This window comes from Brassica napus, chromosome A10 (genome assembly GCF_020379485.1).
Source record: "Brassica napus cultivar Da-Ae chromosome A10, Da-Ae, whole genome shotgun sequence".
In the NCBI taxonomy this organism is placed as follows: Eukaryota; Viridiplantae; Streptophyta; class Magnoliopsida; order Brassicales; family Brassicaceae; genus Brassica; species Brassica napus.
In genome coordinates this window covers 3,665,257-3,736,322 of record NC_063443.1, presented here as the reverse complement: position 1 = coordinate 3,736,322, position 71,066 = coordinate 3,665,257, and the positions used below count along the sequence as shown (strand labels likewise).

Sequence of the window (71,066 nt, the reverse complement as noted above, 5' to 3'; positions counted from 1 at the left end):
CCAGTTTTTTCAAGCTTTATATAAGCAAGATTATAGCTAAAATGTGCGGATCATACCCAAAACTATATGGTGTTGTTTTCGAACGTGTGCCGTCCATCGTCCTAATCTTCTCCGAATGGTAATATCCGTCCCGCACCGCACCGCAGTTAATAGTAACAAAAATCTCTACATATACTATATATTTATATGTTTTTATAACTGTCAGAACCGCACTGCAGTCAAACCGCTTGTCCCGCACCACTCAATCCGCTGTTACCTTTCGGAGACGGACCGAATGGTGATTACGGTTTGAGCGGTGCGGGACAAGCGGTTCAACTGCGATACAGTTCTAACAGTTATAAAAATGTATAGATATATAGTATATGTAGAGATTTTTGTTATTGTTAACTGCAGGACAAGACGGAATGATGGTCACCATTCGAAGCTGGATAAAGGCATATTAAAGAACGAGGCTTTAAAGCAGCAAAAACGCAAGAAAGGAAGTGCAAACAGTTTTCAGATGCTGAAAAGAACAGTTTTCAGATGCTGAAAAAATAAACTATTTTAGTAAACACAACGTATATTTTAGTGTCCATAAAACACAAAGAAATACCTTTTACACCATTATGTTGCCACTACAAATAATATTCTCATGAGATACCAAGACTAACCCTTTTCTTGCTTTCCTGATTTATTTTTCTCTTTTATTTGTTCAAAACCTGCTCTCTGGTTTTAAAAGAATATTACATATAAAAAAATAAGAAATTCAAACCATTATGTGTCACGGACGTGTCATTATAAATCCCATGTGTCAAAAAGTTATAACCGCGATTCCTGATCTATATTGTGCCAATGCTTACCAGCATGTCACACTCCTTGCTGAGGTCAGTGGAAGACGGAAACGAGTCCAGAATCAACTTTTGGTTTCACCTATAAAGAGTCCAACCGTTTCCCGTTAACTCATCAAATTCACATCAATCCTTTGCTCTTCGACACACAATTTTCACTTTCTTTGTCCTTTATCTAAAGAAAGAATTATGTTTTCTGTCTCTGAATTTCCTTTTTGCACATATGACAACGTCTATGGAGGCGACATTACTAACAATGATGAAGCAGTTCAGTATGCTCAAGCTGTGTTTTCAGAAAACGGTGACGACGACGATGACGTTATCTATGATTATGCTCCAGCAGCATGATTTGATCATTTCTTTTGTTAGGCCAAAGTGTAGATTATCGAGTTCCATACATGAACCAAGATTTTGTACCCCTGTCCCGTTCTATGAATAATTTTATGCCCTGGAGCTTATTTATGATAGTTGCTTTCTCAATAAATGATAAATCTTCGAACATTTGATTCTCTCAACTTCTTTTTATCTCAGGAATATAATTGAACAACATGTTTCGATGCATTTTTTAAAAAGAGGAGAAGATCATATGTTTTTTACGTGCATATGAGACCACTAATAATCTTATTCACCCTGGGATCAGTATAACCCATGAACACCGCGGTTTCAAACATTTGACTTCTATACACTCACTCGATCCGTATTTTACTCATGATAAGTTCCTGGATTACGATAGACACCGCACATCCTCTCTTTCGTAACAAACAATCGGAAACAAAATGGGAAGTTGTGTACACAGTAGGTATACTTTTTAGTGATTGGAATAACGTGGTTGTCCAACTATTATACTCACATTCACAATAATATAAATACGAATTATACAAATATATGCAGACTATTTAGTTTATATATTATGGTTTTTCTATATATCTTTGATCCGACAATCAGATCAAAATCCCTTGTCTGTTTCTCAATAGAGAGAGCCCATTTAATGTATACTGAAATGGATCCTCAAAATTTCCAAAAACCAATTAAGTTAATGTTTAGATAAAAAAACTTGCTTTTATTCTCTAAATCTGATTTCCCTTGAGTTTCCTGGACGAGGTAGCATAACACCAAGCAAGTTAGTTTTTTGGAGTCTTTATTTTTTTTATTTTATTTTTTTTTATCACTGAGTTTTTTGGAGTCTACTAATGCATCCTAATGGCACCTGCATGCATACGTATTACATAGAGTACCTAACCACTAAAAATTTTTGAAAATAGAAAAGTAAGTGAGAGAATATATGATGAAGAGAACTAAGAGCATGATTTATTGGAGAGAAGATCCCACATCGAATATATGAAAGGGACTTGAGTAATATATAAGGGACTTGGATCAATCCACTAATTGTCAATTGGTTTTGAGTTGGAAGCCCATAATAAACCCGAATCTAACATGGTATCAGAACCCAGATCATAATAAGTTAAACCCCTAATTAATATTAACCCTACCCGACCGGGTATATAGGTCGTAATTGACTCGCTCGACCGAGTATAACTGTCTTAAAAAAAAAAAAAAGTTTCCGAGATTTCTGGCCGATAAGAGCCATCATCTCGAGGAGGGATATTAAGGGATATGTATCCCACATTGGAAAATCAATGGGACATTAAATAATATATAAAGGGTTAGGGCCAATCCACTAATTGCCAATTGGTTTTAAGTTGGAAGCCCAGGAAACTTATCATGGTATCAGAGCGGGCCCAATACCCTGACCCATTAATCCGGCCCGGACAGTGGCCCGATCATCCCATTAGCTGATGGCCCATAGAAGGCTCAGTTCCGCCGAGATCGCTAGAAAATAAAAAGCATGATTTCGGAGGGGGTATGATGGATTCTGCGAGATTAATGGTTATACGCACCATTATCTCGAGGGAGGGTATTGGAGAGAAGATCCCACATCGAATATATGAAAGGGACTTGAGTAATATATAAGGGACTTGGATCAATCCACTAATTGCCAATTGGTTTTGAGTTGGAAGCCCATAATAAACCCAAATCTAACATGATTAACATAAAAAACCATTTGAATTTTTTAAATCATGATTTGACACTTTTCTGATAAGAAAATTTTTTATATCTTTTATTTACAAAACGTTTTTTAATGTTTCTTATAGTTAAAAGGTAAGAGACGTATCTTATATTACATTTAGAACCCTATTATTTACACTAAAATAGAGTAACTCTATTATAGAGTTAAATTTGCTCCAATGGTTCACTCTATAATAGAGTTACTCTATAATAGAGTGAAATATAGAGTAATACTATTTTTTTACTCCAAATATAGAGTGAAAAAACAAGAATACTCTATATTTCACTCTATTATAGAGTAACTTTATTATAGAGTGAACCATTGGAGCAAATTCAACTCTATAATAGAGTTACTCTATTTTAGAGTGAAATATAGAGGAAATTGTAGAGTGTGATTGGAGATGGTCTTAGAACCCTATTTTAAAGAACATGCATTAATTATGGTCTTAAGAAATCGTTTCTTCTTCCAGATACTTTCGCAAGAATTATAGATATGTATGTCCAGCTGTCCTATTACAACTAGCTTAGCCTTTTTTATTTGTTTTAAGTAATTATTTACAGCAAATTTTTATTATTATAGTGATCAGATACTTTTTTAACAATTTCAACCACTAATGATGCTCTAAATGTGGAAGTGTATGTGTATTGTAGACCACTGGCAAATGGCGATGCACATCAACTCACAGCAACATTGGTCTCTAAGGATTTGATCTCTTCGATATTACTGTGAATTGATGTGCATTGCGATTTGTTCAAGGAGTTTTAATCTAAGTATCTGATTTAACAGAAAATTCAGCTTTTGGTAAAAATGTTTTTGACTGTTTTTTTCTGTATAAAGCGAACATTAAAGGATTAAAAAAATCATTGAGAAGTTATTGGATTGAGTCCATATATATATCTGGACTTGAAAAGCTAAATCAATAAATTTAAGATTCAATAAATAAAATATCTGCTGAATTTATTTAGAAATTGTTTTGACTGAAACTTTTTAAAAGCAATATATAGTAATGCATTCTAAGTACATAATTTTTAATATTGTTCTGCACTATATATAGTTCATGTGTTTTTAATAACTCTTGCATTTTAACTATCTAATTCTTGATTAGGTATAAAGATGACTTATGGTTTCCAACTTGGAATGAATTACTTCGTTATCTTCTTTTTCTTTTTTTGTTAAACGTTATATTTTTATTATATGTGCTATTTTGTGGCCTGATTGATGCTCTTGTTTGCATTAGATAACCAGTGATAAAAAAACGAATCACTAAAAGTAATGGCCTTCAAAACCAAATAGTAAAAGAACTATGTTGTTGTATTGTATGGTCGCTATGAAAATTTTAATGGGGAAAAATAAAATACACTAAAGTTTGGGTAAAAGTAACTCCCAAAAAAAGAGTTATGCTTTCTTGGTGTAATTATTGCTTTGTGAGGGGCATGTGAATGAAATAATGGTGGTCATAGATTAAAAGCTTTATATGCTGTCCAAAAAGAAGAATAAGATATATACAGAATCCAACTCCATTGAAGAAGAAAGCTATTGACAAACATACACGCTAGCTAAGCTTCTTGGGCTTCTTTGAAGTTCTTCCAGGAATATACATTTAAACAAAGGTTTCCAAGGTATGTCTTTCTTAATTTTTCAATATACCAATCCCAAAGTCTGGAAGGCTCAGGTAACTATAAGGTCGAATTCTTCATTTTACAACGTATTTTATTGGTGGGTAAGGATTATCTTTACGTATCATGATGACGTAAGTTTGGTGTAGTGTCTTTAGTTTCTCTGTCACCACCATGTATTATGCTTCAAGTCAGATATAGGCCCTCTTCGTTTGTACATCTGGAAAATGCATCTAGATGGTCTATCTAAATGTCTTATCCAAATGTTTCATTTAGGTGTTGTTCGTTTCTTCATTTCGTCCATGCATCCAGATGAATCATCTGAATGCAGTTATGTTCGTTTTTTTAACTTGCATCTCTATCCAGGTAGACTTGTTAATGAAATGACTAAAATATATTTTTTCTTTTGTTTCGGCGGAAAATAGTATTTTTACAGTTTTGGCGGAAAATACGTTTTTATGGGTTTGGCGGGAAATACGTTTTTGCGGTGTTGGAAGGAAAAGTAAGTTTTTCAAGTTTTGGCGAGAAAATACATTTTTCCGGTTTTGGCGAAAAATGCGTTTTTTTCGGTTTTGGCAGAAAAGCGTTTTTTTTTTTGTTTTAGCGGGGAAAATGCATTTTTCGGTTTTGGCGAAAAAATACATTTTTTCGGTTTCGGCGGGAAAATGCGTTTTTTCGATTTCGGTGGAAAAAGGCGGTTTTCCAGTTTCAGCGGGAAAATGCGTTTTCCGGTTTCGGCGGAAAAATATGTTTTCCGGTTTCGGCGGGAAAATACGTTTTCCGGTTTCGGCGGGAAAATGCGATTTTCCGGGTTCGGCGGAAAAATGCGGTTTTCTGGATTCGGCGGGATAATGCGTTTTCCGGGTTCTGCGGGAAAATGCGTTTTCTGGTTTCGGCGGGAAAATGCGTTTTCCGGTTTCGGTGGGAAAATGCATTTTCCGGTTTCGGCGTGAAAATACGTTTTTACGGGTTCGGCGGAAAAATGCATTTTTCTGGGTTCGGCGGGAAAACACGTTTTTAGGGGTTCGGCGGGAAAATGCGTTTTTAGGGGTTCGGCGGAAAAATGCGTTTTTCAGTTTCGGCAGAAAAATGTGTTTTCCGGTTTTGACGGAAAATGCGTTTTTCGGGTTTCAGCGGAAAAATGCGTTTTTCGGTTTCGGCGAGAAAATGTATTTTTTCGCTTTCGCGGGAAAATTGCGTTTTCCGGTTAGAAAATGCTTTAAAACATAATATCAATTTGCATCTTCACCCAGATGAATCACCTGGCTGAACAAACGAACAACCCCGTAATATATTTTTTTCTTAACAAATCGGCTGGGTTACTTTGAGATGAATTTGTATATGTTAACAAAGAAAATTTTCTACTTTTTAAATGACTAAGAAGTTTTAGGCATGCAGATTTGTAATTCCATAGAGTGAAGATCTTATCATATATCATGTTATTTAACTTACCTGATAATTTGGATGACTATTGTACTTACGAGAATCCATATTTGGTCATAATAGTTGTTTTCTATAATTGTTCACAGATAAGTAAACAATAAACAGTAAAGATTGCGTGCATTGAAAAGAATCTAAGTGATGTTAGATAGACTGTCACTGTGCAGCACCCAAAATGTCTTTAAAATCTAAAACCCAAAGAACATTCAAGTAGATTTTAAAGCATTTCACTCGTTCGTGATCTTTTAGGCAGCTGAGAGTGAGATTCTGCAGGTGAGCGATGGTATTTTCCTGCACTGACGACGTGGCCACAGGTTTAAAAGATGTTTTAACTCATTGTTACAAATGCAAAGGGAGAAAGGTTAGCCTTTCAGATCACGAAGACAATGACGAGAAACTTATTGGGGATTTCAACTACGACCATGAAGTTAATAAACTAAAAAACCCATTCCTTTGCTTTTGTTTCATTTCCGAACCTTCTTTCTGATTTTGTATGGTTTCAGATTGTTGTTTTCCAGATCAGAAGCCGAGCGATGGAGAAGCTAAGGAAGAAGCCAAAGATAGGCATGGAGAGACTAGCTTACACACCAAAAGTTTACCCATCTAAAGAGGAAAGCAACATCGAAAAGGAAGAGGTTGTAGAGTTTTGTTCCGTGGGAAGCAGCTTCTCGGAATGTTGTACAAGTGATCTGAGTGTAGAAGCATATATGACAGCAAAAACTGAGTTCTCGAGGAGTTCGAGCTTGAAAGGTGTGGAGTTAGAGAATGAATGGAAGATGTATTATTTGAATGGAATAAGGAAAGGATCAGTGATTCAAGAGTTGTGTCATTGCCAAGGATGGCCGTTTGGTTTAGGAAGAAAAGCCGCGTTGCTTCCACCGCTACCTAAGTCACCTGCAGAGTCTTGGTCATGGAGGAAACCAAATAGAGTTGCTCCAATTCCTTTTATTTGACAAAATAAAAGTAAACTCTAAAGGTAAGGAAACATAACACAAAGACCTGTTAAAAACTGTCGGAGCTGTAAAATTATTTTTCAATTGGTGTTGTTGTTAAGCTTTAACTTTGAAAAGCTTCATTTTGGAGGAAATAATGAACAAACTCACCATATATGTCTTTGGTCAGTTATCGACCTTATTATACGCAATTAGCAACATAAAAAGTTTTGGATCTTTTCTTTTTTGTTTTATTTACGCCCTTTGCTCCACGTAAGACCCCGATAGTCCTGAAGTTCCAAGAACGGTAACCTACAGAAGAAAGAAATCAAATAAACGCGTAAAAGAGAAGTATTAGTTTATCCTTTTCACAATGCTGCATACGATACGACTCATGCATGAAAGTTGAAAAAGAAAGATGGAAAATATCAGATATAGTAAAAGAACGAGTGAGAATGTGTGACTTGTTGATAACTATGCAACTCATGCTTGAATAAGGAAGTTGTAGCTTATATGTTGATGTGAAAGATGCACAATGCAAGCGGAACTAAATTTAATACCTTTCCCCACTCTGAACCGAGCCCGCTGCATCTCATCTTCAAGTGGATCATCTTTGTCCCCAACTCCATCTCAACCTTCTTCTTCAAGTAAACTTCTTCAGGCCCAAACGCATCTAGGTAGGTAGTATACCTATGATAAGCAAGATGCAGCGCTTTGGTTATATCTTCTGGTAAGCTCTTCACATTCTGTAACAAAAGAAGAAAAAGTCAAAGCCAAGAAAATGTGGTTGGTGAAGCAACAACAACAAACCTCCCCACTCATTCCAATGCTATCATCGATCTCCATCTTTAAGGAAGTGAGAATCCCACCAAATTCCTCAACAGCCTCAGCTGCTCTGAACACATTAATTAAGGCCTCTTGCCCTTCCTTGTCATCTGTGTTTTTCGAGACTGCGTTTTTGGCGTCGTTAACAACAGCAGAAGGTAGCGCTGCCCAATCTGCAGCCATCAGTTCTTTGAATGCTTTCAGAACATCACCGTCTTTGATTTCGGGCATGTGAGACACATCTTCACTAAAGCTGCGCACTTGTCCAATATCCATTGCTCGAGTATACCGAAAATCTGCAGTTTTTCACCATCAAACATGTCAAATACAAAGCGCACGCACGTGCAGACATCAGAGGCTTCGCAACATAAAAGCTATATCTTGGATTCATGTAGCGATTAACACAGTAAACTTAAGATTCCACCAAAACTAATCAATAATCCGTTCATCGAAAGATATAGAAACAAAGAGGAGGCGATTGCAGTTAATTACCGTAAGGAGTTCGATTAGAAGGACACGAGGAAACAGCGAAGAATCCTCGCGTGGAGAGGAAACGATGGCGCAACAGCTGACTTCGAGCGGCGGATCTGGATGATCGGAGCGTGGCAACGGAGGAGGCCGCAGCGGCGGTACGGCAGAGGGATCTCAGAAATGCCATCTTAGATTTTTCGCTGCTGTCAAATCTGAATGCGAAAGCTCTCTCAACATTCGGAGTTCCGATGAATTGGTGACAACGTTTTGGACTGTAGTAGGTGGTTTGGGCCGTGATCCTTAAAGCGTGATCTAAGTTATCTCCGGCCCGCTAAAACCCAGTTTGATGAAATTTATGCATTAAAATGGGAGTTAGATTACTCTATGGGCCACACCTTTATTTTTTCTACATTTTGTTGTGGGTCAACAATAAATTGTAGACAACTTTGCCCTTAATATACATTCAATACCTAGACGAATAATACATGGATGGGCGATACGTAGACGGGTGATACGTGGACGGAGATGAATGTAAAAATTTCAGAAGATTCATCATAGTAAACTCCACAATAGTTGAACTTAAAGATATAACTCCAACAACAATGTTTGTCTGTGGACAAGGATGAGAAGATTTTGATTATGTTTTGCATATAAACGCTAACATAACCATGAATAAAGAACAAGAGAGATCTCTTAAATTTGTAGATAAGAAATTGAAGCTTGATGTGGTGGATAGAGTAGTAACTCAAACACTAAACATAGATATTAAAAATGTAACATATTGAAAGACTGTGATATGGATGCCAATGTATCCACAATTTCAAGGATGAACAAATTAATAACTTCTAACTAATAACTACAACTTACATGCCGAAAAAAGCTTGAATGATGAAAACAAAGCTAAGCAAACCAAAAATTTAAAACGCGTCATCTCCTCCTCCAAAACCCCGGCCAAAACGAGTCAGCTCCTCTTCTCGGTGAGCCACACCATGGATTCCGAGCTCAACATCGTCGTGGATGAGCTCGGTGAAGCTGCGGTGGTTCGAGCTCGTCACAGTCTTCCACCATGAGATATGTAGTATGCTGAATTTTAAATTTTACTCCTAATTTTACTCGTCCACAAATAGTCATCCATGTTTACCCGTCCATGTTTACCCATCCACGCTTATCTTCCCACACTCATCCACATGTGTTGTTCCATGCTTATCTTCTTTATGTAGTTATCAATGTTTTTCAAACATCCACATATCACGCATCCTAATACAATCATTGAATACGTGTACAAGTACAAATTTTAAAATATAACAAAAAAAAATATCAAAGTGGATATCAAATTATAGAGAATAAAAAAATATAATTTATATCAACAAAATTTTCTATATGTATTTCTAATTTAAAAATAAACAAAAACAAAATATTAAAGTAGAGTAAACAATAATAAAGAAACACACTATCTCTTTCCTCTTGTCTAATAAAATTTCATTTTCTTCTCATTAAGGGCAAATATGTATATTCTCTCTATAGGTCCCATGAAAAAGTGTGTTGCAAGTGCATTGTGGCCTTGGATGTAATTGAAAAGTGATAAAGTGCATTTTGATGCAAAAAATTCTTAAAATGACATCATGTTCAAACTTGTTTAGTCTTGAGTTTTTTTTTTTTTTGAAGAAAAAAGTTTTCATTACTGACAAAAAACTAAATTATACAAAGGAACTAAAAACAAAGAAGTGAAGAACATAAGCCCAATAAGTACTAATCCAAAGCGTAAGAGTTCTTCACCACTAATATCAGTAAAGTACAAGGAAACAACCACAAGTAAACTGAATACCAACAATGATGAGAGGAGCCGGCAGAGAAGTCAACAACCGCTGCAACAAATACTTTAGTGTATTTTGTCGCAGCAGCAAGGGAAGGGCTAAGACTGAATTGCCGGCGAGGGAAGAGCACATACCAAAACCAAAGCCTTTACAGCATTTGAAGTGACAGTTAGCTTTGCCAAACTCCAACTCTTTGTACTCAATACCCCACAATAGGCAGACCCCAAATGTGAAGCGGAGATTCGTTCACAGGATGGCTCCACACCACCGGAGACGGAGAAGCTTATGTCTTCACTGCCCGCAGCAGAAAAATCGGGTTAAGACGGCAGCAACCAAACCAAACCTAAGCGTTACCTGCAAACAAGAAACAAAAAACTCATGTCGTTGGTGCCAAGCGAGCACAGAACGACACAAGGATGGAGAACCAAGTCGGACCTTGCTCGCTTTGTTTTCGATCGATGACAAGAGATGTTCTTCAATCGACGTTTAACGCTGAATGTTGACTTTGGACCGGTTCGACGGACACCTACGAGTTTCTTCTGGCTTTATCTCCAAAATTCTCCAAAATCACCACATATCTCCAAATCATTCATGAACATGTAAATATTCTAAAAAGATTCCAAAACATAATAAATATATTCTAAAACAGTTATATACAATGGCTAAAAACTGTAAAAAATCCATGGTATATCAACTTTTCCGGACTTACTATTTTGCTTGTCCTCAAGGAAAATAAGAGTAGTCCTAATGAAAGAGGTTTTTGAAAACAACATGGACTCACATAATTTAAAATCACTATTCTCACTCCTGCAAATATGATAGGTGGAAGTGAATGATTACTAACCTTGGATGATTCAATGTACTACACTCTAGCTTAGTCACCATTACCATACATCACACAAATCCAGTGATAGCGTCTGACATACCCCTCTACTGAACTCATTTCTGCATAAAGTAAATGTGTAGACTACATCTTGGGAGTCTCGATCAAGGGACACATGGAATCAACTCAAGCAGGTATCTGGACCTACACGTAACCCTTTCTAGTTTTCCCTCTCTCTTCTATCTCCTCTGAGTCTGATTTTTTTCTTTTTCTTTTTTATTATTAGAAAGTATATATAGTATTACTGGGCAAAGTTGTAGGCAAATAGTTGGGTCATTGATAATTTATCTACTCCTCGCTTCCAATCAATGTGTGATCATTCTATTAGAGTCGAATAAAAGGGTCGTGGGAAAGATTCCTACCCCTCTAAACCGCAAGAAATAATTTCAATATTTTGCAAATATGGATGCGAAAGAGTGGTGGAAGGAGAACCAGGGACACTAAGTCTAATACTTTCCAGACTTGCAAGTGGACTCCGATCCAATGTATAACAAGTCGCAAAACAAGCAAGTACTTGTCCACTCCTCTCTCCTTTTCGATCTGGTGGAGTTCTAGTACTTGCCGGCAAAAACACTAGTTATTTAATCAAATTTAGAGGTACTATTTAAAATATGTAGCGTGTATCCATGAATAATAAGAAACTTCATTAAAAAAGTGAATAGAATTTTAGTAAATATTAATTAATACAAAAAAAAACATTCTACCACCTTCAATCTTTATAAATAACATATATGTTTATATTAATATATGTGACTTTAGTCAAAATAGCAAATCAATATATTTTTCATAGTATACATCAATTATTCTTTAATATCTTCATTATTTGGCAAAATTTTATATACAGCTAACTAACTCTTATTCAAATATATTACATTTCCAAAGAAACTAGTAGATTGCAATTGCGACTAAGACACATTTCAATTTTACTTGTTATACAACTTCAAAGTTTTGCAAAAAAAAACTGATTAAATATTTTTATTAGAATTCACCTAAAATTTAGCGTTTAATTACAGAAAATTTCCTGATCGAGAACGAAAAAAATATAACTAAAATAAGTTAAACTTTGGGTCAAAATATTATATAATTCAGAAAATTTGTTGAAAAATTAAGAGAACGGTAAATTTAAGTTCTTAACAAAATATTGAATTACAAAAGTCAAAGAAAAAAAAATTAAAAAGGAAAGTATATTATGCTTAATAAATAGTCATAAATGCAATAAACAAACAAAGCCAAAAATTTCCATAATCTAGAACTCTATCCACTGGTTAACAATTAAACTAGGTAACTATGCGTTGTATCTAGCACATGCTTCAACCTATGCTTTTCATTAATAGAACTATAATTCTCTCTCAACTCTTAAAATTCCTTCACCTTGATCTGAGTTAAGATTAATCTAATCTATCACAGTCATAAGCCTATTTGATTACGAGGAAGAGGAGAATCAAAGCAAAACGTTTGCATCGCCACTGCTGCATCAACAACCACAAGGGATGATGACGCTATACACACCTACATTTTTAGTGTCGCATCATATGATGTATGCATCACCGCCACCGCCACTGCCTTACTCTCCTAATGATCAATATTTGAGTCATAACCAGAATCATGAATCTCCTGGTGTCGAATATCAAAACACATCTAACAGTGAGAAAAAAACCATTTGGATTGGTGATTTGCATAATTGGATGGATGAGAATTATCTTAAATGTTCTTTTGCTTCCGTTGGTGCGGTATGCTCTCTCTCTCTCTATTTATATTTGCTATCTAACATGATAATTTTTTTTTGCTAAGTGTTGTCGTCGTAGTTAAGTGTTGAATGTATAGATTTGACCTTTAAATTTTGTTTTCGTTTTTTATATAACATAACACACATTCTCTGATTCATTGTTATGGAACATGAGGTTGTTAATAAAAATATTTTATTTTAAAATAATATACTTGAGTATTTTTCTGTTTCAGTTTTTCATCGGAATTTAACTGTACAAGTAATCTTATTGTGAAATTTTCCCATTTACTAGTGTATCTTTACATTTGGTTCCAAATAAGTATATTTGTGTTTATGTCTTGATTGTTAATATTTTAGACATGTAATCATAGTTAATTTACTGCTTTAGTTTTCATTTTCTTTTAATATTTGGACCACCTTAAAATGTTTTCTCTCCTTTTACCTTCTTAACACAATTATTGGATTTGTTTATGTTTCTTGACGGCTATAAACAGAAGGTCGTTAGTTAATGCAATCTTTTAATATAATATCTATTTTCCTATAAAATATATCAATTTCTATCTTAGAAACTTAAATTTTAAAGTACATTTTTATTTTCATATTATCTATGTTTCTTGTTAATGTGGTTCTAACTTCTAAATATGAGTAAACACGTTTTGATTCAGATGGTTTCGATCAAGGTTATTCGCAATAAGCATACTGGTTTATCTGAAGGCTATGGCTTTGTGGAGTTTCTTTCGCACGATATGGCTGATAAAGTTTTGAAGAAGTTTAATGGAACATATATGCCGAATACAGATATGCCTTTCCGTTTAAATTGGGCCACCGGCGAGGAGAATGATCACGAGCTCTCTATTTTTGTGGGGGGTTTGGCGCCAGATGTCTCTGATTCTCTATTGTACAACACCTTCTCAGAGATCTATCCTTCGGTTAAAGCTGCAACAGTTGTCATAGATGCATATACTGGTATATCAAAGGGTTTCGGTTTTGTGAGGTTTGGAGATGTAAACGAGAGGATCAAAGCAATGACAGAAATGCATGGCGTAAAATGTTCTAATAGAGCTATGCTAATTGGTCCTGCAACACCTAGGGAGACAAGAAGTTTTCGACAACAAGGTTTTTTTTTTCTTTCGACTTTGCAATCTTTTTATTTATATATAGTTGTAGTTCTGTGTTCAGTTTATTCCTAGGAAAGCAACTGGATATATCATATTAAAATTAACTGAAACTAATATGTTGGATATGGCAGGAATGTACATGAAAAATGATGCAATAAGTTATCCTGCTAGGGATGCAACAGTAATTTATTATTTTCATTTGTGTTTTTTCTCTCTCTCATATGAATATTATAGATAAGTTTAATTTTTTTGTTTGTTTGTTTCCTATTAAAATATAATATAGATATTTGTCGGAGGACTTGACTCTAGTGTCACTAGCGAAGATCTAAAGCAACCTTTCTCTGCATATGGGGAAATAGTCTCTGTCAATATTCCTCTTGGCAAAGAATGTGGATTTGTTCAATTTGTTAATAGGTAAAATATTATACCTTAACTAAGATAGTAAACCATGATTTAAGTAATTATATAGATGTTTCTTTGTCACCATCTCGCTGTTGTTATATTTGATAATTTGCTTGCAGACAAAATGCAGAGGAGGCTTTGAAGAAACTAAATGGGACTGTAATTCGAAACCGTAGAGTTCGGCTTGCTTGGGGACAAAATAAGCTGGTAAATACAAAATGTTCTCTTTTCTATTATAAAGATATTCCTTATGTTAGTACATTTATGTGATTCCAATATGAGATGAACTTTGTTTTCCAGTTTAAACCGTCCATGTGGCACTTATAATACATTATAGGTTGTGTATTTGTTTTTTTGTTTTGTTTTGAAAGCTCGGACTCTTTATGTATTAACTAAAAATGAAATAAAACTTACTTTTTAATATAACTAAAAGTGTTTTTCTGGCAGTAAGGTTTCAATAAAGCTATAAATCCTCTTTGATTTTAATGGTTATATATTGTGTTTCAGCCTAGATATAACTATGGAAACCAATGGTTTGGGGCATACTTTGGAAGACAGCATTACAATGGGTATGGATACATGGTACCACAACCTCATGACCCGAGAATGTATGCAGTTGCACCTTATGGAGGGTATCCAGTGTATAGTGATCCCCAGCAACAAGTTAGCCGAGGAAATTGACCTGAGTACATGCAGACATGCAAAACTCACTCAACTATAGGTGATGACCAGAAGGGAAAGAAATAAAAAAGTGTCTGACATTTTATCTATCCTTAGAATTTATGGTTTATCTTGTAGTGGGAAAATGAGTTTTGGGAAAACTGTAACAATAATTTAAGAGAGACATGGATTTGGTTTGTTGATTTGGTGTTTTCTTGATGCTCTTTTTACTATGGAACTTGTTAAACATAAGGATGAAGTGGGTTGCACTATTTGATTATTTTTCCTTTTTTAGTTTCTTTTATTGAAAAACTATTTCATTTAGTTAATGTCATGGGTTGAATTTGAACAATCAGGTAAAACTTATTGTTGCTTATGGAGGAAATAATCAACATCAAAGATCCAAGGGAAACACAGAACCATCTTTTTTTTAAGGCAAGTATGCTGAAGAAGTATGGAGGGCTCTTGCATTTAAACTGTTGGGATCAGAGTACACGCTTCATGGAAATCTATGTTGGATATCCACTCTGTTACTTCTTCACTATACTTTCCAACTATCTACACTCGATATGGACCGAAAGAAATGGTAGAAAGTATGGGGAGACACAAAATACTGCCTCACAAATGGTACAGTACATTGACAAGAATGTAAAGAACAAGGATACATAGCGACCTTGTTTGTGGAAGGGGCTTAGGATAGAAACACTGCTGATTTCTATTAGATTTTAATAACAAGGTCACATTTATAGTAACAATGTTTTTTGACTGAAATAAACTTTACATTCCTTCAAAAAAAACAATCAACATCATATCTTCTAATTATAGTAATACGAGCTTGGTATCTTTTAGGGCATCAATCCATTTATTTATATTTAGTTGTAGTTTTGTTTTCAGTTTATTCATTGGAAGACAATAGGATCTATCATGTCAAAGTTAACTCAAACTATACGTCGGATATGGCAGGATTATACATGACAAATGATGCTGTGTCCTGCTGGGGACTCTATATGCAACGGTAAATATTATCGACCAGAAACAGTGCTGGTAGCCTCAGTTAAACCCATCATCCATCTTCTTCAAGTGATCCAATGAACGCCATCCAAGGTCATAGCAGGGAGATAAGTCTTCCCAATGAGGTTCTTGAGGTTGACAAGAAGACCCTTCCTTCCACCTGGGAGCTCAATGATCACAGGTTTGCCTAGAGGCAAGTACTTAGTTCTCTCTAGACTAAATGGTTTCAGTGGCAAGGTTGAGTTTTTCAATGTGGGTATAGACTCAAGACTTCAGAGACATTTGTACTTTTGAAGGCCAAAAATGTCACATTGGACCCAACTGAAAGGTGCAACATTAGGTTTCTCTTGTTCTAATTTGCAGAAAATGTTATATGTTTTCTTTTATTTCTCTCTAGGTGTGTTACAACTGCGCTGATAGCCCGGTAGATGGAGGATGGTTTTAAGAACGGTTTGACGCTTGTGCATCTCTTGAGGAACAAGAGAATGGGTTTAAAATGTGGCGTTCAAGCCGAAGCTTCTTTACTAACACTTAGTTTCAGTTTCTTTTTAAATATAAGTAACATCCCGAGTTGTGATTATGGAAAGGCTTAACATAGTTGATTTGGCTACCTATATCACCAAAGTTGACTCACATTTTTCATCACACATCTGTTTAGACCTCCAGAGTTAAGTGTGTTTGGGCTGGAGTAGTGAAAGGATGGGTAACCTATCGGGAAGTGATTTGCGATACCGTGCGAGTGAGGCCAAAGCACATGGAAAGGTTGGGTGGTGATTACAGGGTTAGTAAACCAGACTTTCAGGCCTTAGAAAAATTAACGCACCGCTCGTCAAAGGGGATGGGCCCACTAGCCAAGAGAGCGGGCATGGGTGGCACATTAGCCGTAGGAGGTAGGAGCGTTATAAGTGGTATCATAGCTGGTTAGCCATCTCGGTTCTGACCCGAGAGGCATCTTAAGACCTGACGTGTGGCGCAATTTATGCATTAAAATGGGAGTTAGACTACTCTCTGGGCCACTTTTTTACTTTTTCTTACACTCAGAGCCATTTCTTACATGTGATACATTTTGTTGTGGGTCAACAATAAACTGTGGACAACTTTGCTCTTAATATACATTCAATACGTAGACGAATAATACATGGATGGGCGATACGTAGACGGGTGATACGTGGACGGAGATGAATGTAAAAATTTCAGAAGCTTCATCAGAGTAAACTCCACAATAGTTGAACTTAAAGTTACAACTCCAACAACAATGTTTGTCTGTGGACGAGGATGAGAAGATTTTGATTATGTTGTGCATATAAACGCTAACATAACCATGAATAAAGAACAAGAGAGATCTCTTAAATTTGTGGATAAGAAATTGAAGCTTGATGTGGTGGATAGAGTAGTAACTCAAACACTAAACATAGATATTAAAAATGTAACATATTGAAAGACTGTGATATGGATGCTAATGTATCCACAATTTCAAGGATGAACAAATTAATAACTTCAAACTAATAACTACAACTTACATGCCGAAAAAAGCTTGAATGATGAAAACAAAGCTAAACAAACCAAAAATTTAAAACGGGTCATCTCCTCCTCCAAAACCCCGGCCAAAACGAGTCAGCTCCTCTTTTCGGTGAGCCACACCATGGATTCTGAGCTCAACATCGTCGTGGATGAACTTGGTGAAGCTGCGGTGGTTCGAGCTCGTCACAGTCCTCCACCATGAGATATGTAGTATGCTGAATTTTGAATTTTACTCCTAATTTTACTCGTCCACAAATAGTCATCCATGTTTACCCGCCACGCTTATCTTCCCACACTCATCCACATGTGTCGTTCCATGCTTATCTTCTTTATGTCGTTATCAATGTTTTTCAAACATCCACATATCACTCATCCTAATACAATCATTAAATACGTGTACAAGTACAAATTTTAAAATATAACAAAAAATATCAAAGTGGATATCAAATTATAGAGAATAAAAAAATATAATTTATATCAACAAAATTTTCTATATGTATTTCTAATTTAAAAATAAACAAAAACAAAATATTAAAGTAGAGTAAACAATAATAAAGAAACACACTTTCTCTTTCATCTTGTCTAATAAAATTTTATTTTCTTCTCATTAAGGGCAAATATGTATATTCTCTCTGTAGGTCCCATGAAAAAGTGTGTTGCAAGTGCATTGTGGCCTTGGATGTAATTGAAAAGTGATAAAGTGCATCTTGATGCAAAAATTTCTTAAAATGACATCATGTTCAAACTTGTTTTAGTCTTGAGTTTTTTTTTTTTTTGAAGAAAAAATTTTCATTACTGACAAAAAACTAAATTATACAAAGGAACTAAAAACAAAGAAGTGAAGAACATAAGCTAAACTGGAAAACAATCTCAGCCCAATAAGTACTAATCCAAAGCGTAAGAGTTCTTCACCACTAATATCAGTAAAGTACAAGGAAACAACCACAAGTAAACTGAATACCAACAATGATGAGAGGAGCCGGCATAGAAGTCAACAACCGCTGCAACAAATACTTTAGTGTATTTTGTCGCAGCAGCCAGGGAAGAGCTAAGACTGAATTGCCAGCGAGGGAAGAGCACATACCAAAACCAAAGCCTTTACAGCATTTGAAGTGACAGTTAGCTTTGCCAAACTCCAACTCTTTGTACTCAATACTCCACAATAGGCAGACCCCAAATGTCCACCGGAGACGGAGAAGCTTATGTCTTCACTGCCTGCAGAAGAAAATTCGGGTTAAGATGGCAGCAACCAAACCAAACCTAAGCGTTACCTGCAAACAAGAAACAAAAAAACTCATGTCGTTGGTGCCAAGCGAGCACAGAACGACACAAGGATGGAGAACCAAGTCGGACCTTGCTTGCTTTGCTTTCGATCGATGACAAGAGATGTTCTTCAATCGACGTTTAATGCTGAATGTTGACTTTGGACCGGTTCGACGGACACCTACGAGTTTCTTTAGGCTTTATCTCCAAAATGCTCCAAAATCACCACATATCTCCAAATCATTCATGAACATGTAAATATTCTAAAAAGAATCCAAAACATAATAAATATATTCTAAAACAGTTATATACAATGGCTAAAAACTGTAAAAAATCCATGGTATATCAACTTTTCCGGACTTACTATTTTGCTTGTCCTCAAGGAAAATAAGAGTAGTCCTAATGAAAGAGGTTTTTGAAAACAACATGGACTCACATAATTTAAAATCACTATTCTCACTCCTGCAAATATGATAGGTGTAAGTGAATGATTACTAACCTTGGATGATTCAATGTACTACACTCTAGCTTAGTCACCATTACCATACATCACACAAATCCAGTGATAGCGGCTGACATACCCCTCTACTGAACTCATTTCTGCATAAAGTAAATGTGTAGACTACATCTTGGGAGTCTTGATCAACGGACACATGGAATCAACTCAAGCAGGTATCTGGACCTACACGTAACCCTTTCTGGTTTTCCCTCTCTCTTCTATATCCTCTGAGTCTGATTTTATTCTTTTTCTTTTTTATTATTAGAAAGTATATATAGTATTACTGGGCAAAGTTGTAGGCGAATAGTTGGGTCATTGATAATTTATCTACTCCTCGCTTCCAATCAATGTGTGATCATTCTATTAGAGTCGAATAATAGGGTCGTGGGAAACATTCCTACCCCTCTAAACCGCAAGAAATAATTTCAATATTTTGCAAATATGGATGCGAAAGAGTGGTGGAAGGAGAACCAGGGACACTAAGTCTAATACTTTCCAGACTTGCAAGTGGACTCCGATCCAATGTATAACAAGTCGCAAAACAAGCAAGTAGAGTAGATTAAGGTTGGAAGTTAGCTTTGGTTTCTCCAGACATTCTCAGTAATTGTGGATGTGAGTAACACATGATACACTATGGTGTTTCAATCTAATACTTCATGCAGTCAATAAATCTAGATGGTGCTAGAGAGTGGTTAGAGTAGTAAACCTCAATATAAGTAAACCTCCCCCAAGACTTAAACAACATTGTCCCCAGTGGTTATACAGGGGTCTGTCCATAAGTCCACTTTGTTACCATTACCTATTAGCCAGCCGGACTTCCTTTTTATAAGGTCTCTCCAAGTAAGAATACTTCTCCATCCATGCGATTCCGAGCTCTTGTCATGACAGTTGAGAAGGTTTTCATCAGGCCAAGACTTACCAAATAGAATACGACCTACCAGCATTTACGGGTTATGAATCAGTTTCCATGCTAATTTAGCTTAAAAGCATCATTAAAGCATTCAAAATTCAGGAATCCAACTCCTCTTTTACTCTTCGGCTATGTTAGCATAGGCCATGCTATCCAACCCTTTTTTCGAGTGATTGTCCCACCAGAACCTCGTAATAACTGATTGAATCTTCTTAATCAGGGACTTAGGGAGTTTGAAACATGTCATAACATGAGACGGGATGGCTGAGAGAACACTCTTCAGCGTGACGACCTTGCCCGTCGGAAACAGATATCGTGTTAACCAGCCACTGTATTTTTGTTTAATCCTATCCACGATAGAAGCGAATAAGTCTCCTTTTCTTGTTTTGAAATGTTCCAAAATTCCTAAGTACTTGTCCACTCCTCTCTCCTTTTCGATCTGAAGGAGTTCTAGTACTTGCCGGCAAAAACACTAGTTATTTAATCAAATTTAGAGGTACTATTTAAAATGTGTTAGCGTGTATCCATGAATAATAAGAAACTTCATTAAATAAGTGAATAGAATTTTAGTAAATATTAATTAATACAAAAAAAAACATTCTACCACCTTCAATCTTTATAAATAACATATATGTTTATATTAATATATGTGACTTTAGTCAAAATAGCAAATCAATATATTTTTCACAGTATACATCAATTATTCTTTAATATCTTCAAATATATTACATTTCCAAAGAAACTAGTAGATTGCAATTGCGACTAAGACACATTTCAATTTTACTTGTTATACAACTTCAAAGTTTTGCAAAAAAACTGATTAAATATTTTTATTAGAATTCACCTAAAATTTAGCGTTTAATTACAGAAAATTTCCTGATCGAGAACGAAAAAAATATAACTAAAATAAGTTAAACTTTGGGTCAAAATATTATATAATTCAAAAAATTTGTTGAAAAATTAAGAGAACGGTAAATTTAAGTTCTTAACAAAATATTGAATTACAAAAGTCAAAGAAAAAAAAATTAAAAAGGAAAGTATATTATGCTTAATAAATAGTCATAAATGCAATAAACAAAGAAAGCCAAAAATTTCCATAATCTAGAACTCTATCCAATGGTTAACAATTAAACTAGGTAACTATGCGTTGTATCTAGCACATGCTTCAACCTATGCTTTTCATTAATAGAACTATAATTCTCTCTCAACTCTTAAAATTCCTTCACCTTGATCTGAGTTAAGATTAATCTAATCTATCACAGTCATAAGCCTATTTGATTACGAGGAAGAGGAGAATCAAAGCAAAACGTTTGCATCGCCACGGCTGCATCAACAACCACAAGGGATGATGACGCTATACACACCTACATTTTTAGTGTCACATCATATGATGTATGCATCACCGCCACCGCCACTGCCTTACTCTCCTAATGATCAATATTTGAGTCATAACCAGAATCATGAATCTCCTGGTGACGAATATCAAAACACATCTAACAGTGAGAAAAAAACCATTTGGATTGGTGATTTGCATAATTGGATGGATGAGAATTATCTTAAATGTTCTTTTGCTTCCGTTGGTGCGGTATGCTCTCTCTCTCTCTCTCTATTTATATTTGCTATCTAACATGATAATTTTTTTTTTGCTAAGTGTTGTCGTCGTGGTTAAGTGTTGAATATATAGATTTGACCTTTAAATTTTGCTTTCGTTTTTATATAACATAACACACATTCTCTGATTCATTGTTATGGAACATGAGGTTGTTAATAAAAATATTTTATTTTAAAATAATATACTTGGGTAGTATTTTTCTGTTTCAGTTTTTCATCGGAATTTAACTGTACAAGTAATCTTATTGTGAAATTTTCCCATTTACTAGTGTATCTTTACATTTGGTTCCAAATAAGTAAATTTGTGTTTATGCCTTGATTGTTAATATTTTAGACATGTAATCATAGTTAATTTACTGCTTTAGTTTTCATTTTCTTTTAATATTTGGACCACCTTAAAATGTTTTCTCTCCTTTTACCTTCTTAACACAATTATTGGATTTGTTTATGTTTCTTGACGGCTATAAACAGAAGGTCGTTAGTTAATGCAATCTTTTAATATAATATCTATTTTCCTATAAAATATATCAATTTCTATCTTAGAAACTTAAATTTTAAAGTACATTTTTATTTTCATATTATCTATGTTTCTTGTTAATGTGGTTCTAACTTCTAAATATGAGTAAACACGTTTTGATTCAGATGGTTTCGATCAAGGTTATTCGCAATAAGCATACTGGTTTATCTGAAGGCTATGGCTTTGTGGAGTTTCTTTCGCACGATATGGCTGATAAAGTTTTGAAGAAGTTTAATGGAACATATATGCCGAATACAGATATGCCTTTCCGTTTAAATTGGGCCACCGGCGAGGAGAATGATCACGAGCTCTCTATTTTTGTGGGGGGTTTGGCGCCAGATGTCTCTGATTCTCTATTGTACAACACCTTCTTAGAGATCTATCCTTCGGTTAAAGCTGCAACAGTTGTCATAGATGCATATACTGGTATATCAAAGGGTTTCGGTTTTGTGAGGTTTGGAGATGTAAACGAGAGGATCAAAGCAGTGACGGAAATGCATGGCGTAAAATGTTCTAATAGAGCTATGCTAATTGGTCCTGCAACACCTAGGGAGACAAGAAGTTTTCGACAACAAGGTTTTTTTTTTCCGACTTTTCAGTCTTTTTATTTATATATAGTTGTAGTTCTGTGTTCAGTTTATTCCTAGGAAGGCAACTGGATATATCATATTAAAATTAACTGAAACTAATATGTTGGATATGGCAGGAATGTACATGAAAAATGATGCAATAAGTTATCCTGCTAGGGATGCAACAGTAATTTATTATTTTCTTTTGTGTTTTTTCTCCCTCTCATATGAATATTATAGATAAGTTTAATTTTTTTGTTTGTTTGTTTCCCATTAATATATAATATAGATATTTGTCGGAGGACTTGACTCTAGTGTCACTAGCGAAGATCTAAAGCAACCTTTCTCTGCATATGGGGAAATAGTCTCTGTCAATATTCCTCTTGGCAAAGAATGTGGATTTGTTCAATTTGTTAATAGGTAAAATATTATACCTTAACTAAGATAGTAAACCATGATTTAAGTAATTATATAGATGTTTCTTTGTCACCATCTCGCTGTTGTTATATTTGATCATTTGCTTGCAGACAAAATGCAGAGGAGGCTTTGAAGAAACTAAATGGGACTGTAATTCGAAACCGTAGAGTTCGGCTTGCTTGGGGACAAAATAAGCTGGTAAATACAAAATGTTCTCTGTTCTATTATAAAGAGTTTACTTATGTTAGTACACTTATGTGATCCCAATATGAGATGAACTTTGTTTTCCAGTTTAAATCATCCATGTGACACTGATAATACATTATAGGTTGTGTATTTGTTTTTTTGTTTTGTTTTGAAAGCTCGGACTCTTTATGTATTAACTAAAAATGAAATAAAACTTACTTTTTAATATAACTAAAAGTGTTTTTCTGGCAGTAAGGTTTCAATAAAGCTATAAATCCTCTTTGATTTTAATGGTTATATATTGTGTTTCAGCCTAGATATAACTATGGAAACCAATGGTTTGGGGCATACTTTGGAGGACAGCATTACAATGGGTATGGATACATGGTACCACAACCTCATGACCCGAGAATGTATGCAGTTGCACCTTATGGAGGGTATCCAGTGTATAGTGATCCCCAGCAACAAGTTAGCCGAGGAAATTGACCTGAGTACATGCAGACAGACAAAACTCACTCAACTATAGGTGATGACCAGAAGGGAAAGAAATAAAAAAGTGTCTGACATTTTGTCTATCCTTAGAATTTATGGTTTATCTTGTAGTGGGAAAATGAGTTTTGGGAAAACTGTAACAATAATTTAAGAGAGACATGGATTTGGTTTGTTGATTTGGTGTTTTCTTGATGCTCTTTTTACTATGGAACTTGTTAAACATAAGGATGAAGTGGGTTGCACTATTTGATTATTTTTCCTTTTTTAGTTTCTTTTATTGAAAAACTATTTCATTTAGTTAATGTCATGGATTGAATTTGAACAATCAGGTAAAACTTATTGTTGCTTATGGAGGAAATAATCAACATCAAAGATCCAAGGGAAACACAGAACCATCTTTTTTTTAAGGCAAGTATGCTGAAGAAGTATGGAGGGCTCTTGCATTTAAACTGTTGGGATCAGAGTACACGCTTCATGGAAATCTATGTTGGATATCCACTCTGTTACTTCTTCACTATACTTTCCAACTATCTACACTCGATATGGACCGAAAGAAATGGTAGAAAGTATGGGGAGACACAAAATACTGCCTCACAAATGGTACAGTACATTGACAAGAATGTAAAGAACAAGGATACATGGCGACCTTGTTTGTGGAAGGGGCTTAGGATAGAAACACTGCTGATTTCTATTAGATTTTAATAACAAGGTCACATTTATAGTAACAATGTTTTTTGACTGAAATAAACTTTACATTCCTTCAAAAAAAACAATCAACATCATATCTTCTAATTATAGTAATACGAGCTTGGTATCTTTTAGGGTATCAATCCATTTATTTATATTTAGTTGTAGTTTTGTTTTCAGTTTATTCCTTGGAAGACAATAGGATCTATCATGTCAAAGTTAAATCAAACTATATGTCGGATATGGCAGGATTATACATGACAAATGATGATGTGTCCTGCTGGGGACTCTATATGCAACGGTAAATATTATCGACCAGAAACAGTGCTGGTAGCCTCAGTTCAACCCATCATCCATCTTCTTCAAGTGATCCAATGAACGCCATCCAAGGTCATAGCAGGGAGATAAGTCTTCCCAATGAGGTTCTTGAGGTTGACAAGAAGACCCTTCCTTCCACCTGGGAGCTCAATGATCACAGGTTTGCCTAGAGGCAAGTACTTAGTTCTCTCTAGACTAAATGGTTTCAATGGCAAGGTTGAGTTTTTCAATGTGGGTATAGACTCAAGACTTCAGAGACATTTGTACTTTTGAAGGCCCAAAATGTCACATTGGACCCAACTGAAAGGTGCAACATTATGTTTCTCTTGTTCTAATTTGCAGAAAATGTTATATGTTTTCTTTTATTTCTCTCTAGGTGTGTTACAACTGCGCTGATAGCCCGGTAGATGGAGGATGGTTTTAAGAACGGTTTGACGCTTGTGCATCTCTTGAGGAACCAGAGAATGGGTTTAAAATGTGGCGTTCAAGTCGAAGCTTCTTTACTAACACTTAGTTTCAGTTTCTTTTTAAATATAAGTAACATCCCGAGTTGTGATATATGGAAAGGCTTAACATAGTTGATTTGGCTACCTATATCACCAAAGTTGACTTACATTTTTCATCACACATCTGTTTAGACCTCCAGAGTTAAGTGTGTTTGGGCTGGAGTAGTGAAAGGATGGGTAACCTATCGGGAAGTGATTTGCGATACCGTGCGAGTGAGGCCAAAGCACATGGAAAGGTTGAGTGGTGATTGCAGGGTTAGTAAACCAGACTTTCAGGCCTTAGAAAAATTAATGCACCGCTCGTCAAAGGGGATGGGCCCACGAGCCAAGAGAGCGGGCATGGGTGGCACATTAGCCGTGGGAGGTAGGAGCGTTATAAGTGGTATCATAGCTGGTTAGCCATCTCGGTTCTGACCCGAGAGGCGTCTTGAGACCTGACGTGTGGTGCAACAAGGGCGTTGTGTTCTTTAAGAGCAGATGAATTGTAACATCCTGAACTGTGATATATGGAAAGGCTTAAGATAATTTATTTGGCTACTTATGTCACTGGTATCATCAAATTACCCCATGGAGTGACTTTTACTCTCTCAAATAAGAAGTTCAGTTTATGGATCATATCCACAAGGAGCTAGGGCACACAATAGATCCTAATCAGTTTATGATTAAGCTAGGCAAACAGAGTAAATCAATAAACAGCAGAGGTAAACAAGGTAGTTGTTCAGTTGATTTATTGATTGGTTGAGGTTGTAAACAGTTATTAGAAAGTAGATAGATCTAGGGTTTCAGGTAATCAGGATTATAATGATATTGATGCTTAGGTTGTCAATCCTAGAACTCGAATTCTAATGAGAAAGTATTCCAGCTTCCGCGTACGAATCCATCCTATTAACTAAGTCCAGTATCTTAGTTGTCACTTGTTGATACATATCAAATGTCGATCGATGCTATTAGACTAGCGTCGATCGATGTTTCCTTAAGCAAACTTTAGCGAGTTGATCGATAGTTTTACTAGTCTGAAATAAATCAGCTGTCACTTGTTTCTAGCAATCCTAGTTTAAGGAAATTAATTAAGGTAACAGACCATGCCGTCTTGTGCGCCTAATTTTCCTAAATTCGGGGTACTAGTTAGCTACTCTATAAGACAAGCATTACAAGCAATTCCTTGAAGGATGTCTATCACCTTAGGAGTTCAATATTTTGGCCTAATCCCTCATAACCTTACTTAGACCCTAAATCTAACAATAGAAATTACACAGACATAGCAAAGTAGAACATAGGAAATATCTGAATATAATGCATAAATCAGATAAGGTAGAAAAATTGTAGTTCCAATAAAAAGCTTTCAAGGAGTCTTGGATCTTCTCTCCAAAACTACTAAAACCCTAAATATGTTTCCTGTAAAAATATGAAAGTAGTGTTGCCCAAAACAATGGCAGAGCGCATAAATATTAGGTTAAAGTTGGGCAGGGGTATTTCTGTAATTGATGTGGAACTTGGGCTATAAGTTGGCTGGAAACCAAGTTGGGTCTTCCGCGCTTCGCTGTCGATCGATGACAAGAGATGTTCGCCGATCGATGTTTAACTCTGAATGTCAACTCTGGACTGGTTTGACGGACACCTACAAGTTTCTTCTAGCTTTATTTCCAAAATGCTCCAAAATCACCACATATCTCCAAAACACTCTTGAACCTGTAAATACTCTTAAAAGATTCCAAAACATAATAAATAGATTCTAAAACACTCAATACCATGGCTAAAAACAGGTAAAATCCATGGTATATCAACTCCTCCAGGCTTACTGTTTTGCTTGTTCTCAAGGAAAATAAGAGTAGTCCTAAAGAAAGAGGTTTTGAAAACAGCACGGACTCACATAATTTAAAATCACTACTCTCACTCCTGCAAATAAGATAGGTGGATGTAAAGCATTACTAACCTTGGATGATGCAATGTATTACACTCTAGCTTAGTTACCATTACCATACATCACACAAATCCACTGATAGAGTCTCACATATCCCTCTACTGACCTCATTTCTGCATAAAGTAAAAGTTTAGGCTACATCTTGGGAGTATCGATCAGGGACAAATAGAATCAACTCAAGCAAGTATATGGACCTACACGTAACCCTTTATGGTTTTCCCTCTCTCTTCTATCTTCTCTGAATGTGACTTTTTTTTTATTATTATTAGACAGTATATATAGTATTACTGCGAAAAGTTGTAGGCGAATAGTTGGGTCATTGATAATGTATATACCCCTCATTTCCAATCAATGTGTGATCATTCTATTAGAGTAGAATAATAGGGTCGTGGGAAACATTCCTACCCTTCTAAACCGCAAGAAATCATTTCAATCTTTTGTAAATATGGATGCCAAAGAGAGGTGGAAAGAGAACCAGGGACACTAAGTCTAATACCTTCCAGACTTCCAGGAGGACTCCGATCCAATGTATACCAAGCCCCAAAACAAGTAAGTAAAGTAGATTAAGGTTGGAAGTCAGCTTTGGTTTCTTCAGACATTCTCAGTAAGTGTGGATTTGAGTAACACATGATACACTGTGGTGTTTCCATCTAATACATCATGCAGTCAATAAATCTAGATGGTGCTAGAGAGTGGTTAGAGTAGCAACTAAATTGTAATAAGATCATTATTCCCTTCTCGACTCAATAAAACATAAGTAAAAACACTTTTTTCTAGGACTCAAAATAAAATCAATATCAGTAAACCTCCCCCCATACTTAAACAACAATGTCCCCAATGGTTATACAAGGGTCTGTCCATAAGTCTACTTTGGTACCATTCACTATTAGCCACCCGGAGTTCTTTTTTATAAGGTATCTCCCGGTAAGAATACCTCTCCATCCATGTGATTCCGAGCTCTTATCATGACAGTTGAGAAAGTTTCCATCAGGGCTATACTTACCAAATAGAATACGACCTATCAGAATTTCCAGGTTATGAATCAGTCGCCATGCTAACTTACCTAAAAAGTACCATTAAAGCATTCAAAATACAGGAATCCAAGTCCTCTTTTACTCTTCGGCTATGTTAGCTTAGGCCATGCTATCCAACCCTTTTTTCGAGTGATCGTTCCACCAGAACCTCGTAATCACTGATTGAATATTCTTAATCAGGGACTTAGGGAGTTTGAAACATGTAATAACATGAGACGGGATGGCTGAGAGGACATTCTTCAGAATGACTACATTGCCCGTCGGAGACAGATATCGTGTTAACCAGCCACTGGATTTTTTGTTTAATCTGATCCACCATAGAAGCGAGTAGGTCTCCTTTTCTTATTCCAAAATGTTCCGGAATTCCTAAGTAGTTGTCCACTCCTCTCTCCTTTTCGATCTGGAAGACCTCTAGTACTTGCAGGCAAAAATGCTAGTTATTTAATCAAATTAAGAGGTACTATTTAAAAAGTGTTAGCGTGTATCCATAAATTATAAGAAACTTCATTAGAAAAGTGAATAGCATTTTAGTAAATATTAATTAATACAAAAAATATTCTAACAACTTCAATCTTTATAAATAACATATAACATATGTATATATTGATATATGTGGCTATAATCAAACTAGCAAATCAATATATATATATATATATATTTCATAGTATACATCAATTATTCTTTAATATCTTCATTATTTGGCAAAATTTTATATACAGCTAACTAACTCTTATTCAAATATATTATATTTCCAAAGAAACTAGTAGATTGCAATTGCGACTAAGACACATTTCAATTTTACTTGTTATACAACTTCGAAGTTTTGCAAAAAAACTGATTAAATATTATTATTAGAATTCACCTAAAATTTAGCGTTTAATTACAGAAAATTTCCTTATCAAGAACGAAAAAATATAACTAAAATAAGTTAACCTTTGGGTCAAAATAATATATAATTCAGAAAATTTGTTGACAAATTAAGAGAACGGTAAATTTAAGTTCTTAACAAAATATTGAATTACAAAAGTCAAAGAAAAAAAATTAAAAGGAAAGTATATTATGCTTAATAAACAGTCATAAATGCAATAAACAAACAAAGCCAACAACTTCCATAATCTAGAACTCTATCCAATGGTTAACAATTAAACTAGGTAACTATGCATTACATCTAGCACATACTTCAACCTATGCTTTTAATTAATAGAACTATAATTCTCTCTCAACTCTTCAAATTCCTTCACCTTGGTCTGAACTAAGATTAATCTAATCTATCACAGTCATAGGGAAAAAGGGTTTTTAATTCCTAAAGTATTTTAAATTAGCACTTTTAATACCCAACTACAACTTATGCAGATTTATTCCCAAAGTTATTATTAATTATGCAAAATTAAACTTTAATACATTAGACGTTAACTCATCATTAGAGGCGTTAATTATAATTATAAAAAGGAGAAAGGGAACGACTTTTGCTTTCAAAACTCAAGAACCCTAAAATTGATTTTCTCAGAGAAATTTCGAATCAGATTATATATGTATATTAGTTAGGCATCTTTTGTTTGATTTACCTTGTGCTTTTGAAAATGGTATCTACTGTTCAATTGTTCATAATGATTATTGAAATATTTAAGCTCATCTACCCATGAGCACATTATCTCCTCCTCAAACTCATGTTGATTGTCTCCTGCATATTCATTGTCATGTGTTCTTCCCTTTTAAATTCTTTATTTTTTCTTGGGTATTATTTTAACTCTGATTATTTATAGACGTCTTTTGGATACATAAATTCAGTTTTGGTAAAATCTAATCGAGATTTGACACACATATATCATCAGTACTTTAACATGAAAGTAGCAAGTGAATGTTGTTATTAATCATACATGAAGAGAAGAAAAATATCCAAGGAGCATAAAAATTGAAGTACATAGATTACTTTTATTACAAGACATCAAAGAAACTACAAATCATGGTCCCTTCTCGTAAAAGCTAACTCTCCAAGTCTCTTGACTGAGCATGAGGGTCTTCTTTCATTTCTATCCACTTCTCTTTTCAGATAGCTGCACCTGAAATACCAGCGAGACATTAATGCGTCCTTCACATCTCTACACAGATAGACGATATTGCAAGGGGAGTCGTTGATTGTTTCTTGCAGCAAAAGCAACAGCATGTGAATGGAGAACATCCTCCTCGGTGATGATGACAAGTTGGTATTCTTCATGTCTGGTGTTTGGCTATACTAGAGCATGTGTATTATTGGATAGCAAAGGATGATCATCAATGTAATAAGAACAAGGGTGTTTGGATCTCTCGAAGAGGGAAACTGTGAGAACCTTGAGCCAAGTTGCGCCTGATTTGGAGAATGAAGTAAAGGTAATACCATTAAAATTATTATATTTAGAGTTAATTGACTTAATTGGTTTTTGAGTTAAAGAAAAATTCAAAACGAAAACTATCCAAAGAAAAATTAATCCACTAAAGAAACAATAATGTGGTTTCGAAAGTCATGTAGAAACCAGAAACAATGCAAACCCAAACATAAATACTGTAAACCAAAAATCTAAAAACAGAGTAAATCGTTTTCTTCATAAAACTGAGTTAACAAAATAATCTCAAGTGAAATGTGAAGAACACAAACTAGGAAGAGAAGCCAAATCCTCCTTGTGATGCTTGAGAAGGTTGAGAAGTTTGAGAAGCTCCAAATGACGAAGACTCTCCCTACAACAAACAATCAAAGTTTTACACGACAAAAAATTGACAACACAATAAGAAAAGAAGTTAAACGAGACAAACAACCTGTGCTTTCCTTGGACGACCTCTTGGACGCTTAGGTGGAGGAGCTGCAGTGGGATTAGGACACCTAGTCTTGTTGTGACCTTCTTTGCGACAGTTTGAGCATGTTCCCACACGACCATGCCGTGTAAGCTTATGTGGATTAGTGGCTGACTCATGAGGACCTTTCCTCCTAGCATGTGTATTAGGCCTTCCTCGATTGAATCTTGAAGGAGGAGGTAGCATGGGTAACCGACCAAAGCGTGGCCACAGTTTCATACCTTGAACCGGCTTCATACCAGTAGAATATAGTTGCCGCCATGTAGAGGTGAGGTAGTAACCTGATACATAATTATTGAGATTCAGCTTTGTTGTTGTGATGACACACATAGCATGCATACAAGGTAGTCCATTCAACTGCCAATAGCCACAACCGCATGTTTTCTCCTCCATATTTACGGTGTAAGCATCACTGTGATACTCTATTTCATGTGAATGTCCTGTGGTCATATACCTGATGCAATCCTTAGCTTTCTGCCTATTAAGTTCAATCTCCTTGTCTGCTCTTGGTGTGAACCTCTTATTCCACCTATTAGTTAATAAAGTCCGCTTTGCATTCCTGACCATATTCTTTCTCCTAACCTCTGTCAGCATATCAAGAAGCGGCTTCCTCCTTGACTCTCTAACACTCCTATTGAAGGACTCAGACAAGTTGTTTAGATTGTCACTGCAAAACGATCCAAGCTTAAAGAACGCCCGAGACCATGTTGTTGGAGCAGTACTTTGCAGAGACTCATAAGCTCCAACATTATACTTCTTCAGTGCATCTAAGTTATCCCTAAAAGCTGCTGGTGTGTAGCTCCTTGCTATTTTCCAGAAAAGACGCTCAAGCTCTATGTCTTTGTTTGCCTTCTTCCAATTCTCAAGAACGTGTCGAGCACACATCCTATGCTCAGCTGTAGGAAGCTCTTCATGAACCGCATTTAGTATACCCTGTCAAGCAAATAACATATACATAAGTATAAATCATTCCAACAATATTTAAAAAAAAATATACATATATATATATATATACACATATATATAACAAGACTTACCCTCTGTTTGTCTGAGATTATTGGACAGTTTGATCCATTTTCAAGCTCCAAATCATTTTTCAAGAGTTGCACAAACCATAGCCAATTAGGATTGTCCTCCACCTCAACCACAGCCCAGGCAATAGGAAATATTCTATTATCCCCATCTCTGCCAACTGCAGCTAGCATTTGCCCTTTTAAATCCAATTTCATAAAAGCAGCATCTAATCCAATGATCGGCCTACATGACTGCCTCCAAGAAGTTTTCAAGGCTTCAAAGCAAACATAAAGACGGTAAAATCTTTGCATGCTTCCTGGCACTGGTCCTGGGATTGTCTCAACCTCCATTGTTGATCCCACATTTGATTTAAGAACCTCTTCTTGGTAATCCCAAAGCCGAGCAAAGTGAGCTTCATGTCCAGCCTTTCTTCTCGCTGAAAGCACTGATTTAGCTCTTCGACATTGTTCGGGTGAGACAATCATATTGTACTCCCTCTTTATCTCATCCACCATCTCCTGTGACTTAATTTTAGGATTAATTCTAAGCCTCTCCTCAAAAAGCTGCCCAATTGTTCCACTCTTCAAAAGCTTTGTGTAACCGGATCTGACACAAATATGACTGTCATTGTACACTTTCACCATTAACTTGTTTCTGCCTCTCTCAAAGGAACAATAGACCCTCCAAGGACACTTTTCTTCTACATGTTGTGTACAGTGGGCACCAAGCCGATCAGATGAAGACTTGTAGAACTTAATATCATATTGTGTCTTCAAAGAGTACTTGAGAACAACATACTTGAACTCCTCAGCAGTGTTAAAAGTCTTTCCTAGCGCAAGAATGTCATCAGGCCCGTAGTTGAATTGCCTACCATCTTCTTCCACATCACGATCATCACTGAATAAAAGATCTGGAATGTGATCATCGTCCCAAATATCATCGCCACTGTCATCGTTAGCATCATACAAATCATCTCCATCTTCTTGTGCAGCAGCTTCAAAGTGAGAAGACAAGTCAGTCTCTCCAACCTCTACTTCGAATAACTCATTCTCCTTATATCCAGTCCTGTCTTCAACTATAACCTCACAATCATCTCCCTCAACAGATGAAGAATCCGACTCTGCAATCACCTCTTCGTTATGAATCTCTTCTTCTTCTTCAACAATATTAGTTACTCTTTCTTCAACAACAACAGGCCTATAACAAAAATTAACGTACTTAAATCCAAAAGAAAAATTTACGGAACTCAGACATGATACAACAGAGATTAAGTGGTTACCTTTCAATCTCTGTCGAATTAGGAATTGTCGGCTCGGCATAAAGAGGTGGTGCCCTCTGAACCGGAAGTTTATTCCGTTTTCCACTAGGGTTTCCGAAGAACGTTTTCACCATACTGATTCGAAATTGCTCTGAGAAAATTAATTTTAGGGTTCTTGAGTTTTGAAAGCAAAAGCCGTGTTCCTTTTTTTTTTTTTAATTATAATTAACACCTCTAACGATGAGTTAACGTCTGATATATTAAAGTATAATTTTGCATATATTAATAATGACTTTGGGAATAAATCTGCATAAGTTGTAGTTGGGTATTAAAAGTGCTAATTTAAATTACTTGAGTAATTAAAAACGCTTTTTCCCCACAGTCATAAGCCTATTTGATTACGAGGAAGAGGAGAATCAAAGCAAAACGTTTGCATCACCACTGCCACATCAACAACCACAAGGGATGATGACGCTATACACACCTACATTTTTAGTGTCGCATCATATGATGTATGCGTCACCGCCACCGCCACCGTGACTGCCTTACTCGCCTAATCATCAATATTTGAGTCATAACCAGAATCATGAATCTTGTGGTGACGAATATCAGAACACATCTAACAGTGAGAAAAAAAAACATTTGGATTGGTGATTTGCATCATTCGATGGATGAGAATTATCTTAAATGTTCTTTTGCTTCCGTTAGCGGTATGCTCTCTCTCTCTCTCTCTCCCTATTTGTATTCGCTATATAACATAATAATTTTTATTTAATTTTGATAAGTGTTGTCGTCGTGGTTAAGTGTTGACTGTATAGATTTGATCTTTAAAATTTGTTTTTGTTTTTATATAACATAACACAAATTCTTTTATTCATTTTTATGGAACATGAGGTTATTAATAAAAATATTTTATTTAAAAATAATATAATTGTGTCATTAAATTGTCAACTTCAATCATAGAAAATTAGCTTTTAAAGTAATCTAATTGTGGCATAACTCTGATGATTTATGCAATGTATATTTCTATACTAATATTTTCTAGCTTGACCTTTAATGACATCTATACTATTAAAGCAGAATCTTATTGTCCTTTTTACCTTAGCTGCCATTTTCTTTACTAACAATGCATGTTTCATTAAGGGCAATCAAGTAATATTAATAACACATCTATATTGGGTCATTTTTTCGGATCCAGCCAATATCAGATCTCTCTTGGACCATTTGGGCTGATTAAGAAATCAGATCCAATTCTCACAATTTTTTTTCCTTTGGGCCATTGAGTCCAAGTTCAATTTTTTTTTCAACTATTCTTAATTATTATTTTTTCTTTTCTTAATATAATTTATTTTTTCATTGAAAAGTATAAATCTTTATTAAAGTATATAATTTTTTTATTAAAATATTAACCACATAATAAAATTAATTTATCAGAGTTATACCAACTTAATTCATTACAGAAATAAAATTAAAATTTTTAAACATAAATAGTCATTTAAAATGAAATACGATAAATAAAAATAAAAAGTTTAAGTCTTTTATAAAATAAAACACAAATATATGAAAATATGACATTTACTAAATATTTGTCAATTGAAAAAATAAAATAATAAATCCGCGTTTTGAAAGTGCGGGTCAAAATCTAGTTCAATGTTTAAATCTTCTTACAAATATTTTCTTACGTTTGTCCTATTTTAAATTTATAGGGTTTTCTTTTGTATGTTTATGCGGTGGTGCATGAGTTTGTTCATAGAAATGTTATGTTTCTAAGTAATTTATTTCCATACGATTTGTCAACTCTCTTCCTAGAAATAGCTTTTGAAATTATCTACTTTTACTCTCACATCATCTTTCTTTCTTGTTCATTGGTTCTGAATGTGTGCGACTCATGTGATATATGTATCTCTTGGGTACTATTTTTCTGTTTCAGTTTTTCATATCTTGTAATGTTTTAACCTTCCTAAGAGATATTTTACTTTAATCTTGTTTATTCGGTTATGGGATTTCTGGTTATGGATTCTGAGGTGGTCGATAGTAATGGTAGCTTTTAATGTAATTTATTTGCCTACTGAATTTTCCAACTAGATACATAGGAATTTATCATCGGAATTTAGCTGTACAATTAATCTTATTGTGAAATTTTCCCATTTATCAGTATATCTTCTTTACATTTGATTCCATATAAGTATATTTGTGTTTATGTCTTGATTATTAGTATTTTAGACATGTAATCATAGTTAATTTACTGCTTCAGTTTTCAGTTTCTTTTAATATTTGGACCACCTTAAAATGTTTTCTCTCCTTTTACCTTCTTAACACAATTATTGGATTTTGTTTTGTTTTTTGATGGCTATAAACACAAGATCGTTAGTAAATGGTATATTTTAATATAAACTCTATTTCTCTCTAAAATATATCAATTGCTATCTTAGAAGCTTAGATTTTAAAGTACATTTTATATTTTCATATTATCTATGTTTCTTGTTAATGTGGTTCTAACTTCTAAATATGTGTAACCACGTTTTGATTCAGATGGTTTCGATCAAGGAAATCCGCAATAAGCACACTGGTTTATCTGAAGGCTATGGCTTTGTGGAGTTTCTTTCGCACGATGTGGCTGATAACGTTTTGAAGAAGTTTAATGGAACATATATGCCGAATACAGATATGCCTTTCCCTTTAAATTGGGCCAGTTCTAGCACCGGCGAGGAGAATGAACTTGAGCTCTCTATTTTTGTTGGGAATTTGGTGCAGATGCCTTTGATTCTCTATTCTACAACACCTTCTCAGAGATCTATCTTTCGGTTAAAGCTGCAACAGCTGTCATAGATGCATATACTGATAGATCAAAGGGTTTTGGTTTTGTGAGGTTTGGAGATGTAAACGAGAGGACCAAAGCAATGACAGAAATGCATGGCCTAAAATGTTCTAACAGAGCTATGCGAACAGGTCCTTTTTTCTGCAAGGATCGGGTTTCCTTTTCGCCGCTTATCCTTTATGTCAGGGTTTCTTCAGGATATTTGGAAACATCCTTACTTCCTTTTCTAATCCCGCGAAAAAGGAATGATCCGGATGTATATAAGGACTCGCGATATTTCCTATCTGGCCTCAACCCAACTCTAGCGCTGATTCCTAGTTGAGAAAGATGAATCCCGAGCTGCTCTCGATTCCGTCCTCATTTGTGGGTGGTCGTCCAAGGCCGCGTCGTCCTTTTACCGATCCTTTCTCATTCCCCGTTCCTTCTTGGGGAGACGTTCCAGAGGCTGTTAGTGAAGCGGTTCCGATGGCGCCCCTGAGAAGGCTCCGTTCTTGTTTTTCGACGACGGTCCCCGTTCTGAGATCCGAGAGGGGGACCAGGCTAACATGAGGAGGAAGTACGTGATTCATCCTTCAGTGGGGATGAGGAATCCGACTGAGTTCGAACGCATTCCGGATGGGGGAGCCGGTGAGGTAGCTGTCTATGTGGCATATCTAGAAGCAGGCTTCCTTGGCGTTATCCTTTCTCTCATAGGCGAAGTATCATCTTTCTTCGGTTTATGTCCTTCTCAACTTACTCCTTTGACATGGAGGACTTTAATGGCCATCCAAGTACTCGGAGAATTCCATGGATTTTCTGTCAGGGTGCATAATATTTTATACTCTTACTACTTTGCTCCTTTGACGAACAAAGCAGGGTTCTACCACCTTCGATCCCGTGATAGCACCCCTCTGATCGAGGAACCTTCGAGGGTGTCAGGGGTAACTATCCCTTTGGGGATAATTGGGACAGCCGGTACGTGTTCATGAAGATCCAGGAGCCGATTGGTTATCCTACGTCTTGGCATACCTTTGGTAAGTTCTTCTTTTGAATTTTGAGCTTTATCATTCCTTTGGGAGCCTGATTTGATGTTTAGCTTTTGCTTTGTCAGATGTGTCCCGCCCGGTTTCCTTTGCTGGAGAAGCAGTAGCGAAGCTTATAATTGGAGTTCCTCGACGATTCCGATGGGTAACCTTCCTAGTGAGCAGGAAAGCCTTGCGTCATAGTCGTGTTTGGGGTAAGCCTTCCCTTTTTCCTATTCGATGAGGCATTGTCTTGTTTCTTACATAGCGTTTTCAGGGAACGTGGTGAGGCTCCCGGTATCGATTTTCTATGACGAGTATCAGAAGGCTAAAACGCGGAAGCGGCATCCTTCTTACACTCCTCTGCCAAGACTGGCGAGGGCTGCTCTATCAGCCAATGGTCCATCTTCCACCTCATCAACAAGTGTTGAGGTCTTGCCTGACCGTGACCCTTTGGTGGATGCTCACCGGAGATTGATCGGCGAGGTATGCAGGACATGGTGGCTCGACGGGATCTACTAGTTCAGCAAGTGAGAACCTCGGCTAGATGGGAGCTCATGAAGGAATGGCTGAAGAAGCGCGTGGAACATTGGAATCCGGAAGAAGAGTATCTGCGTCATATGTTCTTGTTCGGAAGGCTCAACCATCAATCAGGGAGCTTCTCCCAGGCTGCAACCCCGAGATCCGTTGTAGGGACGCGATTCTCGGAGGGGCCTTCTTTCTGAATGATTCTTACTTCTTTAACTTTTGAGACTATGGCTTTTGTCGCTTTCTTTTGAATAAAGTCTCTTTACAGCCCCCCTTGATTTTATGAATAATGATGCTTCATAGTTTTCCCTTTTATTTACTCTTTGCTGTTGCTTCACACGCTCATGCTTTGCATGTTTTTTCTTTAAGATGATATCTATCCGCCTGTTTCTCGATCGAGGTGGGACTTTGTAGTCTATGATCCCTCTCTTTTCGTAGGTTGAATGATGGGATCCAGGGAGATAGGCTATAAACCAGGAGGTTTAGAGCTACAATATGGACTATTGGAGTCTGGAGATTGATCTTCCGGAGGTTGCATGAGAACCCGGGGGTCGTCTCGGGATCCGAAGGTCGCGGAGGACACTGGAGGTTCTCCTGAAATCATTTTGGAGACCCGGAGGTCTTTTCTCTAGATCCTGGGACCGAGACTTGAGCCCGGAGGCGTGTAGGAATCCATAGATTATATGATATATCCGGAGATCATGGTTGAAACCCGGAGGTTTTCGAGATCATGACTGGACCCTGAGGTCGCATAAGAGTCCAGGGTTTTCTTATGTGGGAACCGAAATTCGCACTGACGATTTCCGTTTAAATAAGAAAACTAGGAAAAACCTAATTTCCCAGAGGACCCCGATATCTGCTAATTACCACACGTCAAGCAATCAGAACACGAGAAAAACAACGATAAAGAATAAGAAATCGAAAAAGAGAGCAAAGGAGATCTTATTCCAAATTTGCGTATGAGCGTTTACAACAAGGTATAAGCCTGGGCTCGAGAGCTGTCGGCGAGATTCCTAGTTCTAGTAACCTTAAGACGGCTAAACCATATTGAGTCGCAGCTCGAAATAACAAAAACAGAAAATTGCCTAAATTGCTCTAAGTGCTAAGTTTGCTCTGAAAAAGTTCCCTTCCATGCTCCTCGCCTAGGACTCTTTATATACTAGCTCCAAGGTCGGTTTACGCTTTTACTCTTCTGCCCTTAAGCCGTCATAGCATAAAAATGGAGATATTCCATTTTTCCCGATCTTCACAATTATCTTCAAAACTTCCGTATTTATCCGCGAAAACTTGACATTTATCCTTCCTTGTGGGCTAAGCGTAAACCGTGCTGCGGTTTACGGGCTTTTGGTTAAGAAATCGCAGGATGGGCCTCGAGTCGTGTTTTAGGTCCCTTTGGGCCGTCTTCCGACTCGACACGTTTACTACGATATCCTTTTGATAAAGAACAAACCTTCCGCAGTTTCTAATCCGCGAAGTTTGATCGATGAGTTAGAATAGCGGAAAACATGGACTGAGCTTGCTACGGTCTTCGGGAGATAGCGTTCGAAGATTTGACGAGAATGCATAGATTGATGTCTGTCGATGTTCGGAAGAGTTCAATCGCTACACAGCGACCGAACTTCGGCTCGAGCCCGGTCGCTACGTAGCGACCGAGCGGGACGAGCGCTCGGTCGCTACGTAGCGACCGAGCGGGACGATCGCTCGGTCGCTACGTAGAGACCGAGCGGGACGATCTCTCGGTCGCTACGTAGAGACCGAGCTTTGGCTTGAGCTCGGTCGCTACGTAGCGACCGAGCTTGGGCTCGAGCTCGGTCGCTACGTAGCGACCGAGCGAGACGAACGCTCGGTCGCTACGTAGCGACCAAGCTTGGCTCGGGTTTGGTTGCTGCATAGCGACCGGACGGCGTGTATGCGTGGTGACCGAGCTTGATTTGTTCGGTTTGAATCTCAAAAGATACTTCTTCGTAAAAACTTCGTATTGGTTATTTTTTTACAAAAATTACATCTTTCCTTTTACTATCTCTTTCGGAAATACGACCTCCGAGGATTTTTGGGTGGTAATTCTGTCGTAACCGTTTTTGACCCCAACAGTTAGGCCCCCAGCCCGTTAGGATCATGCACCGTAGGATCCTAGTGTGCGGTTAGGCATGTTTGGTAAGTTAGGCGTGATGGATGGAATTAATATCCGAAAGTCCGAGCTTGAATAGTAAATCCTCATGCCTATAGGAAGGGATGTAACTTGTTTCACAATTTTTTCACTTTCTTGTCTTTCTCTAAGATCTTTCTTAAGAAAAACTTTCTTTCTTTTCTCTCCACCCTTTTCCTCTATTTTCTCAAGAGAAGTGTAAAGATGTCGAGCAAGAAAAAGGTTGCAAAAAAAGGGTCTTCGTCCGCGAGTGCTTATGGAGTTCGTGCCTCACTCGGTACATCCCGCCGAGAACGAGGCATGGTGGGTTGCTCATTACGGTTCGATGACTCCTCCCAAAGAGAAGTCGTTCCCGGTCTTGACCCATCAGGAATGGTCCCTTCTTTTGGACTTCCTTTACGCCGAAGAGGGTTCGGAGGGCACTGAGGTTCGTGCACCCTGGTCCTACCTCGGTTGCGGACACGGTAAGTGACTCTGAACCTGATGACCAGAGTCCCGCTGCAGCCCCACCAGCCGTGCCGGAGTCAAGCTCTTGGAAGGGAAAAGATATCGACCTTGGCGATATAGAATTTTTGATGGATGACTCTATGCTTCCAGGATGGGATCCGAACCTAGCTTATGGCGATGGGAGTGGCTCGAGCGAGGCCCCCATCCCGGAATTTGATGACTTCTTTGCCGGTCTACCACCGGGTTTTGATGCTCCTCCACCTGCGAAAGAGTCGGCGAGGCCGAAAATCGTCGCGGAAGGGTCCCGAATCATCAACGGGGTATGATTTTTTCGAAAATATTCATGATTGCCTAGGTTTTTCCTTTTCCGCTTACAATGCGTTAATTGATTTCGCAGGGCCTTAACTTGCTCGGCGGCCATTGAAGCAAGTCATAGGGAGGCTATGATCTATCGTTTCAAAGCGGAGAAAGCGGAACGAGATCTCGCTCGCGTGCAAGGCGAGATCTTGGAGCGAGAAGCGCAACTTACTCGTGATCATGCGCGGGCTGTTCGTAAGGCGGAGAGGAAAGGCAAAAGAGAAATCGTCAAGGTGATGAAGACTCGTGCTTCTCAATTCCAGGTTGAGTATGGGAACCTCAAGAACGCCTTTACCTCGGTGGGTGATTTCCGTGAGTGCCGCGGTTCGGTCGGAAGTCTTTGGAGGACGCAAGCCGACGACTACGCGTTTGAGGACGAAATGAGCTTGATGAAGAGTGGGATGAATGAACATGCCCACGCTGAGGCGCTTATCCCTCCGATCGACGAGCGGATCCAAGGGTTCTGGGATTCCATCCCGGTTTCCCCTGATACCGAGGAGGTTTCGACCGGGTTACCCGATGGTGGCGAGGAAGTGGATCGTCCCGCGGATGCGTTCGGCGCTTCGTTGTCCGGGGACTTTGACTTTGGATTATGAGCGGTGGAGTAGTTATCGGAAGAAAGATGTTCGTCTTTCTGTTTTATGTTTATGGCCGAGTGTGGCCGAGAGATTTGTATGGGCCTGTTTTGGCCGTTTTTATTGCTTATCGGGACTGGCCATTGGTGGCTTCGAATCCCCTTGCCGCTTTACGCGGTTTATTTATATGATGAATGTTTCGTTTTTCGAGTTTTTGCCGAGTAGGTTCGAAGTAAATATGAGTTGTCGTCTCATATTCAATTCCGATGAGACGTCCAATCTGTTGGTTCGTTCGTGATTTTCGTAAGAGTTACCCATCTTTACGATTTTCGAGAACATTGACATACGAACGGAGAGACATGATTTAGGATCTCGTACCTTTTAGATATCATGCCTTGAGATGTTTGAGACCAGAGCGTTGGGTTTAGGGCAAGACCTAGGTTTACTTTCGGTTAAGGTTTGTGCGGTGACTAGCCGGCTATCGTTTTTCCTGTTGCGATTTCTTCCTGACTCGTTCCGATTTAAAGTCCGCGATAGGTTCTCGGCTTATATGACTTGTATGGTACGAATCGAGCATCTTCTCAGAGTTGTAGCGCGCTTTTGTCCTTGTGCTGGACGTTTTGAAGATCAAAAGAGTGATCGAATTGCGTTTGTTTAAGACGGCTAGCGTGTTTGTCGGGGCCAATCGACGAACAAGGTGTAAGATGTTTGGTAGTCGCGTTCGAACAATTTGTTAGTATTATCCTCGAATTTTAACTTTTTGCGACGTCTCGCAGTTATTTCGAGGATTGTACATGTATTTTTGAATGTTTGAAAGATGATGATTTTTACGATTTTTAGGCCGGATGAGGCCGCAGACAAGAGTCTTAATGTTTTCAGGTGTGTCCTGAAAGTTTCTTTTGTGTTTTACTGAAGCATAAACGTTTTTGATAAAAAGGACAACGTATATTGTAGTAAAAGTTTTTGAAGTTTCTAAAAACTCGATTACAATAATGAAGATTTTTCTAAGTGGGAGTATACGAGTATACGCACCTATTCCCCCCCCCCCCTTTTAGAGAGGGGGATAGCTGAATTCGTCTTTCGACGAACTGCCTACGTACCCCTTTCGAGGATCAAGCCATCTCGTAGTTCTGTTTCATGCCGCGAGTGTTCTTACTCGACGGTAGAAGTCGCGATGTCCGCCTTGACTGTGTCGATCGTGGCTGGGTCAACGCTATTTTCCGGATGTCCCAGTTGAGTTGTAGCGTGGGCTTCGGACTTGTGTCGAGCTTCGACGTCCGATGCGTTTGCGTCGGGAGACGATTTTAATTCGTCTTTTCCCGGGGCGCTTTTGGTCGAAGATCGATCTATCTTTGTGCGCTTGCCGTTTACAGATGCAGAAGTCGTGATCTGCCTTAATTTGTGTTCTGCGAGGAAGCATAGCCGCGACTGTTTTTGGCATCCCCAGATGGCCGCAACTCCGCTTGGTGTTGGGAATTTGAGACCCAGGTGGTAAGTTGACGGAACTGCCTTCATGGCGTTGAGCCATGGGGTTCCCATGATCACGTTGTAGATAGCGGGATGATCGACTACCGCGAACTCGACGATTTTCGTGATCTCCTTGGCCATGACTGGCAATTGGATCGATCCAAGAGTCATCGATACTTCGCCTGAAAAACCCGTGAGTGGTTTTAGCGTCGGAATCACTTCTCCGAGTTCGATGTTCATCCGCTTGAGAGTATCACGGAAAGATTACGTTGACCGTGCTTCCCGTGTCAATGAGTACCCTTCCGACTTCTAAATCTCGTATGATGAGATCTATGACAAGCGGATCGCAGTGAGGTTGGTCGATTCCGCCGGCTTCTTTCTTTGTGAAAGTGATCGAGCAATTTTGGCCATCTCGAGGAGGAGACCATGTAGGCCAATTTGCATTTGACTCTGCCTTCCGTTGGTAAGCCTTGATGGCCGAAACGGTATCGCTGCAGTATTGTGATCCTCCGATGATCATATTGACTCTGCGACGATTGTTATTGTTCCCCTTATCGTTCGGCCTCCTACCGCGTTTATCCCCAGGTTGGTTATGTTGAGGGGATTTTTCGGCGGGCGGATTTCTGTCCGTCTTTGGAGGGCGATCAGAATCGAGGATGAGATCCCTGACGCTAGTTACTTCCGAGAGCTCTCCAGCGTGTAGCTTCGCGGCCAGTCTTGCTCCCAAGACTTTGCAGTTGGTCGTGGAGTGTCCTCGGCATTGGTGGAACTCGCAGAAGGTGTTTTCGTCATACCCTTGATTGCGAGTCCATGTGTTACCCGTGGTCCGGCCTTGATCCGAATTGATCGCATAGTTATGCGCCCCTTGGAGATCTTCCCCCTCGTGATGGACGTACTTGTCGTTACGAGAGTTCTTCTTTTTCCTTTTCGGATCCACGTCTTTCGAGGATGGTCTTGCCGCCTTATGTTTTTGCGATAAGACTTTAGTTTCTTCCTCGACTATGATGTAGTCCGTTGCTTTGTGGAGGGCGTCCTGGATCGTTCGCGGTTTGTCGAGAGTTATCCACTTTCTGAATTTCGACTTGTACCAGAGCGTCTTTCTCAGCGCGTCGATGGCCACTTTGTCGCTTATCCCGCTGACCCTGGACATTATCAGCTTGAAACGACTGATAAACTCACGGAGGGGTTCGTCTTCCCTCTGGGAGAGACTCCAGAGATCAACATCGGAAGTTTCTCTGTCTATGAATACATAGTACTGTTTGAGGAATTCCGATGCGAGCTGTCGAAAACTCCCGATGGTGTTGCGACGAAGGCGTGCGAACCATTCGAGCGCTGCTCCTTTAAGATTTTCGACAAACAGGCGGCAATAGCTGGCATCCTTATCGCCGTCCTTCAGTCTTGCTCTTCCCATCGCGAGCCTGAAGGTGCGCTTTTGGATCAGCCGTACCATCGTACTTCGGTACTTTGATTTTTCCCGGATCGGACACCCTCATGTCCGAAATTCGACTGGTAAAGGGGGTCTTTCGAGCTCCTTCCAACAGTCGATCGATCTCGGGGGCAGCACTAGTAGCATGATGGATTTGAGACTTTACGGCTCTCACTCCTGCCGCAGTCTTGGTGATGTAATCAAGAAGATCGCGGATATCCGATGTCTCGTCAGTGGATTTCCGAGCTTGTCGGCGTTTACTGCGAGTGAGCTCGGTTTGCTTTTCGGCCAGCTCCTCTTGTTCGTTCCAATAGGCGACTTCCTCTTCTTCCGTCATTGGTTTTTTGAACGGGGAGCCTTCCCGAGCGGATCGGCTTCTGGTCCTTCTTGGATGTCTGTCGACATCCTCGTCGGTGTCGTTAGAGACATCGCTAGGATCCAGGTCAATGTGTTCGGCTTCGTTATCCTCTGTGTCCTTTGCAGGGGGCGGAAGACTTTCAGGGTTTTCCTTTTCGATGGGAGATTTCTCGCTGGGGTTTTGACCGGAAGGTCGTTCCCGCGCGACTCCTGCTCTATCGAGTGGGGTGGCGAAGTCGAGCCTCTTCCCGCGGATTTTGGTGTTTCCGCGGGGACGGATTGCTTGGGTCCTTGCCGTTAAGGTTTCAACCTGTTTCGTCAATGTATTCACGAGCTTATCCTGTTCTTCCGACCTTTTTTCATAGGTGGCGAACATCTTTTTAAACTCCTCGAGCGTCGTGGCGTTGGCTTGCGCGTTGGCCGCGGATACGTCCGCTATTGGAGTGTGGAGATCGGTGCCGCTGCCTCCGTTAAGAGGAGATTGCACGTTATCCGCGTCATTAGTTGACATGTCTGATTGAGAGTTGTGTGGCTTTTGCGGGTTAGATTGATCCGTACTCCCCCTCCTTCTAGCGCCAAACTATGGGAACCGAAATTCGCACTGTCGATTTCCGTTTAAATAAGGAAACTAGGATAAACCTAATTTCCCAGAGGACCCGGATATCTGCTAATTACCACACGTCAAGCAATCAGAACACGAGAACAACCACGATAAAGAATAAGAAATCGAAAAAGAGAGCAAAGGAGATCTTATTCCGAATTTGCGTATGAGCGTTTACAACAAGGTATAAGCCTGGGCTCGAGAGCTGTCGGCGAGATTCCTAGTTCTAGTAACCTTAAGACGGCTAAACCTAATTGAGTCGCAGCTCGAAATAACAAAAACGGAAAATTGCCTAAATTGCTCTAAGTGCTAAGTTTGCTCTGAAAAAGTTCCCTTCCATGCTCCTCGCCTAGGACTCTTTATATACTAGCTCCAAGGTCAGTTTACGCTTTTACTCTTCTGCCCTTAAGCCATCATAGCATAAAAATGGAGATATTCCATTTTTCCCGATCTTCACAATTATCTTCAAAACTTCCGTATTTATCCGCGGAAACTTGACAATTATCCTTTCTTGGGCTAAGCGTAAACCGTGCTGCGGTTTACGGGCTTTTGGTTAAGAAATCGCAGGATGGGCCTCGAGTCGTGTTTTAGGTCCCTTTGTGCCGTCTTCTGACTCGACACGTTTACTACGATATCTTTTTGATAAAGAGCGAACCTTCTGCGGTTTCTAATCCGCGAAGTTTGATCGATGAGTTAGAATAGCGGAAAACATGGACTGAGCTTGCTACGGTCTTCGGGAGATAGCGTTCGAAGATTTGACGAGAATGCATGGATTGATGTCTGTCGATGTTCGGAAGAGTTCAATCGCTACACAGCGACCGAACTTCGGCTCGAGCCCGGTCGCTACGTAGCGACCGAGCAGGACGAGCACTCGGTCGCTACGTAGCGACCGAGCTTTGGCTTGAGCGACCGAGCGGGACGATCGCTCGGTCGCTACGTAGCGACCGAGCTTTGGCTCGAGCTCGGTCGCTACGTAGCGACCGAGCTTTGGCTCGAGCTCGGTTGCTACGTAGCGACCGAGCTTTGGCTCGAGCTCGGTCGCTACGTAGCGACCGAGCTTGGCCGAGCTAGGTCGCTACGTAGCGATCGAGCGGGACGATCGCTCGGTCACTACGTAGTGACCGAGCGGGACGATCGCTCGGTCACTACGTAGCGACCGAGCTTTGGCTCGAGCTCGGTCGCTACGTAGCGACCGAGCTTGGCTTGGGTTTGGTTGCTGCATAGCGACCGGACGGCGTGTATGCGTGGTGACCGAGCTTGGTTTGTTCGGTTTGAATCTCAAAGGATACTTCTTCATAAAAACTTCGTATTGGTTATTTTTTTTACGAAAATTACATCTTTCCTTTTACTATCACTTTCGGAAATACGACCTCCGAGGATTTTCGGGTGGTAATTCCGTCGTAACCGTTTTTGACCCCAACATCTTATAGATCTAGAGATCGTATCGGGACCCTGGTGTTTTTGGACCCAGAGGTTGCATGGGAACCTGGAGGTTCTTTAGGGATGTAATGGCCCTGATGCCCCCTAGGCTGCACAAGGGTTCTATCCCTCTTTTTTTATTTATTTTACAATATATTAGGCCTATGAGGTCGTGTTGGAACCCGGAGGTAGGGCTGGGCAAATAAACCAAACCCGAAAACCCGAACCGAATCCGATCCGATAAAAATGAATCCGAACCGATCCGAATCCGACGTAAATACCGAATGGGTCTTGTTTTGTGGTATTTCGGGTTATGGGTATTATCCAAACCGAACCCGAATCTAAATGGATATCCGATAGAACCCGAAACATTCAAAACTTCGAAAAGATTTTGTACCAAACATGATTTCACTTCCTAATATGTATCCAAAATACACTAAGAAATATTGAGCATCTAAAATACTTATCTATTACATGAAGGTTGGTGGTTCTATTACATGAAGGTTGATGGTTAAAGATGGCCGTTGAATCTTGAAGTATTTAGATTTTGATTTTGTTTTCGTTAAACAATGTTTTTCATTTCATAAGAACTTGGTTTTCGTTTTATGCTTTTATTTATTTGTTTTTTTTTTATCAGTAAATATGTTTACTTTTCGTTTGATTTTGAATGATCACGGTTGATGTTCCTTATTTCTGAATCGATTTTACTTAAGTTTTGGTTACAAAATCTACAAATCAGGTATTTTAAAACTGAAGAACCAATTTTACTCATGTTTTGGTTATAAAATAGGTAAAAATCAGGTACTTTTAAACCGAAAAACCGATTGGGACCCGAACCCGAAAGTATATTGGGTTGTACCGGTTCTTTGAAGATTCACTAACCCCGACCCGAACTCGATAGAACCCAAACCGGTCCCGAACCGAACTTTCATATAATCCGAATGGGGCTGATTTTGATGAATCCGAAAAACCAAAACCCGATTGGATAAAACCGAAAGCCGATTGGGATCCCGAATGCCCAGGCCTACCCGGAGGTTTGGATCCAGAGATCATGGTTCGGAACCCGGAGGTTCCTTGATGTTGTAATGACCCCGATGCGCGCTAGGCTGCACAAGGGTTCTAGCTTCTATTTTATCTTTGGAACCATGAGGCCACATAGGAACCCGAAGGTTCTTCCTTAGATCCTAAGATCTTTGATTGGAACCCGGAGGCTATAGCGGAAGCCGGAGGTTCTACCGTAGATTTTATACATAGGACCCATAATCGTTTGGGGAACCTTGGGTTTCCTTTCTAGATCGAGGGCTTGCATAAGGACCCGGAGTTCCTTGGGAACCCAGAATATTTGGTTTTTCGCAGGGACCGTACTCCGCCTTCCTAGGCAAGACTAGTTGTATTTCACAGTACTTCAATGAATATATGCCATGTGTTCCTTATATTGTGTAGCTCGTAGCGTTTTAAGACATGTACTTTTCACATTGGTACTCTAGGGACCCCAATGCGCCTTAGGCAGCACAAGGGTTTTCGGTAGTTTCGACAACATACTCGGTCTTGTGCATACCCATTACTCCTTTATGTCTCATACCCTTTTTGATTTTTTGTGGGCGTGCAACTGTGGTCGTGCCACTTTTTCCGAGGGTTGGCCAGGATTGGGGGTCTCTGGAGACCTGATCCAGCTTGTATGCCCTTTAAGTATAATGATTTCCCCTCTGCTTTTATAGTCGGAGCTATTTTCTTATAAGCTTTGTCCGGAGACGGTTCGCATACATAGGAGTAGGAAATCATAATGCTTAAATAGTATATAGTTGTATAGAAATCATGGTCCAGGGACCGTATCAGAAATGATGGGCTTTGAGGTGCAGGGCGTTCCAGCAGTTGGGTTGTATTTTACCTTTGCTATCTTGCAGAATGTAGGGTCCTGCTCTCCGCACCTCGCTGACCTTATAGGATCCTTCCCACCCTGGGGTGAGTTTTCCCGTTGTTTTTTTCTGCTCGTCGTAGAACCCAGTCCCCTTGCTAGAAGGTTCTGGTTCTAACTTTCTTAAAGTACGTACGGGCGACGTCTTGCTGGTAGGACCAGTTTCTCAGTCGAGCGGCCTCTCTTTATTCATCGAGTAGGTCGAGGCTTAGTGCCATCAGCTCATTGTTCTCCTCCTGAGAGGTGGATCCGGACGCCATTTGTTGGGGTCAAAAACGGTTGCGACGAAGTTAACATTCAAAACGTCCGAGGAAGAAAACGAGAAATCTCTCCGGTAAATACTTTTTTGAAATAGATTATTTCTTACGAAAAGCTTTGCGGAGGAAAAATGAGACATCCGACGAGAACTCGAAAAAGGTCGCTACGTACGTAGCGACCGAGCGTTCGTCCCGCAGTTTGTCAAAAGGAGTACGTTGGCAGTTTGTCAAAAGACAAATTCAGCTGCCCCCCCCCCCCCCCCCGTTAAAAAGGGGGGGAGTGGATACGTATACTCGTATACTCCCAAATTCGAAAACATCCGACCACACCCCCGATGTTTCCGACTCATCTTAACCAAGCAAACTACTTACTCGCAGAGCACTCGGCCGTTAGGAAGAAGCAACATTTAGCATCGCGAGACGTCGCAAGAGATGCCTCAAAGAGTTATTTCTTCAGAACAACGAAAAACAGAACCTTTGTCAACAAAACTTTTTATGTACAAGGTACACCTTAACAAGATATTTTGCGCAAAAACTCAAAACGGCGATATCCGTCGCCAAGTCCGATGCTGATCACATCGAACTGAACGTCCTAAACAGACATAGTCATCTCGCAAAGATGACTCTCGTACATCCGACACAAGGATAATAGCACTATAAAAGAAATCCGAAATTTTGGTCCAGCACTTCCTATTGGCTTAAAAAATGTCTCCGGAGAGATGCTCGATTCATATCAAACAAGTCATATAAGCCGAGAACCTATCGCGGACTTTAAATCGGTACGAATCAGGAAGAAATCGCAACAGGAGAAATGTTGGGGTTAAAAACGGTTACGACAAATTTAACATCCAAAACATCCGAGGAAGAAAGTAAGAATTTCTCCGAAGAGTACTTTTCGAAAATAGACTCTTTCTTACGAAAAAGCTTTACGGAAGAAAGAATCGAGATGTCCGACGAAGGCTCGAAACAGGTCGCTACGTAGCGACCGAGCTCGAGCCAAAGCTCGGTCGCTACGTAGCGACCGAGCGATCGTCTCGCTCGGTCGCGACGTAGCGACCGAGCGATCGTCCCGCTCGGTCGCTACGTAGCGACCAAGCACTCGTCCTGCTCGGTCGCTACGCAGCGACCGAGCTCGAGCCAAAACTCGGTCGCTACGTAGCGACCGAGCACTCGTCTAGCTCGGTCGCTACGTAGCGACCGGGCTCGAGCCAAAGTTCGGTCGCTGTGTAGCGATTGAACCTTTCCGAACATCGATACGACACCAGTCCTTGCATTCTCGTCAAACCTTCGAATGCTATCTCCCGAAGACCTTAGCAAGCTCAGTCCATGTTTCCCGCTATTCTAATTCATCCATTTTTATGCTATGACGGCTTAAGGGCAGAAGAGTAAAAGCGTAAACCGACCTTGGAGCTAGTATATAAGGAGTCCTAGGCGAGGAGCAAGGGGGAGAACTTTTTTCAGAGCAAACTTAGCACTTAGAGCAATTTAGGCAATTTTCCGTTTTTGTTATTTCGAGCTGCGACTCAATTAGGTTTAGCCGTCTTAGGGTTGCTAGAACTAGGAATCTCGCCGACAGCTCTCGAGCCCAGGCTTATACCTTGTTGTAACGCTCATACGCAGATTCGGAATAAGATCTACTTTGCTCTCTTTTCGATTTCTTATTTTTATCGTTGTTATTCTCGTGTTCTGATTGCTTGACGTGTGGTAATTAACAGATATCCGGGTCCTCTGGGAAATTAGGGTTTTCCTAGTTTCCTTATTTAAACGGAAATCGACAGTGTGAATTTCGGTTCCCACAGTTTGGCGCTAGAAGGAGGGGGACTTACGGATCAATCTAACCCGCAAAAGCCACTCAACGATCAGGAACGATATGCGAGATTCGACGTGCGCGAACGTCATCTCATTCAAGGGGGGAGAAACGATCGATCGGGCCAAACCTCGAAACGATCTCCTTGTTATCGAGTTGACGATTCGAGATATCGACGTCGCTAGAGTACTAATCGATACCGGAAGCTCGGCCGATATCATCTTCAAAGACACTCTTGAAAAGATGGGGGTCAGTCAATCCGAAATCGCGAAATACCCAAGCCCATTGCTAGGACTTTCGGGGGAAACGACCATGGCCTATGGATCGATTAGACTCGCTGTCAAAGCCGGAACCGTGACTAACATCACAGAGTTTCTAGTCGTTGACCGCCCCGCATCTTATAACGTTATCATGGGGACGCCATGGCTAAACACCATGCGCGCAATCCCATCAACCTACCATCTTTGCCTCAAGTTCCCGACCCCTAACGGAGTCGAGGTAATCTGGGGAAATCCAAGAGTTTCACAGGTTTGTTTCGCCGCGGAACTAAAACGAAAGAGACCGATCCTCGAAGTTACTCCTAAGAAAGCGGAGAAAAAGACCTCCAGCAAAAATACGCAAAGTCAGGATTCAGCGGAATTCTTCTGGCAGTCTCGCAGCATCGCAGCTCTAGATGAAAAACGCGAGCCAACATGCGAACCCGTGGTAACGATCTGTCTCGACGAAGCCTTCCCAGAACGCTGCGTCGAGATTGAGCCAATCTCCGCGAGCCTTTAAGGACAGAACTCATAACCTGTCTTAAAAAGAACCTTAATACTTTCGCATGGGCTGCGGAAGATATGCCAGGAATCGACATTAACATAACATGTCACGAGCTGAATATCGACCCGACATTCAAACCCGTCAAACAGAAAAGACGGAAGCTGGGACCCGAACGTGCTACCGCAGTAAACGATGAGGTCGAAAAACTGCTTAAAGTTGGGTCGATAACGGAAGTAAGATACCCGGACTGGCTCGCCAACCCCGTAGTAGTCAAAAAGAAAAACGGGAAGTGGCGAGTTTGCGTAGATTTTACCGACCTAAACAAGGCATGTCCAAAGGATAGCTTCCCTCTACCACATATCGATCGATTGGTAGAAGCAACAGCGGGCAACGAACTCTTATCCTTCATGGATGCCTTCTCAGGTTATAATCAAATTAGGATGAATCCCGACGATCGTGAGAAGACTGCGTTCATTACCGATCGCGGAACTTATTGCTATAAGGTAATGCCCTTCGGCCTCAAAAACGCTGGAGCAACTTACCAACGACTCGTGAACCGAATGTTCTCCAAACAACTCGGAAAAACGATGGAAGTTTATATCGACGACATGCTCGTCAAATCCCTCAAAGCAAGAGATCACGTATCACATCTCGAAGAATGCTTTGCACAACTAAACTCCCATAACATGAAGCTCAACCCGACGAAATGTAGATTCGCCGTGGCATCAGGAGAATTCCTCGGCTACTTGGTCACCAACCGCGGCATCGAAGCAAATCCAAAACAGATCAACGCACTAATCGAGATGGCTTCACCAAAGAACAAGCGGGAGGTCCAAAGACTGACCGGCAGAATCGCAGCACTTAACCGATTTATTTCACGATCAACAGATAAGTGCCTGCCCTTCTACGATGTCCTGCGAGGAAATAAAAAATTCGAATGGACGGAAGAGTGCGAAAACGCCTTCCAACAGCTGAAGCGTTATTTAGCTACTCCTCCAGTCCTCGCAAAACCCGTGGAAGGGGAGCCTTTATTCTTGTACATCGCGGTGTCGGCAACGGCCGTAAGCGGAGTCCTGATCAGGGAAGAACGCGGAGAGCAGAAACCTATTTTCTACATAAGCAAAACTTTGCTGGATGCCGAATCTAGGTATCCGTTGATGGAAAAACTGGCATGCGCGGTCGTGACATCGGCCCGAAAACTAAGACCATATTTCCAATCCCACACGATTGTCATCCTCACGACTTTTCCCTTACGGACAATTTTGCATAGCCCAAGTCAATCAGGTCGATTGGCTAAGTGGGCGGTCGAGTTGAGCGAGTATGACATCGAATACCGACCAAGGACGAGCGCAAAATCACAAGTGCTCGCAGACTTCTTGGTCGAACTTCCAACGGGAGCAATAACCAATGAGGAACCAAATTCCACCTGGCTCCTCCACGTCGACGGATCCTCATCCAAGCAAGGATCGGGTATCGGGATCCGTCTCACATCTCCAACGAGCGAGATCTTGGAACAATCGTTCAGACTGGAATTCCATGCCTCAAACAACGAGGCCGAATACGAAGCATTGATCGCAGGTCTACGTTTGGCTCACGGCTTAAAAATACGTAATCTCCACGCTTACTGCGACTCCCAGTTAGTGGCCAGTCAATTCAGCGGAGAATATGAAGCCAGAGACGAACGGATGGACGCGTACCTCAAACTGGTCCAAGGTCTAGCTCAAGACTTCGACTGTTTCGCCCTTACCCGGATCCCCCGTTCCGAGAATGTCCAGGCGGACGCCCTCGCGGCCTTAGCATCAAGTTCCGATCCAGGACTCAAAAGGGTAATTCCGGTCGAATTCATCGAACATCCGAGTATCGGACCGCCAGTCGTTGTCAATCTCATAGAGGGTCAAGACGACGAGGAAGAAGAAATTACGATACCACCACCATCGGAGCAATCTGATTACGGCTGTGATACCCCATGGCTTCAGACGATTCGAGACTACATTATCGACGGGCAACTGCCCGCCGAAAAAGGGCAGCTCGCAAGATCCGAACACAGGCCGCACGCTACGTAACAGTGGACGGCGAAATCTACAAATGGAGATTCTCCGGACCACTCCTGACGTGCCTGGAAGGAGAAAAGGCGAGGAAAGTAATGGAGGAAATACATTCCGGCTCATGCGGCAACCATTCCGGCGGAAGATCACTAGCCGTGAAAATCAAACGCCACGGATACTATTGGCCAACAATGATCGGAGATTGCGAGAAATTCGCACGAAAATGCGAAAAATGCCAAAGGCATGCGCCAACTATCCGACAACCGGCCGAAGTTCTTTCCTCCATCACATCGCCTTATCCCTTTATGCGCTGGGCCATGGATATTGTCGGACCTCTGCATAATTCAAAGCAAAAGCGTTTCCTTCTAGTCCTTACCGATTTTTTCTCAAAATGGGTAGAGGCGGACTCGTACGCAAGTATAAAAGACGTCCAAGTCGAGAATTTCGTATGGAGAAACATCATCTGTAGGCATGGAGTTCCTTACGAAATCGTAACCGATAACGGGTCTCAATTCATTTCCACCCGATTCGAGGCATTCTGCGAAAAGTGGAAGATACGACTCAACAAGTCAACTCCCAGATATCCGCAGTGCAACGGACAGGCTGAAACAATCAACAAGACCATTCTCGACGGACTGAAGAAACGCTTGGAGGCCAAAAAAGGTAGATGGGCCGACGAACTCGAGGGAGTCCTCTGGTCTCACCGTACCACCCCAAGGCGAGCAACGGGAGAAACTCCCTTCGCCCTGGTATACGGCACGGAGTGCATGATTCCCGCAGAAGTAGAATTTCCCGGTGTTCGAAGAAGGTTCTTACCTGAACGAGAGGAACTCAACAATGCTATGCTCTTGGACGACCTCGACCTCATTAACGAACGCCGGGATCGAGCGCTCATCCGAATTCAAAACTACCAGCACGCCGCTGCAAGATACTATAATTCCAACGTACGGAATCGTAGGTTCAATCAGGGAGATCTGGTCCTTCGCAAAGTCTTCCAAAACACCGCTGAACGAAACGCGGGAAAACTCGGAGCAAACTGGGAAGGTCCCTATAAAATCGAAAAAGTCGTCCGACCAGGTTCTTACGAAATAGCCAACATGCAGGGCATAAAAATCCCTAGAACCTGGAATGCGATGCATCTCAAAAAATACTATCACTAAACAAACCAACTCGCAATCACTGAACTACGAGACGGCTTGATCTCCGCAAGGAGTACGTAGGCAGTTTGCCGAAAGGCAAATTCAGCTGTCCCCCCTCATTAAAAAAGGGGGGGGAGTGGGTACGTATACTCGTATACTCCCAAAAAATCGAAAAACTTCTTACCACACTTTTGGTGTTTTCGACTTATCAAAACATCCTCACCCGCGAAATCGCAACGAGGTCTTCGGAAATCAGTCGGCCGCTTGGGAGAATCAACCTTTAGCATCGCGAGACGTCGCAAAAGATGCCTCAAAGTTGGTTTCTTCCGAGCAAACGAAATCTCCGCAAAAAGACACATACATGCACACATTAACATTTATTTTGCGCAAAATAATCAAAACAACGGCACACGCCACCAAGTCCGATGCTGATCACATCGAACTCACAAACGTCCTAAATAGACATAGACATCTCACGGAGATGACTCTCTTACATCCGACACAAAGATAATAGCGCTATAAAAGTAATCCGAAATTTTAGTCTAGCACTTCCGGTCTCTGGAGAGATGCTCGATTCGTATCAAACAAGTCGTATAAGCCGAGAACTCTTCGCGGACTTTACATCGATACGAATCAGGAAGAAATCGCGACAGGAAAAACGATAGCCGGTTAGTCACCGCACAATCCCTAAACCCAGCGCACTGGTCTCTAACATCTCAAAGGCATGATATCGAAAGATAGGAGATTCTTAAACCACGCCTCTATGTTTACGTTCGATACCTTCAGCACCCCCGCAGAGTTCACATCTCGCGGAAGAACTCTCGAAACAGGTCTCGAATAAAACATTTCACAATTGAAGAAGGATATGAGACGACAACTCATCACCTTCCTCCCCACTATTCACAAATTCATAAAAAGCGTTATCCGATTATCGTATTATAAAGCCGCGGAGCGGCAGGGATTCAAAGCCACACACGGCCAGTCCCGAAATACAAACAAGGCCATTCAAGGCCGAAACATAAAAACATAAAAAAAATCTCTCCAAAGAGATCTAACCCAAGTCGCCCTCAGAACTTACGCCCCCTCTTCACCCGCTGCTTCGTCCAAGCCTGGAGCTGCGTCGCTTCCGTTCTCTCCGACCATCGGGTCTTTCCCCTCTGGGTCTTCTGAACACGTCGGAAGGAAGCACGCGGATTTCAGGTCGGCCAGGATGAGACTGAAATCTCCATCCTCGGCCGCCATATCTCCCTTGCAGCCGGACAGCCGGGCCTCTTCGGCCTCCAAGGTCGGGGGAGTCTCACTTTGGAACGACCGAACTACGGCCATCCCGCCCTCAATCGTCGCCAAAGTGAAATCCCTGCTCCGGATACACTCGAGGGAACCCAGGGAAGCAGAAATCTTCGCCAAGCGAGCTTGAAACTCCGCACGAAGAGCATCCGTAGCCTCTTGGATCCCGCGGCGCGCTAGTCCCGCGTCACTCTCGATCTGACGCTGGAGTCGGCGCACCTCCGAGGATTTGGCCTTCCTGGCCTTCTTTTCCTTAAGCAAGGAACTCGCCGTCTTCCCAAGGTCCCTCTCAAGCTCTCCTATCGCAACCTCGAGCTTCGACACTTTCGCAGAGTGAGAGTCCCCGACAGCCGTCAACATAGCCTCGGTTTCGGACCATCTGCCCTGAAGCTCCACCAACTCCCCGGAAAGGCGACTGGTCTCAGAACCACATTCGCTGATCATCCCATCGATCAACGATATGAACTGCGAACGGTAAAAATTGGTTAGACTAAGTCCGTAAAAAGAATGCACGAAAGACGATCGAGAATTCAAACAAGAAACAAACCTTTCCGTGAAGTCCCGTCGCTAGGCTCGACCCACCTCGCTGCGAAGTCTCCCCGTCACCGCTCTTGGCAAGTTTCCTCTTCCGACTCTTAAGCTGAGTAGCCAGGACAGCGCTAGGAGCACGCAATGCCAGAACGATTTCTTTTCTGTCTGGAGGCGGAGGCATAGAGTCAGCGGCTTTCTCTTTGTCCTCGACGAGGATCGGAGTCGTGGAAGATCCCGCAGGTAGGACTTGCGGGAGAGGAGCCGCGACGTCGGTCTCATGACACGGGGCAACGACCTGCGCGGAAGAAGACGGAAACTCGGAGCCAGTTTGAGCTAATTCTTTCTCGGATTGACGATGAACTAGTTTCTCTCGGAAAGAAAGATGACCGGCAACACAAGCCGGCACTTCCGCCGGAGAAGTTGGAATCGGAGCCGGAGAAGTGGCCTCACCCATCTCGACGTCGGAATCTTTCTTATCACCTTGGGAGGAAGACATGTTGAGAGGAAAGTTATGAAACTAGAGAGGTTTTGAAGAAATGAAGAAGGGAAGGTGTGAAGAAAATGAATGACAAGAGCTCACTACTTATAGAAGTATGGGTTCGGAATGTCGTCTCGACAACTTTTTTCCGCGGAATTTTAAATGTAAATTTCGTCTAATACACTTAACCTTGTCAAAATCACCTATCCACCCGCTAGAGTCACGACTCTAAACGGGCTGGGGGGCTAACTGTTGGGGTTAAAAACGGTTATGACAAATTTAACATCCAAAACATCCGAGGAAGAAAGTAAGAATTTCTCCGAAGAGTACTTTTCGAAAATAGACTCTTTCTTACGAAAAAGCTTTACGGAAGAAAGAATCGAGATGTCCGACGAAGGCTCGAAACAGGTCGCTACGTAGCGACCGAGCGATCGTCCCGCTCGGTCGCTACGTAGCGACCGAGCTCGAGCCAAAGCTCGGTCGCTACGTAGCGACCAAGCACTTGTCCCGCTCGGTCGCTACGCAGCAACCGAGCTCAAGCCAAAACTCGGTCGCTGCGTAGCGACCGAGCACTCGTCTCGCTCGGTCGCTACGTAGCGACCGAGCACTCGTCTCGCTCGGTCGCTACGTAGCGACCGGGCTCGAACCAAAGATCGGTCGCTGTGTAGCGATTGAACCTTTCCGAACATCGATACGACACCAGTCCTTGCATTCTCGTCAAACCTTCGAATGCTATCTCCCGAAGACCGTAGCAAGCTCAGTCCATGTTTCCCGCAATTCTAATTCATCGATAAAACTTCGCGGATTAGAAACCGCGGAAAACTCGTAGTAAACGTGTCGAGTCGGAAGACGGCCCAAAGGGACCTAAAACACGACTCGAGGCCCATCCTACGATTTTTCCTAACCAAAAGCCCGTGAACCACAGCATGGTTCACGCTTGGCCCACGAGGAAGGATAAATGTCAAGTTTCCGCGGATAAATACGGAAGTTTTGATGATAATTGTGAAGATCGGAAAAAATGGAATATCTCCATTTTTATGCTATGACGGCTTAAGGGCAGAAGAGTAAAAGCGTAAACCGACCTTGGAGCTAGTATATAAGGAGTCCTAGGCGAGGAGCAAGGGGAGAACTTTTTCAGAGCAAACTTAGCACTTAGAGCAATTAGGCAATTTTCGTTTTTGTTATTTCGAGCTGCGACTCAATTAGGTTTAGCCGTCTTAGGGTTGCTAGAACTAGGAATCTCGCCGACAGCTCTCGAGCCCAGGCTTATACCTTGTTGTAACGCTCATACGCAGATTCGGAATAAGATCTACTTTGCTCTCTTTTCGATTTCTTATTTTTATCGTTTTTATTCTCGTGTTCTGATTGCTTGACGTGTGGTAATTAACAGATATCCGGGTCCTCTGGGAAATTAGGATTTTCCTAGTTTCCTTATTTAAACGGAAATCGACAGTGTAAATTTTGGTTCCCACAAGAAACGATAGCCGGCTAGTCACTGCACAAACCTTAAAACCGAAAGACCTAGGTCTTGCCCTAAACCCAGCGCACTGGTCTCTAACATCTGAAGGCATGATATCAAAAGATACGAGATCCCTAACCATGCCTCAATGTTTATATTCAATATCTTCAGTGTTGGGGTCAAAATCGGTCACGACGGAATTAATGTCTAAAAGTCCGGAAAAATCAGCATTAACATTTTTACGAAAAAGTAATCTTCGTAAAAGATATCTTTACAAAGAGCCTTGCGGTAAAATCTTGTTCAAATCTCAATCGAACCACTAAATACCGATTGTCCGAAGGAAACAGACATGTATCCAATTCGGCCACGGACAAGCTCGAGTACGACAATCGGACCACGGACAAGCCAAGCTCGATCGATACGCGGCGACCAAGCATGCACACAGCTCGGTCGCTACGTAGCGACCGAGCTCGAACCAAAGCTCGGTCGCTACGTAGCGACCGAGAGATCGTCCCGCTCGGTCGCTACGTAGCGACCGAGCTCGGCCAAGCTCGGTCGCTACGTAGCGACCGAGCGCTCGTCCCGCTCGGTCGCTACATAGCGACCGAGCTCGAGCCAAAGCTCGGAAGCTACGTAGCGACCGAGCGATCGTCCCGCTCGGTCGCTACGTAGCGACCGAGCGATCGTCCCGCTCGGTCGCTACGTAGCGACCGAGCTCGAACCAAAGCTCGGTCGTTACGTAGCGACCGAGCGATCGTCCCGCTCGGTCGCTACGTAGCGACCAAGCTCGGCCAAGCTCGGTCGCTTCGTAGCGACCGAGCGCTCGTCCCGCTCGGTCGCTACGTAGCGACCGAGCGATCGTCCCGCTCGGTCGCTACGTAGCGACCGAGCTCGGCCAAGCTCGGTCGCTTCATAGCGACCGAGCACTCGTGCAGCTCGGTCGCTACGTAGCGACCGAGCTCGAGCCAAAGCTCGGTCGCTACGTAGCGACCGAGCGATCGTTCCGCTCGGTCGCTACGTAGCGACCGAGCTCGAGCCCGCTTGGTCGCTACGTAGCGACCGAGCTCGAGCCAAAGCTCGGTCGCTATGTATCGACCGAGCGATCATCCCGCTCGGTCGCTACGTAGCGACCAAGCTCGGCCAAGCTCGGTCGCTTCGTAGCGACCGAGCACTCGTCCCGCTCGGTCGCTACGTAGCGACCGAGCTCGAGCCAAAGCTCGGTCGCTACATAGCGACCGAGCGATCGTCCCGCTCGGTCGCTACGTAGCGACCGAGCTCGGCCAAGCTCGGTCGCTTCGTAGCGACCGAGCGCTCGTCCCGCTCGGTCGCTACGTAGCGACCGAGCTCGAGCCAAAGCTCGGTCGCTACGTAGCGACCGAGCGATCGTCCCGCTCGGTCGCTACATAGCGACCAAGCTCGGCCAAGCTCGGTCGCTACGTAGCGACCGAGCGCTTGTCCCGCTCGGTCGCTACGTAGGGACCGAGCCCAAGCCAAAGCTCGGTCGCTACGTAGCGACCGAGCGCTTGTCCCGCTCGGTCGCTACGAAGCGACCGGGCTCGAGCCAAAGTTCGGTCGCTGTGTAGCGATTGAACCTTTCCGAACATCGATATGACACCAGTCCTTGCATTCTCGTCAAACCTTCGACCGGGCTCGAGCTAAAGTTCGGTCAGACTGTCAGTCGCTACGTAGCGACCTGTAAGGCCTCAGAAAGGTCCTCCTTTGCGATCGTCCCACTCGGTCGCTACGTAGCGACCGAGCTCGAGCCAAAGCTTGGTCGCTACGTAGCGACCGAGCGATCGTCCCGCTCGGTCGCTACGTAGCGACCAAGCTCGGCCAAGCTCGGTCGCTTCGTAGCGACCGAGCTCGAGCCAAAGCTCGGTCGCTACGTAGCGACCGAGCGATCGTCCCGCTCGGTCGCTACATAGCGACCAAGCTCGGCCAAGCTCGGTCGCTACGTAGCGACCGAGCGCTCGTCCCGCTCGGTCGCTACGTAGCGACCGAGCCCAAGCCAAAGCTCGGTCGCTACGTAGCGACCGAGCGCTCGTCCCGTTCGGTCGCTACGTAGCGACCGAGCGCTCGTCCCGCTCGGTCGCTACGAAGCGACCGGGCTCGAGCCAAAGTTCGGTCGCTGTGTAGCGATTGAACCTTTCCGAACATCGATACGACACCAGTCCTTGCATTCTCGTCAAACCTTCGAATGCTATCTCCCGAAGACCGTAGCAAGCTCAGTCCATGTTTCCCGCTATTCTAATTCATCGATCAAACTTCGCGGATTAGAAACCGCGGAAAACTCGTAGTAAACATGTCGAGTCGGAAGACGGCCCAAAGGGACCTAAAACACGACTCGAGGCCCATCCTACGATTTTCCTAACCAAAAGCCCGTAAACCACAGCGTGGTTCACGCTTGGCCCACGAGGAAGGATAAATGTCAAGTTTCCGCGGATAAATACGGAAGTTTTGAAGATAATTGTGAAGATCGGGAAAAATGGAATATCTCTATTTTTATGCTATGACGGCTTAAGGGCAGAAGAGTAAAAGTGTAAACCGACCTTGGAGCTAGTATATAAGGAGTACTAGGCGAGGAGCAGGGGGGAGAACTTTTTAGATTCGGAATTCTCTGCACTTAGAAACTTTAGGCTTATTCTCGACAAGTTCGGTTTCTATGACTGGCACTCAATTACTAGACGAACTCGCCCAGGCAGTTCGATCTCTTGTCCAGCTCAATCAATTGAACTACGTTCGGCTTGATCCTCGAAAGGGGTACGTAGGCAGCCTTTAACAAGGTTCAGTCCGAAATCAATCTAAGCCTTTTAGATATCTTTTTCGTCCTTTGTTATCGAGCTGCGACTCAACTAGGATTAGGGTTTTATGTTGCTAGAACTAGGGAACTCGCTGACGGCCCCTGCGGCCAAAGCCTTTGTATTATCTTGTAATGATCGCAACGCTCTTACGCGGACTCGAAATAAGATCTACTGTTTTCTCTAAACTCGTTTGTTATCTTTTCATGATTTCCGCATATATTCGATCACTTGTCGTTGGCTCTCGCAGAGATCCGGGCTCTCGCAGAGATCCGGGACCTCTGGGAAATTAGGGTTTTCCTAGTTTCCTTATTTAAACAAAAATCGCCAGTGCGAATTTCGGTTCCCACAGTTTGGCGCTAGAAGGAGGAGGGGTTACGGATTACTCTTACTCATGGCCACAAAACGCTTGATCGAAACTATGTCTGGATATATGGAAGACAAACTCGCAGCACTGACTGCTCCTATGGCCAACGCTTACGCAAATGCCGTAGTTTTCAACAAAATCGAAAACTTAGTCGCGACCTTCCGCCACAGAAAGAGCACTAAAACAAGCTCTCGATTTCTCCCTGTAAACAAGAAGGGAAACGATAAATCTTATCAAAACCCCGTAAAGAAATCTCGATGCGTAAGGGTTTTACCAAAACACGTTTTCCGAAAACATTTCGGAAGGATAAAACTTGTTCTCCCAAAAAACCGCTGAAAGACCCCTACGTTAATCGCGGGAAAAGGAAACACAACAAAACACGGCTCGGTCGCTACGTAGCGACCAAGCACACACACTGCTCGGTCGCTACGTAGCGACCGAGCACACACGCTGCTCGGTCGCTACGTAGCGACCAAGCACACACGCTGCTCGGTCGCTACGTAGCGACCAAGCACCCACACGGCTCGGTCGCTACGTAGCGACCGAGCACACACGCTGCTCGGTCGCTACGTAGCGACCGAGCACGCACACGCTGCTCGGTCGCTACGTAGTGACCGAGCTCAAGCCAACTCTCCACTCGCTACATAGCGACCTGTAAGGCCTCAGAAAGGTCCTATTTTGGGTTCTCTTTTGAATCCTCATCGAAACACTTTTCGTTTCGTCTCAATCGTAGTTTCCGTTGAGATTTTACGACGAAAACAAGTAGGACTCTTCTCGGCTTGCTTCCACTCGCTACGTAGCGACCGGTCAGACTGTCAGTCGCTACGTAGCGACCTGTAAGGCCTCAGAAAGGTCCTCCTTTGGGTTCTCTTTTGAATCCTCGTCGAAACGCTTTTCGTTTCGTCTCAATCGGAGTTTCCGTTTAGATTTTACGATGAAAACAAGTAGGACTCTTCTCGGCTTGCTTCCACTCGCTACGTAGCGACCTGTCAGACTGTCAGTCGCTACGTAGCGACCTGTAAGGCCTCAGAAAGGTCCTCCTTTGCGTTCTCCTTTGAATCCTCTTCGAAACGCTTTTCGTTTCGTCTCAATCGGAGTTTCCGTTGAGATTTTACGACGAAAACAAGTGGGACTCGTCTCGGCTCCCTTCCACTCGCTATAGCGACCGAGATGACATCCTCACTCGCTATAGCGACCTGTCAGGCCTCAAAGGGGTCCTCCTTTGCGTTCTCCTTTGAATTCTCATCGAAACGCTTTTCGTTTCGTCTCAATCGGAGTTTCCATTGAGATTTTACGACAAAAACAAGTAAACCTCATCTTAAACTCCTTGGCTTGTTTCTGCTCACCCTACCTCCATCTTTGCGTTCACTTTCGAATCTCGATCGAAACGTCTCTTGTTTCGCCTCGATTGAAGTTACCATTGAGAATTTACGATATAAAAAAAAAACCGCAAAGACCTATTTTCTCGCATGGATTCAGATTAATCGTATAAAACGTTAATGGTTAACTTAACACCTTAGCCGCCCTAACTATACGATTACGTTGAACCTTTTTACAAAAATCGACGTCTTATCTAAGGAGAAGATAACAGTCAAGTTCGGAAGATAAATGTCAAGTTTCAAAGGATAAACACCAATATCGGAAATGGCGAACATACACGAGAATAGGAAACGGAAATGAGCACGCAAAACTGAGAAGGGACAAAACTGCATCTTCGAGAGAACTAAGGTATTTCCGGCTTGAAATTTTTGAAATCAGACTTGGAATTTTCGTAGGAAATTACTTTGAGGCTGCCATAGAACTTTAGGGAACGTAAAACCTAGGCGGATAGTCTAGCGAACTAAGTTTTAAGCGATTTTTCCTGTCTCGATATATTGTTCCATAATTGTTCATCCAGATCTTGCAAACCGATCTAAACTCTCCGAAAGTCGAGAAACGATCGCCACGCATATCAAGCTCGCTTCCTAAAGAGAGAAAAATTTAGAGACATGAACGTCGTCTTAAAACTGATTCGTTTCTGGCAATTTTCTCGGAACCGACATATCCCAAGTCGTCAACGTGGAAACAACCAAATCACAGTCCAAGCGTCGTCTATAAATCGTTCCGAATTATCGATCATTCCAAACATCAGGAGAGGAAACGTACACAACCCTTCAAAGTATCGGTTCAACCGTTTTTCTTTCGTAAAAAAAAAAAAAAAAAAAAAAAAAAAAAGGGAGTAGGTACGTATACTATACTCGTATACTCCCAAACTTCAAAAAACTTCTGCAAATCGTCAAGAATAGGCAAACGACAATCTTAATATTCGTCTAAACGCTAGCAACATATCCAGACGATCATGAACATAATCTCAAAAACTATACATCATTTCTTGTCGCAATCATGCGTACAGAAAACTTGTACCAATATCAAACTGAAACTCGACGATTAGCCAAAGTATTGAAGCCTTTTCCGGCTTCAGAAAGCCAGTTTCGTTTTAAAAATTTCTACGAGAAATCTTCAATCACCAAAGCATTTCTTTCAGTTTCCATTGTACCAAGTAAGTCACGGAAAAGCATCGAAAACATTTGCGACGAAGAAAACTCGAGAATATATGTAGCATCGTGCACATTAAAAGGAGCATTTTCCTCCCGATGGTTAGCTAGAACCACTTCTGGTTGACCAATTCGTTCAAGAAACGAATGTGTCATGAGAATCCTCTCGAAAAACCTATGAAAAGCGTTCCGCGACTAGATCGTATTGAAATAAACTTCGGTAATACTCCATGGGTAACTCCAAGCAACTTTCATCTAAGATCAAAATCACAGCGGGAATGTTTCTCGTAGAACCCGCAGAAACAATGCTACTTTGACATATGTTTACATATCACTGATTTACAACCTTCGTAAAATCGGTTATATGATATGATAAATTATCGTGTAGCCCACAGTCGGAAATCATATGATAAATTCTTCGTAACGAAACTAAGTCCTAACAACCAAACGGTTAACGGAAAATCTAAACTTTTCGAAAATTGACCAAGTTCAATACGCTCCACAATTCACTTTAAGCCCGCAATGTTTTAACCATAATACGCGGCATGTAAGGAAAAATTCGTAAAAAAGCTTCTAGAGCTATGGAAACATCCTAAAAATGCACGAAATACATCTCGGAAGGCCAACTCTTCACAAAGAACCATGAAGGAAAACGCTTGTTCCCATGGACAAATTTACACGACACCTCAGTCATAATTCCTCGATCGCAAATAAAGCTATTAGCATCCGAGCAGGAACGACAATTTTTGGCTGCGAACATTCATAGTCAAACCAGAACGTTTTTCAAACACAGGGCTAATACTAAACCCTCGCAACATCGCGAAATATCTTTAAAGCCCGCGAACATTTCAAGCACGAAACGTGGCATACGAAAGAATAACAAATCTTCAGCATCGCAAGACGTCGCGGACGCCTGAAGATTAGTTCTTCGACGAAATTTCCTTCCTCGATAAAAACACCTTCATGGAAGACCAGACAGTCATACGCACTAACATCTTCTCAAAACATATTCTTCGCGAAGACTCAAAGTAGTAATTTTTACCATTATGTTTGTTGCTGATCACAACAAACTCTTAAACGTCCTAAACAGACTTAGCCATCTCGTAGAAGATGACTCTCTTACATCCGACACAAGGATAATAGCGCTATAAAAGAAATCCGAAATTTTGGTCTAGCACTTCCGGTTTCCGGAGAGATGCTCGATTCGTATCAAACAAGTCGTATAAGCCGAGAACCTATCGCGGACTTTAAATCGATACGAATCGGGAAGAAATCGCAACAGGAAAAACGATAGCCGGCCAGTCACTGCACAATCCTTAAACCGAAAGTAAACCTTGGTCTTGCCCTAAACCCAGCGCACTGGTCTCTAACATCTCTAGGCATAGTATCAAACACCCTGATACGAGATCCCAAAATTTGCCTCTTTGCCAATATTCGAACGTCTTCAGAAAAATCCCGTAAGTTTACACACTCCGGAAAACTCTCGAAACAGATTATGGATATGGCAATACACACAGAGTTAGATTACGAGACGACAACTCGTAGTCTTCTCTCTACACCCATACAAAATGCCATCGGCAGCAACACGCCTTATAACCGCTACATAAAAACTAGACCATAAAGGTCCTACTGGAAAACTAGTCATAAGAACCTTAAACTCCAAGACGAACTACGAAAGGCTTGATCCCTTCAACAAGGGTACATAGGCAGCCGTCATAAGGCGCAGCCCCAATCTTATCGCGTTCTATTTTTAGAAGAGCGAGAAGACCATTTACCACTGACCTTTTCAAACATTAATTCCGCCTAACTCACTTGCGTAACTGGCCAGGCCACTCGCTAGAACCTCACTCTGTAAACTCATGGTTCTAACGAGCTGGGGGGCTAACTGTTGGGGTCAAAATCGGTCACGACGGAATCAATGTCTAAAAGTCCGTAAAAATCAGCATTAACATTTTTACGAAAAAGTAATCTTCGTAAAAGATATCTTTACAAAGAGCCTTGCGGTAAATTCTTGTTCAAATCTCAATCGAACCACTAAATACCGATTGTCCGAAGGAAACAGACATGTATCCAATTCGGCCACGGACAAGCTCGAGTACGACAATCGGACCACGGACAAGCCAAGCTCGATCGATACGCGGCGACCAAGCATGCACACAACTCGGTCGCTACGTAGCGACCGAGCTCGAGCCAAGCTCGGTCGCTACGTAGCGACCGAGCTCGAGCCAAAGCTTGGTCGCTACGTAGCGACCGAGCGATCGTCCCGCTCGGTCGCTACGTAGCGACCAAGCTCGGCCAAGCTCGGTCGCTTCGTAGCGACCGAGCACTCGTCCCGCTCGGTCGCTACGTAGCGACCGAGCTCGAGCCAAAGCTCGGTCGCTACGTAGCGACCGAGTGCTCGTCCCGCTCGGTCGCTACGAAGCGACCGGGCTCGAGCCAAAGTTCGGTCGCTGTGTAGCGATTGAACCTTTCCGAACATCGATACGACACCAGTCCTTGCATTCTCGTCAAACCTTCGAATGCTATCTCCCGAAGACCGTAGCAAGCTCAGTCCATGTTTCCCGCTATTCTAATTCATCGATCAAACTTCGCGGATTAGAAACCGCGGAAAACTCGTAGTAAACATGTCGAGTCGGAAGACGGCCCAAAGGGACCTAAAACACGACTCGAGGCCCATCCTACGATTTTCCTAACCAAAAGCCCGTAAACCACAGCGTGGTTCACGCTTGGCCCACGAGGAAGGATAAATGTCAAGTTTCCGCGGATAAATACGGAAGTTTTGAAGATAATTGTGAAGATCGGGAAAAATGGAATATCTCCATTTTTATGCTATGACGGCTTAAGGGCAGAAGAGTAAAAGTGTAAACTGACCTTGGAGCTAGTATATAAGGAGTCCTAGGCGAGGAGCAGGGGGGAGAACTTTTTAGATTCGGAATTCTCTGCACTTAGAAACTTTAGGCTTATTCTCGACAAGTTCGGTTTCTATGACTGGCACTCAATTACTAGACGAACTCGCCCAGGCAGTTCGATCTCTTGTCCAGCTCTATCAATTGAACTACGTTCGGCTTGATCCTCGAAAGGGGTACGTAGGCAGCCTTTAACAAGGTTCAGTCCGAAATCAATCTAAGCCTTTTAGATATCTTTTTCGTCCTTTGTTATCGAGCTGCGACTCAACTAGGATTAGGGTTTTATGTTGCTAGAACTAGGTAACTCGCTGACGGCCCCTGCGGCCAAAGCCTTTGTATTCTCTTGTAATGATCGCAACGCTCTTACGCGGACTCGAAATAAGATCTACTGTTTTCTCTAAACTCGTTTGTTATCTTTTCATGATTTCCGTATATATTCGATCACTTGTCGTTGGCTCTCGCAGAGATCCGGGACCTCTGGGAAATTAGGGTTTTCCTAGTTTCCTTATTTAAACGAAAATCGACAGTGCGAATTTTGGTTCCCACATTCAGCGCCCCCGCGAAGCCCACATCTCGCGGAAGAACTCTCGAAACAGATCTCGAATGAAACATTTCGCAATCGAAGAAGGATATGAGATGACAACTCATCACCTTCCTTCCCCACTATACACTAACTCATAAAAAAGAGTACCATTTGATTATGTCATCATAAAAAGCCGCAGAGCGGCAGAGATTCAAAGCCACACACGGCAAGTCCCAAAATATGAAACAAGGCCGTTTAAGGCCGAAACATAGAAACATAAAAACAAATCTCTCGCAAGAGATCTAACCCAAGTCATCCTAAAAACTCACGCCCCCTCTTCACCCGTCGCCTCATCCGAGCCTGGAGCCGCGTCGCCTCCGTTTTCTCCAACCATCGGGTCTTTCCCCTCTGGGTCTTCTGAACACGTCGGAAGGACGCATGCGGATTTCAGGTCAGCTAGGATGAGATCGAAATCTCCATCCACGGCCGCCATATCTCCCTTACAGCCGGACAGTCGGGCCTCTTCAGCCTCCAAAGTCGGGGGAGCCTCACTTTGGAACGACCGAACCACGGCTATCCCGCCCTCAATCGTCGCCAAAGCTAAGTCCCTGCTCCGGATACACTCGAGGGAACCCAGGGAAGCAGAAATCTTCGCCAGGTGAGCCTGAAACTCTGCGCGAAGAGCATCCGTGGCCTCCTGGATCCCGCGGCTCGCTAGTCCCGCATCAACCTCGATCTAACGCTGGAGCCGACGCACCTCTGAGGATTTGGCCTTCATGGCCTTCTTCTCCTTAAGCAAGGAACTCGCCGTCTTCCCGAGGTCTCTCTCGAGCTCTCCTATCGCGACCTCGAGCTTCGACACTTTCGCTAAATGAGAATCCTTGACAGCCGTCAGCATGGCCTCAGTTTCAGACCATATACCCTGAAGCTACACCAACTCCCCGGCAAGACGACTGGTCTCAGAACCGCACTCGCTGATCATCTCATCGATCAACGACATGAACTGCGAACAAAAAAAAAATTTAAGACTAAGTCCGAGAAAGAATGTACATGAAACGATCGGGATTTAAGTGAGCGACAAACCTTTCCGCAAAGTCCCGATGCTAGGCTACATCCTCCTTGCTGCGAAGATTCCCCATCACCACTCTTGGCAAGCTTCCTCTTCCGGCTCTTACGCTGGGCAACCGGAACAGCACTAGGAGCACGCAACGCTAGAATGATTTCTTTCCTGGCCGGAGGAGGAGGCATAGAGTCAGCGGCCCTCTCCTTGTCCTCAACAAGGATCGGAGTCGTGGACGATCTGACAGGCAGAGCTTGCGGAAGAGGAGCCACGACCTTGGTCCCATGGGCCGGGGCAACAACCCGCTCAGAAGAAGACGAGAACTTGGAGCCAGCTTGAACCAGTTCCTTCTCGGCTTGGCAACGAACTAGTTTCTCTCGGAAGGAGAGATGACCAGCAACACAAGCCGGCACTTCAGCCGGAGAAGTCAGAACCGAAGCCGGAGAGGTGGCCTCGTCCATCTCGACGTCGGAATCTCTCTTATCACCTTGGGAGGAAGACATGTTGAAAGCAAAAGTGTTGGAGCTAGAGAGGTTTATGAAGGTATGACGAAGGGGAGGTGTGAAGAAAATGAATGACAAGAGCTCACTACTTATAGAAGAATGGGTTCGGAATTCAGATCTTTAACGCACATACTGCCTCGATAACTTTTCTTCCGCGGAATTTAAAGTATGAACATCGTCCAATACGCTTAACCTTGCTAAAATCAACAAATCCGCCCGCTAGAGTCACGACTCTAACGAGCTGGGGGGCTAACTGTTGGGGTCAAAAACGGTTGCGACGAAGTTAACATTCAAAACATCCGAGGGAGAAAACGAGAAATCTCTCCGGTAAATACTTTTTCGAAATAGATTCTTTCTTACGAAAACCTTTGCGGAGGAAAAACGAGACATCCGATGAGAACTCAAAAAAGGTCGCTATGCAGCGACCGATCTCGAGCCAAAGCTCGGTCGCTACGTAGCGACCGAGCGTTCATCCCGCTAGCGACCGAGCTCAGCCAAGCTCGGTCGCTACGTAGTGACCGGGCTCGAGCCAAAGCTTGGTCGCTACGTAGCGACCAAGCTCTTCTGAAACGTTGATACGACACCAGTCCATGCATTCTCGTCAAACCTTTGATTCTATCTCCCGAAGATCCTAGCGAACTCGGTTCATGTTTTCCGCTATTCTAAATCATCGATCAAACTTTGCGGATTGAAACCGCGGAAAGATCATTCTTTATCAAAAGAAGTCGCAGTAAACGCTTAGAGTCAAAAAAAGGCCCAAAGGGACCTAAAACACGACTCGAGGCCCACTCAACGATTTTTTAACTAAAAGCCCGTAAACCGTAGCATGGTTTACGCTTGGCACGCAAGAAAGGATAAATGTCAAGTTTCCGCAGATAAATACGAAATTTTGAGGATAATTACGAAGATCGGAAAAAATGGAATATCTCCATTTTATGCTATGACGGCTTAAGGGCAGAAGAGTAAAAGCGTAAACCGACCTTGGAGCGAGTATATAAGGAGTCCTAGGCGAGAGGCATGGGGGGGGGACTTTTTCAGAGCAAACTTAGCACTTAAGAGCATTTAGGTAATTTTCCGTTTTTGTTATTTCGAGCTGCGACTCAATTAGGTTTAGCCATCTTAGGGTTGCTAGAACTAGGAATCTCACCGACAGCTCTCGAGCCCAGGCTTATACCTTGTTGTAAACGCTCATACGCAAATTTGGAATAAGATCTTCTTTGCTCTCTTTTCGATTTCTTATACTTTATCGTTGTTACTCTCGTGTTCTGATTGCTTGACGTGGGGTAATTAGCAGATATCCGGGTCTTCTGGGAAATTAGGGTTTTCCTAGTTTCCTTATTTAAATGGAAATCGACAGTGCGAATTTCCGTTCCCACACCGTTGTTCTTACGTGCATCTCTGTAGGTACAACGGCCTCAAAGCTGTAGACTAGCGAGTAGGGGTTTCCCCTGTTGCTGTTTTGGGGGTGGTCCGGTAGGCCCAGAGGACTCCGTGTAGTTCTTCCGCCCACTTCCCGTGAGAGCCCTCCAGTCGCTTTTTAAGCATGTTGACCAAGGTTTTTTTCGTGGACTCGGCTTGTCCGTTAGACGAGGGGTGTCGGGGTGTGGCGAAAGTTAGTTTTATGCCCCAGTCCTTGCAGAACTCCTTGAAGTTGTGGCTCGTGAACTGGGGTCCATTGTCGGTGACGATCTCGTGGGGGACCCCGAAGCGGAGTGATTACATAGGTCCACAGGAATTTTCGGATCTGGAGATCTGTTATGCGGTTCAGTGCTTCTGCTTCGACCCACTTGGAGAAGTAGTCAGTGACTATCAGAAGGAAGACCTTCTGCCCCGGCACCATAGGGAATTTCCCTATTATATCCATGCCTCACTTTCTGAAGGGCTACGGTGAGCTTATGGACTTGAGGTTCTCCGGGGGAAGCTTGGAGACTAGAGCGTGCCTTTGGCACTGGTCGCAGTGCTTTGCTTATATGTCGGCGTCCGCGGCCATCGTGGGCCAGAAGTAACCTACCCTTCTGCCTCTGAGCACCAGGCTTCTGCCGCTAGAGTGGGATCAACAATCTCCTTCATGTAGTTATACAAGGATTCTAGCGGCTTCTGCCGCTGTGTGACACACCTCAGGTACGGGCCAGAGAAAGATCTCTGGTACAGCTTCTCCTGGGAGATATAGAACCTTGCGGCTTGCTTCTTGACCTTCCTGGCCTCGTTGTA

General features: G+C 41.6%; 6 protein-coding genes across 7 annotated transcripts; 4 read left to right on the top strand and 2 right to left on the bottom strand.

Annotated features, from left to right (window-relative positions):
* The first annotated feature begins 4,379 nt into the window (after positions 1 to 4,379).
* LOC106371313 lies at positions 4,380 to 7,124 on the top strand. Of its 2 annotated transcripts, none has more exons than XM_048743531.1 (3): positions 4,380 to 4,514; positions 6,201 to 6,378; positions 6,455 to 7,124. In XM_048743531.1, exons 2-3 carry the CDS (start codon positions 6,232 to 6,234, stop codon positions 6,902 to 6,904), a joined length of 597 nt encoding a protein of 198 aa, XP_048599488.1. In that variant the 5' UTR covers positions 4,380 to 4,514; positions 6,201 to 6,231; the 3' UTR covers positions 6,905 to 7,124. The 2 variants fall into 2 exon arrangements, with proteins under 2 accessions (XP_048599488.1, XP_013666821.2); XM_013811367.3 differs by having other exon boundaries at positions 4,382 to 4,514; positions 6,225 to 6,378.
* LOC106371312 (succinate dehydrogenase subunit 5, mitochondrial-like) lies at positions 6,952 to 8,482 on the bottom strand. The gene is made up of 4 exons (XM_013811365.3): positions 8,201 to 8,482; positions 7,694 to 8,004; positions 7,444 to 7,629; positions 6,952 to 7,195 (listed from the first exon to the last, which is right to left on the bottom strand). The coding sequence occupies exons 1-4, from the start codon at positions 8,364 to 8,366 to the stop codon at positions 7,139 to 7,141; spliced, it is 720 nt and encodes a 239-aa protein (XP_013666819.2). The 5' UTR covers positions 8,367 to 8,482; the 3' UTR covers positions 6,952 to 7,138.
* A 4,761-nt stretch (positions 8,483 to 13,243) lies between these two features.
* Positions 13,244 to 30,985, top strand: LOC106369555 (polyadenylate-binding protein RBP47C-like). Its single transcript, XM_048743532.1, has one exon. The coding sequence runs from the start codon at positions 13,244 to 13,246 to the stop codon at positions 13,790 to 13,792; it is 549 nt and encodes a 182-aa protein (XP_048599489.1). The 3' UTR covers positions 13,793 to 30,985.
* LOC106369554 (polyadenylate-binding protein RBP47C-like) lies at positions 22,216 to 30,985 on the top strand. The gene has a single exon (XM_048743533.1). The coding sequence runs from the start codon at positions 22,216 to 22,218 to the stop codon at positions 22,759 to 22,761; it is 546 nt and encodes a 181-aa protein (XP_048599490.1). The 3' UTR covers positions 22,762 to 30,985.
* On the bottom strand, positions 30,876 to 33,476 carry LOC125578935. The gene is made up of 4 exons (XM_048742085.1): positions 33,364 to 33,476; positions 32,108 to 33,281; positions 31,035 to 32,003; positions 30,876 to 30,956 (listed from the first exon to the last, which is right to left on the bottom strand). The coding sequence occupies exons 1-4, from the start codon at positions 33,474 to 33,476 to the stop codon at positions 30,876 to 30,878; spliced, it is 2,337 nt and encodes a 778-aa protein (XP_048598042.1).
* Positions 33,477 to 35,850: 2,374 nt separating this feature from the next.
* On the top strand, positions 35,851 to 36,709 carry LOC106369556 (polyadenylate-binding protein RBP47C-like). Its single transcript, XM_048742084.1, has 3 exons — positions 35,851 to 36,034; positions 36,097 to 36,221; positions 36,479 to 36,709. The coding sequence occupies exons 1-3, from the start codon at positions 35,851 to 35,853 to the stop codon at positions 36,707 to 36,709; spliced, it is 540 nt and encodes a 179-aa protein (XP_048598041.1).
* The last annotated feature ends 34,357 nt before the right edge of the window (positions 36,710 to 71,066 follow it).

Excerpts from the sequence above, each read along its gene's own strand:
- LOC125578935 (XM_048742085.1), bottom strand. The coding sequence starts at position 33,476 with ATGGTGAAAACGTTCTTCGGAAACCCTAGTGGAAAACGGAATAAACTT. Across the intron at positions 32,004-32,107 it reads TAATCTCAGACAAACAGAGG|GGTATACTAAATGCGGTTCA; the intron begins GTAAGTCTTGTT and ends TTTGCTTGACAG. Across the intron at positions 30,957-31,034 it reads GTCGTCCAAGGAAAGCACAG|GGAGAGTCTTCGTCATTTGG; the intron begins GTTGTTTGTCTC and ends TGTTTGTTGTAG.
- LOC106369555 (XM_048743532.1), top strand. The coding sequence starts at position 13,244 with ATGAGTAAACACGTTTTGATTCAGATGGTTTCGATCAAGGTTATTCGC.
- LOC106371313 (XM_048743531.1), top strand. The coding sequence starts at position 6,232 with ATGGTATTTTCCTGCACTGACGACGTGGCCACAGGTTTAAAAGATGTT. Across the intron at positions 6,379-6,454 it reads ATTTCAACTACGACCATGAA|ATTGTTGTTTTCCAGATCAG; the intron begins GTTAATAAACTA and ends GTATGGTTTCAG.
- LOC106369556 (XM_048742084.1), top strand. The coding sequence starts at position 35,851 with ATGTGTAACCACGTTTTGATTCAGATGGTTTCGATCAAGGAAATCCGC. Across the intron at positions 36,035-36,096 it reads TTTCCCTTTAAATTGGGCCA|ATGCCTTTGATTCTCTATTC; the intron begins GTTCTAGCACCG and ends AATTTGGTGCAG. Across the intron at positions 36,222-36,478 it reads GTTTTGTGAGGTTTGGAGAT|TTGAGAAAGATGAATCCCGA; the intron begins GTAAACGAGAGG and ends GCTGATTCCTAG.
- LOC106371312 (XM_013811365.3), bottom strand. The coding sequence starts at position 8,366 with ATGGCATTTCTGAGATCCCTCTGCCGTACCGCCGCTGCGGCCTCCTCC. Across the intron at positions 7,630-7,693 it reads GCATTGGAATGAGTGGGGAG|AATGTGAAGAGCTTACCAGA; the intron begins GTTTGTTGTTGT and ends CTTTTGTTACAG. Across the intron at positions 7,196-7,443 it reads TCGGTTCAGAGTGGGGAAAG|GTTACCGTTCTTGGAACTTC; the intron begins GTATTAAATTTA and ends TTTCTTCTGTAG.
- LOC106369554 (XM_048743533.1), top strand. The coding sequence starts at position 22,216 with ATGAGTAAACACGTTTTGATTCAGATGGTTTCGATCAAGGTTATTCGC.